The 71,667-nt window shown below is 40.0% G+C and overlaps 3 protein-coding genes across 9 annotated transcripts; 1 reads left to right on the top strand and 2 right to left on the bottom strand.

The window, feature by feature from the left end:
- The first annotated feature begins 7,338 nt into the window (after positions 1–7,338).
- On the top strand, positions 7,339–18,007 carry fgf18a (fibroblast growth factor 18a). Of its 3 annotated transcripts, none has more exons than XM_047353122.1 (5): positions 7,339–8,913; positions 12,129–12,168; positions 12,306–12,483; positions 16,202–16,308; positions 16,401–18,007. In XM_047353122.1, exons 1-5 carry the CDS (start codon positions 8,882–8,884, stop codon positions 16,671–16,673), a joined length of 630 nt encoding a protein of 209 aa, XP_047209078.1. In that variant the 5' UTR covers positions 7,339–8,881; the 3' UTR covers positions 16,674–18,007. The 3 variants fall into 3 exon arrangements, with proteins under 3 accessions (XP_047209078.1, XP_047209076.1, XP_047209075.1); XM_047353120.1 differs by having other exon boundaries at positions 7,340–8,913; positions 12,303–12,483; XM_047353119.1 differs by having other exon boundaries at positions 8,782–8,913; positions 12,244–12,483.
- A 4,453-nt stretch (positions 18,008–22,460) lies between these two features.
- Positions 22,461–42,866, bottom strand: fbxw11a (F-box and WD repeat domain containing 11a). Of its 3 annotated transcripts, XM_047353116.1 has the most exons (14): positions 42,728–42,858; positions 40,447–40,551; positions 37,326–37,394; positions 35,969–36,188; positions 35,583–35,769; positions 33,739–33,829; positions 32,820–32,957; positions 31,621–31,739; positions 27,168–27,417; positions 26,951–27,069; positions 25,876–25,986; positions 25,716–25,794; positions 25,177–25,341; positions 22,461–23,769 (listed from the first exon to the last, which is right to left on the bottom strand). In XM_047353116.1, the coding sequence occupies exons 1-13, from the start codon at positions 42,764–42,766 to the stop codon at positions 25,180–25,182; spliced, it is 1,689 nt and encodes a 562-aa protein (XP_047209072.1). In that variant the 5' UTR covers positions 42,767–42,858; the 3' UTR covers positions 22,461–23,769; positions 25,177–25,179. The 3 variants fall into 3 exon arrangements, with proteins under 3 accessions (XP_047209072.1, XP_047209073.1, XP_047209074.1); XM_047353117.1 differs by lacking the exon at positions 40,447–40,551 and having other exon boundaries at positions 42,728–42,866; XM_047353118.1 differs by lacking the exons at positions 40,447–40,551; positions 42,728–42,858 and adding an exon at positions 42,401–42,546.
- A 499-nt stretch (positions 42,867–43,365) lies between these two features.
- etf1a (eukaryotic translation termination factor 1a) lies at positions 43,366–50,200 on the bottom strand. 3 transcript variants are annotated; one of them, XM_047354638.1, is made up of 11 exons: positions 50,042–50,200; positions 49,546–49,656; positions 48,129–48,304; positions 46,858–46,997; positions 46,603–46,741; positions 46,276–46,466; positions 46,026–46,155; positions 45,762–45,935; positions 45,598–45,662; positions 45,367–45,514; positions 43,366–44,838 (listed from the first exon to the last, which is right to left on the bottom strand). In XM_047354638.1, the coding sequence occupies exons 2-11, from the start codon at positions 49,629–49,631 to the stop codon at positions 44,756–44,758; spliced, it is 1,332 nt and encodes a 443-aa protein (XP_047210594.1). In that variant the 5' UTR covers positions 49,632–49,656; positions 50,042–50,200; the 3' UTR covers positions 43,366–44,755. The 3 variants fall into 3 exon arrangements, with proteins under 3 accessions (XP_047210594.1, XP_047210596.1, XP_047210595.1); XM_047354640.1 differs by having other exon boundaries at positions 50,046–50,176; XM_047354639.1 differs by lacking the exon at positions 50,042–50,200 and adding an exon at positions 49,837–49,983.
- Positions 50,201–71,667: the final 21,467 nt, after the last annotated feature.

The following is a 71,667-nucleotide window of genomic DNA, read 5'->3' as shown; positions in this document are numbered from 1 at the left end:
TAGAATCTTCTTTTAGTCTTTTTTTTTTCTCGACCGAAAACACATCAAACTTAAGTCTAAATGACAGAGGGGGAAAGGCAGGTGGGATTACACAGGTTGAACTGAGAGAGAGTAAAAGAAGCCAAAAGAGTCTGTGTTAGCAAGAGGAATACGTGAATGAGAAAAAAGGAAGAGTGAGCAAAAAATAAAAAATAAAACAACAGGCCAAGTGGGAGAGAAAAGAAGAGGCCAAAATCCTCTGCATCGCTTTTTTTTTTTTTTTTTTGCTCCAACAGGACAAAAGGTTACAGCATGACGGGGTAGGTGTCAGGTGATGTGTGACAAGTCCAAATTAAAGATGACATAATGGTGGGGGCCCAGATGGGGTCCAAACTGGGGCTTGACTTAGAGCGAGGGTGGGGGCAGGCCATGGCAACGAAGTCGAGATGGGCCACGCAAGGCTGGGCCGGGCCGCGACTGGGCAGCAGGGGGCTACCCTGCAGGCTCCTCCATATGGAACGTGTTAGCCTAGCGATTGCTAATGAAATGCAGGCTGACGTCAGGCAGGCACCCACCCATTGTTTTGCTGATGAATTTGTTATAATATTTGTCTTTTAAATGAGGATTTTGTCAGAACAGACACAGAATAAGGAGCTGTGAATGTACAAGAGCATTAGGCCATGTGTTAGCCAAAGAAGCCCTAAGTTAAGGCGTTTGCATTCACTTTGACTGTCCAGAAAAGCTGGGGGTCTGAGCTTAAGTGCCAACACAAAAAGAGCAAGAGCCCTAATAAATAAGTTGGTGTAGGTGGAGGATACAACTATCTGTTGAATGCATGATATGGATGAAGAAACAATTCTGCAAAACTCCAACACCATTCAAAGCTGCTTCTTTGTTTAATGTATCCTAGCTGTTATTGATTTGCAGTTCCTCTTGCCCATTTATTTATTTTCCAACAGAGAAAACTACCAAAAATAGCCACAGAGCTGCACTTTCAATAATATTGAATTCAATAATTTATTTTGTTTTCCCAGAAAGAGTTTTTTAGTAATTGATCACCTGGCAGACATCTGGCAGAAATATTTTAACTCGTAAGAAAGGGATGTAGAGTAAAACAAGGTAGGTGTAAGGGGAAAGAATGAGAGAAAAACAAAACAGGTGATCAAATCTTGACTGAAGAAAGAAAAGAAAAGAGATGAATGGAGAAAGGGGAAGAGCTATGGAAAAATCCAAGCAGTGCTCCTCCCCTTTTCACTCTGACATGTCAATTCTGTGGTGCTTTATTGGCATGAGTAATGATGGGAGGTGTTGCCAGGGTAATTACATAGCACATTAAAGGGTTTCATAAACATTACAGTTCCTCCTCTGCTTGGTGGCAAGGCTAAAGGGGCAGGAAGAGGGAAAAAAATTGAATGGCAGAACCGGACACAGCGAGAGGGCGCAGAAGCAGCACCAAGTGGAGCAGAAAGGAAGATGGAAGAGGAAAGAGCACTCAGTAGGGAGGAGGAAGAGGTGAAAAGCCAGGAGCGTGGAAGAGACGTACAGAGGGGATGACAGTAGTGAAAGTCACCATGTGCATGGATTCCATTGTGCAGCGCCTGAACATGAAACAGGAAAACAAAACAAAAAACATGATGAACCAGCGTCCAACACAAACCACAGCTGCAATTCACATCACATTGCGTGGAAAGTGACAGGATAATTCTCACTTATACACATGTAGACACAAAATACAACTTGATAGACACAAAATACAACTTGGTAGACACTCCTGTTGACACAATCTTTGCATATACCCAGGCAGTAACCATTCACACTGGAGCCACAAATCCCACACTCTCAGCTGTGCACAGTCTGTCACTGAGGGTCATGACACACTCTCTCAGCCAAACACACACAACCACAAGGACCATAATTAAACAAACATCCATCCACTTGCTGAACATTGCATATTTATGTACACCCTCATTGGTCAAAAGCAATTAATTTATGCATACTCTCAGAGCTCCACAAAGGGCTCCCACCAATCAGTGTCAGGCGACATGCAGCGCCACGCCTGCTTCTAATCTACATCATGCAGGTTTTGCTGTGTTTACTTCCTAGTGTTGCTGCATCAGTCTTCAGTTTTGTGCAGCTAAATGTCAAATGTATTAGTCCGACTGTCCCTGTTGTTTATTGAATTCATGTCTGTGTCTGCTTTAACTCTGCTGGGATGTTCTTGAATAGTTGGCTCTGGTCACAAGGTCCTCTCAGAGTTCTTAAAGAAAATAATTGATGGACCAGGTGCACAAAGACGCTGCCTTCCAAGGTTGATGTCTTTATGATTTTAGCATACTGCTTCATCGATGCAAAATGTCCAAGCTTCCAATGGACAAGTCCTGCCAGATGGCCCAGAGACAAGGATGAGACTGTGTTGCTGCTGGATCACATGTACTATTGGATGTTTTCTGAGCATTGGTTTATATGAAAAAAGCAGATGTGTGGTATTGTTGAGCATTTTATTAGACCTCGTCCACAACAGTGACAATAAACTGCTTTAATCGCAAAATAAATTACAGTTTTGAAATGTGCGCTGCTAAAAGGACAGGTGTAGATTGAGGGGATCAACTGTGAAGGCACTATCTACTCCATATGACCAAAGTTTGGCACAAGCGAGATTGCTTGAATAATTACCCTGACTTGTTTCCAAAACTGTATCAAATCCTCCAACTTAAAAGTGTCAAAGTTAAGTTATTCAGGTGCTTTAGTTAGGCTATGTATAGAGACAACAGCTGCAACGGATTCCGGGATGAAGCCGAGCAAACGTTAAAATTCGCTGGATTAATCTTGCAAAGGGAGAGAGAAGGGAGCAGGCTGTGCACCACCAACATCGCTGCTAATAAAAACAATATTTTGCTTTTCTATTCATCTCAGCTGAGGCTCACTGTTGCTCTCTGCTAATTAATTCCTGGTCTCACTTAACTGCAGCTGTCGAATCTCTCATCTTGCAGACGCGAACAAGTGGCAAACAGGTTCTTATTTCAAAGCCAAGCACACTGTACACATTCCTTAACTTTGCATGGGCCCCTCTGTCATCAAAGGGCCTTTATTAAGTGTCTCATACATTTACACATTGGGGAACAGTTTAAACTTGGCCCATGATTAACGAAGTGGGGATATCTATTCCAGACACCAATGTTAGGCTGACATCTCAACATCTGATGAGAAGTTTAGGGTCCATGTCTGCAGGTATAAATCAAAGCCACAAGGCGCCCTCTCCTTTCACAGATCTTGCATATGCACAGGCCACCCCATCTATCCAAGCATATACAGCTCACAAACCTAATTAGACGCAATCCACTGCACTTGACACATCTGAAAACTGAAAAACCGAACAGTGTGTCACCAGGATGATGGATTGCATTCATACTGTTTAAGGTTTTCAGAATTTCAAACACAGAGTAAACAGTAGGGGGTGATACTTCCTGTTGGCTAGTTTGTGTTTGAAAAAAATCCAAGCCAAGCTGTTTTTACACTTGACATTTTACCCACACCTCCATACATGCGTGCACAACTGTGTTAATGAGTCAACAACTGGCCTGCAGCTCAGAACGCTCCGGGTTCTGCATTAGGTTGTACTCCAGTCACCCAGAACACAGAGTCATGCATGGTGACCTTCGGGTCAGGCCATAATGCCCTCATTTAATGAGAGTGCTGTTTGGGGATTTGTTGAGCTCTGATAGAGAAACAGCGCGCACATGCAGTGCACCCTGGGTCTTTGTCTGGGTGCTGACAGTATTGACAAGCACTGATCGATGTTAATTGCTAAACAGAATGGCCATATTGACCCAGCTCCCAGGATGAAGAAGGCTGCAGGCTGAATCAAAGAGAAAGAAATGCGAAGAAAGAAAAAGAAAGAGGCCAGCCTAGACCTACAGGAGATGCAAACTGCTGCAGACACACACAGGTCTTATTCACTTTAATGAGTCTAGTAAAGAACACAAAGGCACAACGTCCTTCAATGCCAAGTCTGATCTACACACCAGTGGGCAAATGCAAAATAATCTATGGTATCCTCTCACTTCATGGGAGTGTACAGGCAAGGGAATTTATACATCAATTGTGTGGCAAAGTTAAGCTTTGTGAAAGGAGTGTGATTTTGGAAAGAATGGGAAAGGGTACATTGGTTGAGGTTAGTGTGTACAAGTTTGTATGTGTGGGTGTTTGCCTTATTGCTGAGGATCAATAGGCAAGAGCTGCAGAGGCAAAGACATGAGCAATCAATATGCTTGCTTCAAATGGGGTGGGGGGGACATTTAAAAAAAAGATTAGTGAGACAAAAGAAAGAAAGTAAAAGGGAGAAAGAGAGATGTGTTTGAACAAGATTGCAAAAAACAATAAAAAACGCTTTGGTAGTTTTATAGAGGTTGGATGTACATCTGCATCCAAAAAAAGATAGCATCTAGAACTATCTTAATGCGTTTGGGTGTTGGTCATTTTGCCCATTCTCCTTTTTGTACCTTTGGCTGTTTTGTACTCAACTTTTTGAATCACTGGGTGTGTTTCGTACCAGCAAACACCAGTACAGGCAAAGATTTAAGTAACTGTCTATGGTCTCCTCATGGCCTACTATAAGGAAATGTTGTTATGTGGCTTTTGCAATAACATATACCAGCAGCAGATCACTTAGAAGTATTTTGGTTTGATGAGGGGTCAAAATCTGTCAGATTTCATAAGAGTAAACTGGCCCAAACAGGGATCAGAACCACACCTACCAGCCACTTCATCAAGTACTCCTGTTCAGTTGTTTGTGCATTTCAGCATCGAGATGTGGGGAAGATGACTTGCTGAAGTTCAATTAGAGCATCAAAAAATAGGAGAAAATGGGTTTTATTTGACATGAATGTGGTATAGTTATTGGTGCCAGATGGGCTGATCTAAGTATTTCAAAAATGGTCTATGGGTATTATCATACACAAACATTTCTTGGGTTCACATAGAATGACTTAAAAAATATAAAATATCCAATGAGCAGCAGTTGTGAGGGCAACATTGTCAGATAGTGCACCATATCACAAGGATCCAACACTTTCACTTTAGTTTCTTGAACACTGTGAGGTCTCAGTACTCTAATGGCCTCCACAGTCGTTAGAAATTAATCCAAAAGGGCACCTTTGGGAGGCAGTAGAACAGAAGATTTGCATTATGCATGGGCCCTCTGTAAAATCTTCATCGAACCTTATTCTGTCATGTCAATAGTCACTTAAGTCTCTGAGGATTTTTTTCCAACATTTTTGAATCCAATCCACAAAACGTGAAGGCCGGTTTGAAGGCAAAGGTGGTCCAATCTACCACTAGCAAGGTGTATGTAATAAAAAGTCTGTTTTAGAATAATTGTAATAGGATGTACTAATAACTCTTGTGGGGACAACATATTCTTTAGAAATTTTTTTTTTAAATCTGTATTTTAATGAAAAAGTATCACTTTTGTTCCAATAAACGCATGCGGTGGTTTTTAGTAGGCAAATGGTTTCGTTGTGGCTATGAAATGGAAGTAGAAAAGGATCATATGGCAACATGTAGGTATTGGTGAAGGCACAAAGTTATTTGGAGCAACTATAGAAATAGATGTCCCACTTTGTGCATTGACCTTCAGTCTTTCATCCATCCTTTGTTTCAATCTCAATGTGACTTCATACGTATGCATCAGATGTTCTTCATCACAAAACAAAGTTTGTGTCACAAAATGTATAGATTAAAAAGTAAGCTAAAATTATCTCAGAATACACACATTTATAATAGCCTGTAAAATTCTGCACCTCAAGTGTCTGCTGTGAGTATTAGTCAAACCAATGCCATAAGCCCGTGTCATGAACCCTTCCATCTTAAGAATACCAGACAGGCCCATACCGCATCACCAGACTGCGGTTCAAAACCCTCTCCACAACATTTACACTTGTGTCCCTTTGGAGCATTAGGGTGAGCAGAGAGAGAGAAAACGGCACCCGGACACAGGTGCATAGATGAAGAGAGCCAGTATTGTGAAAGAAGGCCAGCGGCTTGTCTATGGTGCATGACTGGAAAGGCTTTCAACCACAGAGCACCCCTAACCAGCCCTGCTCAACGTTGTCCAGTTGCAGCAGTTCCTCTCTCTCTCTCTCTCTTTGTGTGTGTGTGCGTGTGTGTTATGTTTGTGCAATCTGAACGGACATTACTGAAAAGCCTTCACTTGGTGTCAATATAACTGTCCCTAATACAGAGGGGCAACATCATCCCACCGCTATCATACACACACGCTCACACATGAATGCAAACACACAGGGAAATAATAGAGAGCAAACGTGTGTGTGTGTGTGTGTGTGTGTGTGTGTGTGTGTGTGTGTGTGTGTGTGTGTGTGTGTGTGTGTGTGTGTGTGAATGAAAGGTATGGCAGGAGTGCTGTGTTGGCTTGGCTGACCGTCTGCGGTTGTGCGGCGGTGAGAGGGAGTTTTGGGAGCGCAGAGCGGGCGTTGCTGCCGAAATCCCTGAGAAATGTTCGTTTTGGATCCGTGTCCTTGCTTACATACCGCCCTCCCGACTGTCTTTCATTCTCCTTTTCATTTTATCCGCTTAAGGTTTAACTTAAAAGTTATGAAACGAGGAGTCAAAATACATCATTTGAAGGGTGTGTGTATGTAAGTCAAGTGTATGTGTTTCTGGGAGAGACAGAAGAGAGAAAGGGGGGGTCACTGCCTCTGCTCTTTCCATTTTCATACCGGATTCCGGGGCCAAACTGAGGGTGTAAAGGCGAGGTTATCTTTAGAGGAGATAACCGAGAACTCCGCTCTTTTTCATTGTTCACCTGAATAAAACACCTTCACGTTTTAAAAATTTCATAATTTTTCTTTCGGCTGAATAGACACCAGAACCCTTTTGCGCAAAAACATAATTCGATTTTTTTAATTTTTAATTTTTATTTTACTTTTTTGCGTTCTCTGGGACGTGAATTACTCTCAGAGCCATGACATCATCCTCATTGTTTCCAGCGCATTTGGTTGTTTGAGAAATTACCTTGAACACACACACACACACACACACATACAGAAAGAGGGAGAGAGAAGTAAAGCAAAACCTTAAAGTTAGTTTGCATTCTGAAAGGGGGAAATTGTCTCCCCCTCATTAGCAAATGTTTTTCATGCTGAGCCAAATACTTAAAACTGATATTTTTCCATTGGATGATTGGTCAGCATCGCATAGCGACCGACTATTGACATTTAGATCCAGTAATTGTGTGCGTGCGCGCGCGTGTGTGTGTGTGAGAGAGAGAGAGAGAGAGAGAGGCAGAAGGAGGGAGGAGAGGCAGGAGGGAGGATTGATCAGCGTCTGTTAAAATCTTGTTCTGGTTTTTCTTGGAGTGAGGTCTGTGCCTGCCGACGCGCCTCTCCTGTGCAGCCCCCTTCAAGAAGAGCTATTTTTTAAAGACAGCGAGAAAGAGAGAGAGAGAGAGAGAAAGGAAAGACACTTTTCTTTTTGAAAGGGAGAAGGATCTGCATAATACAAGTGAAGTGGATAAAAGCGCACGGCTGGGTTTTTTATGCGTTCTCTCTTGCTTTTCTCCTCTGGTGTCTGAATGAAACGGAGGCAAAGACACGGGGAGCAGTGGAGTGTAGGTTTTGCTCTGTTCTGGGGGGCCTCGGCCTGTCAGCGTGACTGAGTAAACACATTTTCACTTAAACTTTTTATTCTTCTCAAACTGGTGAGTCTCACTCCACCGCTCCTTTTTACCGCACAGAGTTCCGTTTTTTCTCGGAACGCTGCAGGGACTTTGGTGTCTCTGCCCCCACCCCACCCCGCCCCCCACCCACCCCCCCACACACACGCTTTCAGAGAAACAGGCTTAAACTTTTCAGCGTTTAAAAAAAAATAAATAAGAAGATCGAATTGCATTTTCCCCCTTCAAACATTTTGGAGGTGATGTCATCGTGCTATGTTTTGGCAGGTATTGCGTTAAGAGGGCGCAGAGGGGTCTGCTGCAGCCAGGCGGTAACCAGCAGCTGAGTGGCTGAGCCAGAGGGGAGTCCGGAAAAATCAGGTGCAAAGTGTGGCATGTCATTTCCCTGCCGTGTTGCGGGTGGCTGACTCTGCCACCTAGTCGCAGCTGCTCTCATCCTCCTCAGCCAACTCCTTCCTCCATCATCTGTCTTTCCCTTTTATTAGCCCCTAAATCCAGGACTGCCCATATACTACCATTTGAGCTGGACCGCTCCGGGACCTTATCAGCATCTCTCTGGAACAACGATAGCGGGTGTCACCTGAGCTACAGACCCGCTGCGTGGAAGCGCAGACATGACCGAGATCGCATTGCATTATCCTGCGCCCGCGGAGCCCCATTATCCAGGTCGCCGTTTGCTCCAGCAGCCAGCACAGGAAAACCACGTCCAAGAACTCCAGACCCCGCTCAGCTTGGATTAAACGAACCCACTACCCCTGTTTGTGGATATTAGCGAGTGCGGATTTTTTCGCGCTTTATTTTCTGTTGCGCCTTAAACTTTTACGCACTGGATTACGCATCTGTTCTTGGGGGTCAGCTAGGTCGATCGGCGCAGACAATTTGTGACACGTGAACGCGCTTTCACCTGTTCCTCTCTCTGTCGGGAACGCGCAGCCCATTTGCTGCCCCCGCCCATCTGTCCCTCCACCGGTCAGGACAGCTGTTAAAGGTTGCCCGGCGGTCATCACTCACCCCGTCTCGTCTGTGCCATCCACACCGGAGGACCAGAGCACGCTGCCGCCGATGCCAACAGGAGTGACCGCTGACTCTTTGATTCTGGACAACATTCTTCAGGTTCACAGCGTAGAGGGAGGATCTCCGGACTGTCGGACTGGCTCAGGCCGAGCGAGGAGACCGTCTCTGGGCCAAGTTCCATAGTGGAGGGGGGAAGCAATGTGGTCCCTTCTTTCCACGTTGACCGTCTTGTAAGTCAGTTTTCATCTCGTTTCTTTGCTCAGGTACTGTTGCTCTGTTTAAAATACTTTTCAGGGTCAGGGCAACAGATAAAGATATTGAAGATAAGGATTGCAGTGTCTAAGAGTTACATCACTCCCATACAAGACATAGGAGTGCAAGGGTTTGTTTTGATTGGCTGACAGTTCAGGGCCATTAGGTCAGCGTCAGGGCCTTGTTACCCATAAAACCTGCCATAAACATCTCCATCACCATCTGCACTCACTTTGGGGATGGCCAGACAGGCTCAAAATGGATCATTTTCCTTTTGTCAAAGAAATGTGTTCTTCCCCTGTTGGGAATATTTTATAAGCTGAGTGAAATAACACAGGCTTTATCTGGTTGGATAGGAAAATGATAGTGCCAAGAGCAAATATATCTCATCCATGCAATCCCCACATCTGAGGTGTGTCTTGTCAAAAGTCAGGGGATTTATTTTTCTTCCTTTCTGTCAGCTGTTCGTCTCCCAGATGGCCGTCGTCTCTAGACACTTCTCATTCCTCACACAACCTGGACAGGGTGTGTGCTGCCACTTGTGTCTCATTGCTTTCTTCTCACCTAACTGGCTACATCTGTCTTCTTTTCTTGCCCATACCACTTCTTTTTTTTTTCCACAGATACCTTCTCAGATAAAAAAATAAGTATAAATTAATAACTGATGAATGACAGCACTCCCTGCAGCATCTGAAGAGGAGCACTCTCCCTGTTTAGGCTGCTGCTCTCCCAATCATCTTTTTATTAAATTGTACTTGCTATTACCACAACCATTTTTTATCCTACAGATGCTGTTTAATCCTCTTGATCACAAGTTTTCAGTTCAGGGCTTTTAGTCTAAACGACCTGTTAATTTCCGTGACTTTTTCAAATCTTTGCTGTGTAATAGGCCCCTAATGCTGCTTACATTCCCACAAGTCTAAGCAAGGTTTTAAAACAGGGTCTGCTTGCAGCACATTTGAAACTTTTGAACTTTGCTGAAGCCCACTGCTCCAACTTTGGCGTACCACGTAAACCACTGCTACACACTGCTGAAACCGCTGCTCTGTGCCGAGTCCCACAGGTCGACCGCTCTTCTCCATGCTGGTGCCCGGTTCACGGTGCTGAGGCCTACTTGCCTAACCGCAGCCTCCATATGGTTGATCTGCTGGGACGTAGGTTTATGATGTCAGATGGCTGCTTGTTTTGGCAATGGTCCCGGGCACATTGGGCTTTCCCTCTCTCCCCTACCTCTTTCTGTACTTATTTCTCTTGAATTTTTTGCTCAGCACTCTTATTTTCTCATTTTTCTCATCCCTCCCCCCACAGCCCGGCTGATCCCGTCTCCCTCTTTCCTCTCTCCTTCTCCTTCTCTCTGTAGCTGGCATAATATGGAGTGTCTGTGGTTTTTGTGGGAGCGGGGGAATCCAGCGCAGAGGCACTTTTCCTACAGTGTCCTCGGCCGTGGCGCAGCCGTGGTGTTTTAACAGCTGAGAGTCCTCACAATGCACAGGCGCTCTGGTTTTTTCGGCTGTGCAGGCAAAAAGTGAGGCCCAGTGATCCACTGCATTTCCCAGGATGTCTGCATCTATTAGGACGACCAGGAGTAAGCCAACAATACTGGCTATGGAGTCGAACTTGTGAGACAGGAGAAAGAAAAATTAAGGGAAACAAGATGGCACATGTCGACAAGTCAGGAGACAACTACATGTTAAACAGAATGTTAAACAGCTCCCCTTTCTATTATTTGTCTTCTTCTCATCTCCAGTTACACTTTGCAGTTTCACCTCTGTCAATAATTTGGCCAGTTTTTACTGTCTTGCTTTCAGATGAGTAACCTCAGTGTTTTTTGACGCTATCTCCTCTGCCTCACATCAGCACATATGGCTTTTCTTTCAGATGTTATCTCCACTCTACCATCAGTCCTCTTCAGCTTCATCTCTCCTCTATTTACTCTCACATTAGCTTCACCAGCCCCTCTCTCAGCCAGGGCCGCTATGTACCTCTCGATCTACCTTTTCTCTTAAATTTGCTATCTGCCACGCTCAGCATGTCTTTACTTAGGCCCAGCTGTCAGCTGTCTGCTCCTCCTGTATACACACATTCACCCTGCGCACATCTGCACAACTGTGTGCGTACCCATGACAGTGTGGAGGAGTCACCCTTGCTAACCCTAAACATAAAGAAAGATTGGAGGCAGGGGGGATGATAGGAGAAAGGTAGAGTGGAGAGAAAATACGGGGAGGGAGAGATAAGCTCAGCAAGCAACAGGGAGGACTGCGAGCCAGAGAAAAAGAGAGAGAAGAAGCATGCAGACAGATAGCAAAAGATGAGGTGGGGAAAGACAAAATTCATAGAATTGCTTTTCAGCCCACACACTTGGTTCTGAACTCCATCAAGTGTTCAGCCACTAATTCAGAGCTGCTCAAGGACTGCCAAAGAAGATTTTGCAACACAATCACTCCCTTACAAAAGCTGTAAATAACGTGCAATACATTCAAGGTCAAGGTCTACACGTCAATTAAGCAATGCAGGAAAGTGAGAAGTATTTTAATTATAACTGTAACCAGCTGTTTCTCCTGGAATGTATAAAAACTTTAACCAGTTGAACATCTAATAGGTTTCATCTAGACAAAACAAAAGTTTTTGTACCATGACACCATAAATCAAATTTCCACTTGATGGTAGCCCTTGTTCGCACATATTCCAAGCATCTCCAAATGTAACCACAATCCACCACTCTCAAAAGCCACATCACAGCTGAATGAACACCTGTAGTCCAGCGCAGCTGTCTACATACACAGAACGGCCAAATGAGCCAGCCCATTTCCTTAGATGTCCGAACCAAAAACGTGTTCTACTCGTCTCGGCATGTTTGCCATTTCGGTTTTGGTCCAGTCGGGTCATTTGCAGGCCAGATTATTGGAAGGGCAAAAGTCACAGATGGGTCAGAAAGTGGGATCGGACAGGCTAGTAGCGTTACCGTAAACACTGCTCTGGGTGTTGTCTGTCTTTCGATTCCTGGACATCTGCCGTTCCGTATGTCAAGTTGTTGTGCCAGCCTCACGCCCAGGACTGTGAGTAATCATCCGAGAAGGAAATGAAATGTCGAACAGAGAGAACCTAGGAAAAGAAAGAAATGGAAATTATGGTGTCATGTCCCACTCTTCCAAAATGTTATATTTCTTAACTCATCTGTTTCTGCTTTTTCCAGATGTATCCAGATGTTACTGGTGATGTGCAATCCATTGCAGGTGAGAGACGGCACACATCACAAGAAAACGATTGTGTAGCGTGAATGACGTTTTGTGTATTGATTTTATGCACAGTTCTTCATACATCTTCACAATTCTCTGCCAAACTGCGGACGTGCTTGTGGGTGTTCCAGCAGGTACTTGGCGTGGATGGAGTCAACTTCAGCGTGCATGTGGAGAACCAGACGCAGGTGCGAGACACCATGAGTCGGAGACACCACCGAGTCTACCAGCTCTACAGCCGTACCAGTGGCAAGCACGTCCAGGTGTTGGGACGCAGGATCAGCGCCAGGGGAGAAGATGGAGACAAATATGGTAAGACACACAAACACACATGTACAATAATAAAGCATGCTAATGCGTAACTACTAAATGTGCTCAAGCACTATTAGCACATGCGTAGTGTGCCTTGCAAAACTTTTTATTCCTCTTGAAGTTTTTCACATTTACAACCCCAAAATTTTACTTATTCCTTTGGGATTTTATGCGACAGACCAACACCAAGTAGCAAAAAAAAATGTAAGTGGAAGGAAATAGATATATTTGTAGGTTTGTTGTAGAACTTTAGTGAAGAGACAGCATTGAGACCAAGGTAGAATTCAAACAGGTCAGGGATAAAACTGTGGATAATTTTAAAGCAGAGTTAGGATATAAAACAATATTTTCACATTTAAACGTCTCACAGAGCACCGTTTAATCCATCATCCAAAAATGGATGCTAAATAAAGGGCAATCCTGGAAGAAAATCCTGTTGGAGAAGGCAGAAAAGTTGAGGTAGAGGTTAAATTTCTACAAGAACATTAACCCTAAACAGAAAGCCGGAGCTGCAGTTGAATGGTTTAGATCAAAGCATATTTATGTATTAGAATAGCCCATTTAAAGTAAAGTAAAAGTACAGGATATTGTTGTTTGCAGAATCTATCCATGCAATCTTACAGAGTTTGAGGTAGTTTGCAAAGAATAAGGATCAAAACATTCAGTCTATAGATGGGCAATGCTGGTAGAGATGCACCCCGAAAGACTTAGTGCTGTTTTTGGAGTGAAAGGTGATTTTACAAAGTATTGACTCAAGGGGCTGAATGCAAATGCATGCCACACTGTTCAGACTTATATTTGCAAACTTTTTGAAAACTGTTTCGTTTTTCTTCTGCTTCATGGTGATGCACTTTGTGTTAGTCTGCCACACAAAATCCCATAAAAATACATCGAAGTTTGTGTTAGTAATGTGTCAAAATTTGAAAAAGTTCAAGAGCTGTGAATACTTTGGTAAGTCACTGTAGGAAGAACAAAACCTAAGAGTTGACCAAATGCATGCATCAGTGGAGATGCAAATAAAAGCACACATACAGGCCTTCCATGGCTTTGGCAAAGGGGCAATGAAGCTTGTCTTGGGAGTACAAAGACCACATTGACTGGCTGCAGACTCAATGAATCAGAAGAGAGAAGACATAGAGAGAAAAGGTGTCACTAAAGAAAAAAAGTGAGTTAAAGAAAGAAGTCTGGCAGATAGAGCATCGGACCGAATGTTAGAAACTCATCTCTTTCATTGATCCTACTACCATTGATTTTTCATCCTTCCTGTTGTCTCCTCTGGATTTTAAACAGCAGGCTTCCTTTCCTATCTATCGTCTGACACTCTCTCTGTCCATCCCCCAACATCCTTCTCCCTTCCGGTTAGATGTGTAATGATGGCTAAACCTTCTTGAATAGCATGGGATCAATTATGTCTCGACATAACACTTCATATTTCTGTGTTTGCACCTCTTTTTTTATTCATGTCAGGTTATTTACATGTCCCTTTAGGCCCAGAATGCCCCTGTTTTATGGGAACATTTAATATATCATAACTTTACTAAACACTGCTCAACAATTAGACCAATAATTTCTGCATTGGGACCAGAAGCAGAGAGAATAAACCTGAAACAAGTGCATGACAGTATAAAGATGAGGAGTAAGAACAGAAGGCAGATGAGAAGACAGTTGGGGGAAGAGAGATGAAGGGGGCAAGAGGGAGGGAGGTATTGATTTCTGCTGACCCCTTTGTTGACTAAGGTCATGTAGGAACCGTTTTAGGATTTATTTTTAAACAGGCACAAACACTCTCTAAAGGTGTGTAGTTAGTGAAGCGGGAGCCTGCTGCCTGGAAGGTTGAACACACATCGTGCACCTGCACACATGCCTCTTGCACAAAAACACACGAGGGGCACAGGAGCACATGCACACGCCTTAAAACAACAGGATCACAGGCACTCAGACTGAGTGTTCTCTGGCTCCCCTTGGCTACCTTTTTTCTCTTGATTGTTATCTTTTTATTCTTCCCAAGGCCCATGTGCTGTCAGAGTCCTTACATCCATGTGAGATCAACCTTCTCTAACAGCTATCTGTCCCACCAGAGAAATTTACATGCCTGTGATTTATTAGCATAGGTAATAGTAGCTATGAACCTCTATACTGCAACTCAGTAAAAAAAGCCTTGACTGGTTTGAATTTCAAGTTATCTGATCAGTTTTCAAACTTTTCTTTCTTGTTAAACCCCCAACTTTTTAATATTATAGTAAGCTTTTGTGGTATAGACCAGTAAATATTTGTACATTGAAAGGAAAAAAATAACAGGATTTTCAAAACATATGCAAATGAAAAATCTCAAAAGTGAGTCATGCAATGTCTACAGCCTCCTTTACTCTGATACCTCTAAATATAATCCGGTGTAACTGATTGCCTTCAGGAGTTACCTAATAACCTTTGTCTAATTTAAAAACACAGACCAGATAACGAGTGCATTAATCAGAAAAGCAGTCATGAGGCCCATGGTAACTCTGGATGATCTGCAGAGATCCACACCTCAGGTGGGAGAATCTGTTGACAGGACAAATATTAGTTCTAAATGCACTAATCTGGCCTTATTAGAAAAGAAGCCAGATGAAAACCATCGTGGAAAGAAGGCAATTAGAACTCCCAGTTAATGTTTCTTAGCTAACATGTTGAAAAAGGTCCTCTGGGCAGATGAGGCCAAAATACAGTTTTTGGCATGTGGGAAAATGTTATGTGTGACAGAGAACTAACATTGCACATCACCCTTAAAACACCATCCCAACCATGAAACATGCTGGTGGCAGCATCATGCTGGGGATGCTTTTCATTAGAAGGCACAGGGAAGCAGGTCAGATTTAATGTAAAGACCTTGCTGGAAGAAAACCTTGTAGATGCTGCAACACTTTAGACTGGAGGTTCAGGTCCAGAATGACAATAACCCTATGCATACAGCCATAGGTATAACTGAAAGGTATAGAACAAATAATATTTATGGCTTAGAATGGCCCAGTCAAAGTTCAGACCTAAAACAAGTTGAGAATCTGAGACAGCACTTGAAAATTGATGTTTACGGATGTTCTCCTTGTACTCTGACTAAGCTACTTTGCAAAGAATGGTGGGTGCGAATATCAGTCTCTACATGTGCAAAGCTGGATTCCCCAAAGACTTAAAGCTGAAATTTCAGTGAAAGGTGGTTCTACTACCTATAAGAACTGAAGAAGCATGTTGGACGAGAGGCCAAATGTCTTCAACAAACACGAGAAGAAGTCCATTTGCCTTCTACATTAGTACTTCTAACAAGTATTTACCCAGGGGAGTTCAACAAAAATGTATACAATTTCATATGCACAATTTCCTGTTAGTCTATTACATGAAATTCCTATAAAGTACATTGTAGTTTGTTGTTGTAATGTGACAAAATGTAAAAATCGTCCTGCTGTATGGATGCTGCAAGCTGCAAGACACCATTAGGGTGTGAAACCATTTTACCTTAGATGGCAGTGAAGGTATGGCTTTTCCTGTTGTAATAGATCACAGGAAGCCTTCAAGAAAAGGAGATCAAAAGTTTTGATTTTCTCTCATAATATTTGTCAGATTAGTTTAAAGGAGCCTTCAAAATCTTCAGCTTTTAAAACATAAAGACATTCATGCAGTATTTTTCCATACAGTTGCAATGCCTAGTTCTAATGTCTGTCTGTTTCTTCTTCTGTCCCTTAATAAGCCCAGCTTGTAGTGGAGGCAGACACCTTTGGTAGCCAGGTGAGAATCCGAGGCAAAGAAACCAACTTCTACCTGTGCATGAACCGCCGTGGGAAGCTGGTGGGAAAGGTGAGACATTTTCTTATTGGCATGTGTTGATAAAAACAAAATCTCTTTATGCCTTTGTCTAAATACTGTGGGGTTTTTTTGCTCTCTCTCAGAAGGCCAGTAACCGAAGCGCTGACTGTGTGTTTGTGGAAATGGTCCTGGAAAACCACTACACAGCTCTAATGTCGGCGCGCTACACGGGCTGGTACGTCGGCTTCACTAAAAGGGGGCGTCCTCGCCGGGGACCCCACACGCTACCCAACCAGCAGGACGTACACTTTATGAAACGCTTCCCACCGGGGGAACAGCCTGATCTCACCACACCCTTCCGCTTTACAACTATCAGCAAGCGGGTCAAAAGGGTTCGCGCCACTGGGACGCGCTAGTAGTGGCTAACGCTAGAACCCACTGTCTTGACGAGCAAAAGCCTTACCTTGAGCCTCCAAATGGCTAACCCAGTCATCTCATCTGTTGCACTCGACTGATCGTCTATCCCTTTGTTGGGACAAATATTGACCAGAAACCCGATGAATCATTAATGGTGTTCAGCTTTAAGAATCCTAATTCAACACTCTAAGCCCCTGGTTAGTCATCATTTTTCTAATGATGTTCCTTTACTGGACCAACTGGACTGTATCTCCAGTAATGCTGGAAACTCAGAAAGAGTGACAGAGAGCCCTAAGGTCAGTCAGAGTCCAAGGCACGACAAAGGCCTTGACTTCACAACCACATAAACCACGAGGCCTTCCGTCTACTGCTCTGGACCAGGTGGATTATGTCAATCATGGGACTATAACTGGACCATACAGAGAGAGCATGGCTGGGAAAAGACTAGCTGAACAAGACAATGAGTGCTTAGCCTATTGACAATGAGAAAATCAGGACATGAAAATGAGGGACAGAGACAGAGTGACCTGCACGGATCCAGAGGACATAAAATGGACTGTTGACATGTGACGCACTTATCTGTCTCACTACTAAACTGGTGGGAACCTGTGAGACTGTTGGACGAAAGGCAGGATGGAAACTAAAAGGATGAATGAAGAAAAATATTAGAGTGAATGACACTGAATATATGCATGTTCTTGAGAGGATGACAAGGAAATGTGTATTGCATGAGTGCTCGGAGACAAAATCAGAAGAGGTTCTGGAAATGGACCATGCTGTCCTTGCATGAACTGGGACAACTCAATGCAGGGATTGAAGCTTTAAGAACTGGAATGGACTAAATAAACCAAGCTGCACCAACAAATCACCACAAACCAAACCAACTGCAACCAAAGACAACTGGAAACCTTCGTTGTGATTCCTCCTCTTTCTTTGTCTTCCCCCGAGGACACTACATCCACAGCTTTAAGGTGCAGAAGGTGATGAGTGCTTGGCTAAGCCCAGTGGGGAGGGTGCCTTCTCTAATAGCATTGCTATAGAAACGACCCAGGGGATGATGCTCCTGAGAGATGCCGTGGATACAGAGTGCTGCTACCAGGACATTCAGTGGAACAATCCAAAGTCTCATGCATACACAAAGGGGATGAAAAATTAAAGGGAACACTTTATTGAAAGTATAAATATATATATTATATATTAAAGAAAGACAGAAACGTAAATAAGCAATCTTACTATGATGTTTACTATAATTATTACGATAAAATTATTTCATTTATTTATTTCAGCTCTGTGTGCAGCAGTCTTTCTTGACTCAGTAAACCTTTCAGAAACATTTCAAGTGTCTCGCAGCCTCTTTTAAACAGTTTCATCACTTCTTCATGCAAAGAGTAAAAGATATTTAGTTCATAGATTGTTTTGTTTGCCAAGTTGCAAACATTTCTTTTCAACAAAATTACCAACAATTGTCTAGCTTTGTTCATTAAGTTATTGTTGGTGTGGTAACTTTTCTAGCTGATAGCTTTGTCTCATTAGTAGGTTTTTTTTTAAGGTTTGGCTGAGGTGACCAAATCCTTCTCTTTCATCCTTAAGTCATAACCTTCAAAATTATACATATAGAATGTAAATATAATAAAATACAGTAAATCTAAATACTTTTTACAAGTCTGGTCAGTTTAAATCCTCTCATAGTTTGCATCATGTTATATTCAGTTTGGGCTTTTTGTGATGTATTTGAACTTTTTTTTTCAGGGTGCAATGATTGTGCAACATACAGCTTTAGTGATCTTAAAAACAAGAACTGGGTGAAAAAGCCTAAAATGTATTATGTCTGTAGTAGAGTCCACATAGGCTCAAATAAATACATACACCCCTACTAATATTTAGTTAAAACGTCACTTATGATTTCTGTATTAGCGTCAACTCTGGCTGACTGCTCTTCTTACGGTTGAGGTTAGGCCCATTCAGCAAGCTTAAGGTTAGCCTGCTTTATCCATTCCAAAACCAGTTCTGATATGTTTGGTTATCATTATCCTTTTAGAAAACCCAACTGTTCCATGCTTCAACCAGCTGAACTCAAATGTTACCCTTAGTTTAAATGAAATTGGTTAGGTCATTCTCAAACAACAGAGGAACCACGAGGATGAAGCCTTTCATGAAATCGAATGTGCTGAAACACTGGTGTCACTGTCCAAAGTGAGTTCTACATCACATCTACATACATAGACTTAGGCTGTACCAGCCAAAAAGAAGTGCCTGCTTCAAAATCAAAACTATCAAACATGACTGCAATTACCAGCTGCACAAATAGACAAGCAAATTGTCTTCTGGAGAACATTTTATGACAAAGATTGAGCTGTTTGGTCACGATAACAAGAAGTTGGAAAAATCGACTTGTTGCTCCCAAAACCTAAGAACAGTGTATCCACTACAAAGCATGGTGGTGGCAGTATCATGCAAAGGGTCTGTTTCCCTGCCAGTGATACTTATAACAAAAGAGGACTACCACCTAATTCTTCTGCATCGCCTCAAATAAATAGCCAGATGGTTGAAACTTGGACATTATTTCAATTCAATTCAAAAATACTTTATTAATCCCAAAGGGAAATTAAATGTTGTTGTAGCTCATTATGAGGGTTTCCTCAAAGAGCCGTTGTAGATGCTGATTTCATGTTCCAAAAGGAAAATGATCTCAAACAAACATCAAAATCTGTCTTGAAATGGATTTTATATTAATGGCACGACCTCTACACAATTAAAAATGTATGACTATGTTTAAAAGCTGGGTCTTTGCCATTTTGTAAAGGAGGAATGATCAAATTCGGCCAGAATTATGCCAGGAAGGAATATTAATCCAAATGTTATTGAAGGTTAATAAGTACATTTCAAATAGAGAAAATCCACTACAAATGTGTTTTAGATTCCCTCAAAAATAATTATTTAAATCAACAGTTCAAATTCATCATTCAAAGCCCAAAACAAATAGAAAATTCATAACAATGAGAGTATGTAAACTGCAAGTACATACATTTCCTACAGTATACACACCAAAATATCGATCTCTTTATTCTTTCTGCTTTCATTAGATATACAGTATAGGGGAAGGTTGGTGAGTCTATGAGCAGAACTGTCCAATGTCAATGCAGTGTTTGCAGAGTTCTAATATACCCATACTTTTACACTTCATTCCTGTGAATGCAAATTACTTTGTGCCTTATAGATTTATGAAAAGTTCATGATTTATGAAAGTTCTCATTGCCAGTGACACGAGCCAACAGTAGATTAAACCAAAAAATACCAAAATCCTTGCTCCTCCAACCAACAGGGGTGCTTTTATGAAATTTGACAGCAAGCTACTCTATCACCTAAAAGCTGCTTTTAAAGTTAAATTCAGTTCAAGCAACTGAAAGTTAGTTTAATAGATGTTTTCTGTCAGTAAACGCAGCAACTGAGACATTAATGACTTTAAATGAATGAAGAGCATAAAGAGACCTCACGGTGCTGAGAAGTTTTATTGCTGTTTTTTTTTTTCTTCTCATCTCTCCTGCTCTTATCCTGCATCCCTTCCTTCCCAATCCTAGCAGGAGGTCACTAAGGAGATGTCACTGCCAAATGATCCAATCGCTTCAGCAGACACAAATAGCTGACTCAGGGGGAAAAAGGTTGCACCAGAGGATTCCTATTGCAAGGCAACAGGAATTTGCACCAAAGGGGGGTTGGTATAAGGAGGAGACAGTGAGGTGGAAGAGAAAATGGGTGTGGGATAGAGAAGAGCGAGTAAAGGAGTAAAGACGGGCGGGGGGGTTGCTGGTGTAAGTTGTTCATTTCTGGAACGTTGCTGTAGTTCCACTCAGGAATGATGGAAATATTCCGCGTAGCCAAACCCAGAAATGAAGGTGTATGGTAATCATGTCGGGGAAGGAATGCCAAATATGTGCGTGAGAACAGAGCTGTGACCTGAGAGCTGCAGGAATTATGGGCCAAAATCCCACAGACCCAGAGGAAGCACACACACCCATATCCAACACATACACACATCATATATTAACCGTGCTCCACCAAGTGCAAATGTTTCCCACATAACTTGTACTCAGAATTTTAAACATTCAGCTATACTGACCGAAACGCAGAGCTGTAGATACCATCCCCTCTTAGCAGGCCATCACTTGCCCTTACACTGGAGAAGATCCAGTAAATGAGCAGCCAAACTTGTGGTGGAAGAAGAAAAAGTCAACTACATGCAGACTGCTGTAAAATGTATCACATCTAAAATATATTTCTCAAACTGACAGCATTTACAAGATGTGGTATGTGATCCTCTGTAACAGGTTGTTTAGACTCCAAACTTGGCCACCCAACTGTCAGAACTAAACACTTGAAAACAGATTGTGTTGCAGTGGGGAAAATGAGTATATACTCCCATCTGGTGGTAATGGTCAGAAAATACTCTGAACATAATCTCATTTGGAAAAAAAATCTTACATGCCTCGAAATTTACAAAAACAAGCTTGTTTTTCATTTATCCGCAAATCTAACTGGCCTGTAGCTACATCAGGTTTTGTTTTGAGAGTGAGCTAATGTAACCAGGATTCCCATTTATCAACAAATCACTGGTGACAACTTAATTTTATCTTGTACAAGTGTGTGCTGAAACAGAGCATAAAGCAGTCTCAAACACGCAGTATTGTTTGGGTTTTTTCTAGCCAAACATCCATGTATTATCTTTCACCTATTTGACATCTGGCCGCACCAATTTTACTCATCCAAGTAGGGAAAGCAAGCATGCCTCTACCACCCAGAGACCCTATCCAGTTCATTCTGGTGGATACCACAGCATCCTAGAGCCGGAAGGGATGTACTATTCCTCCAGTAGTTTTAGGGTTTGCCTAGTAGGCTCCTTCCAGTGAGACTTACCTGGAAGACCTCTAGACAGAGGCGCCCAGGACCAACCCTGATCAGATGAACATGGGTGTCCAGCTCTAGACCTTAAGGGCCAGTGTCCAACCAGTTTTTAATGCCTCTCTCTGCTCCAACATAGATGATTGAAATGGTCTACCTACCTCCTCACCATGTCATAAAGCAGAGACTGACCAACAACCTGGAGGTAGGAATACACCTTTCTCTAGCCGAGAACCATCGCCACAGATGAGGCAAATATCAACCTGTTTTACACTCCGCGCTGCTCCTGGGCGGTCTAACATTGAAGGTCATGGTTTGAAGATAATTGTACATCATCATCCACAAAAAGCCATGTGCCACAGGTTCCCAAATAAGACCTTCTGTTCAGTTACACATTCAAACCTTGTCCATGAGCACCACCGACAGGTTCAGGGCCAAGGAGCAGTCCTAATTAAGTCAATACCTAAAGTTTAAGTCTTACCCCATGCCTACTTTCTGACGAGACAATGAAGACTGAATGGATTTTTAAGAGCAGTCACTACTTAGGGGGATATCTCCATGATTTCACCACTTCATACTGGAAGGTCAGCATAACAGCCCCCAAATTTTCAAACAGCTTATATAAATTGTGATGGACAATTGTGAATCTTTGACATCAGTAATTAATAAGTCATTCTTTAAACAGAAAATGCTATTGTCCCCCCCTAAGGGACAACACAGAATTTCATATCAAACTAAAAACATCTGTATTCTCCGTTTTCGCTCATCCAAACAGTAAAGACTGCAGGCTAAAGCTAAACCTTGCATCAAGTCACATGGAGAAGCAGGATAACACAAATCCACTCATAAAACACACACTTACACACACATGAGAACAGACAGACCACTCATTCAATGTTACAGTTGGCTCAACACTCCACCACTGTCAAGTACTTTATTCACAATAAGGTCATTTTGTTCTTTAAAAAATCATTTTAATATACAACACAATTTTTGACAAGACAACTCCGTTTACAGCTAAATTTTGAGCTCTTGAATTCCAGCTTCTCTCATTACCAAAGCAAGCACTTAGGATGATGGGAGAGAGAAAGATGGTGTGAGAAAGACAGATAAACACAGTGGGTGGGGGAGGGTAGGTAGAAAGAATGAGGAGAAAGGCAGGGAAAGAGTGGCAGGAGGAGAAAGGACTACGCTTAGTATGATTTTCTTTGTACTAAGAACCAAAATACTCAAATAAAATTAGAAAATAACAGTAATAAAAAACCGTAAGAAAGTAAGAATTAAGGAGGAAAAAAAAAGCAGAGGTGTACCGGGATGCTGTATCCATGGCAACCTCACATGCATGTGTCTGACGCTTCTGCTCTGTTCTGCCATTTTCACAAGTCCACATACACATTAAACACACACGTTCAGAGTGTGTGTGCCCCCTTATTCCAAGCAAAATGTGCACCTCGTAGGAGGGGCTGTGAAAGGGAGGCTAAGTGGTGGGATAAGGGGGAGAGTGGGGTGCAGAGAGAGAAAGAGAGAGAGAGTCAAGGAGGAGCATAATTTTGTGAGAAGGCGCAGGGAAGCCTTCTCCAACACTTTTCTCCCTCTTTCAGTCCCTCGATCTCCCCTCCTTCCCTTCTTCCTTGAGAGCTGAGTAGAGTCTCTGTCTCCCGTTATCACAGCTCCAGTCATCTTCTGTCCAACTGTACCACTGTGTCTGCGTTTGTCTGTGTAATGTATATAAATATATATCTATAAGCATTTCCATATCTGTGGAAACCTGTTTTTGGCAGGGGTTAAAATCTGAGGAGCAGAAGCTGCTTTAAGTTTGCTTCAAGGAGGACCAAAAAACAAAACAAAAAAGAAGGTTGTGGGTTTTTGCCAGGTCTACGTTAATACTGTCATTAGTGTACTTTACAAAACATAAATTAGTAGCAGAAAATGAACTTCTTGGGAGAGTTGCGTTGGTTCTGCAGTAGGGAATCCTCATCAATGTTGGTCTGTATGTATGTCGCTGAACTGGCAGGCAATGGGTACAAGCTTAAGAGTCTGTCAGAACGGGCAGGAGGGGGCTGAGTGGGAGATGGACAGAGAGATGACAAGGAGGAAGAAAAAAAAAAAAAGAAGATGCGCTCCTTTCCCCGACAGATGCACCCATCAGCCAATCAGCCCTGGATTTCCTCCTATAAAGGGTGAGTTGCATGGCGCCACCTAGGGGAAGGAGCACAAATATTGAGATGCTTGAGAAAACATTCAACTGCATCTGGAAAAATGTGAATATCATTGAAAAGTTTATTTATGTAAATTATGTGATTTATTTCACAACCTTTTTTAAATGTTAATTTGGAAGATTATGGCTTTTAGCCAATGAAAATCCAAAAGCAGTTGGTAGAAAATGTAACAAAAAATTTTAACAGAAACGCAGGCCTGCCAAAAAAGGCAGCTTTTTGGTAATTCTGTGTGTTTTGTGAAAGGACCGATGGGGCGAGGGGTGACGACCTCAGTCTGCCCGTTATGTTCGACACGTCAAACGAGGTAGACAGCCTCTACAGAGGCAAGCCAGCTTCTCAGGTCGAGGGAGTGATGATGTATTTTTTGTGCAACTAGCCAACAGCAGGATTTGCAAGCATAAACGAGACTGACGAGAAGAGTAAGGAGGGAACAGGATCATGTAATTGAGTCCGTCCTGCAACAGCACACGGAGACTCTGGATGCAGATTTTAAACGTAGTGTTGACCTCGAACCCGACTGACAAACATGTCATTTTTTATTTCGTTTTAAACTAACAGCTGTGTGGGATACCACTGTTGTGGGTTTTGAATGGCCAGAGGGAGCTATGAGATTGTTCGTCTTTACGAGGTAAAGGCTTTGTGAAAGAGGCTACTGCATCAAAGGCGATCACCCTGTGACACCGTTTATTGAAACCCAGGTTTCTTTAATAGCATCCTGCATTTTTGGATCTGCTTTTTCCCATCTACCTCTTCACAATAGTCCAGGTCAGGCCAGTGTACTGGCCAACCACACTGATACCACTATAAACAGACTAGGTATTAGTACAAGTAAGGTGCTCTGGCGTCTCTGGTTCAGGATCGGCCCAACACAAGGAATGCACCAGTTGTAGCCCATGTTCTGGATACACCTGGGTGTAGTGGTTGTTGAAGCACTGATTCCAGCTATAGTCCACACTTTGTGAATCTTTCCCAAACTCTTGAATGAGCTTTGCTTCACAATCCTTGCAATGCTGTCGCCATCCCGGCTGTGTGAGCACATTTTTTCCCTACTCTCAACTTTCCACTATTGTTCTTAAATAAAGCGCTCTGAATAGTCAGCTTCTTTAGCCATGACCTTTTGTGGCTTATCCTCCTTGTGGAAGGTGTCCATGCCTATCTGCAGGACCACTATGAAGTCAGCAGTCTTCCACATTATTCTGTATTAATAGTCCTTTTCTTAGTGGTCCTAGGTAATATTCTGATTTTTTGAACTGCATTTGGAGTTTTCAGTAAGTCATAATCATCACAACTAACAAAATAGAAGTGTTTTTGATGATAATCTAATTTATTGACACAGTCAGGCCGTTAAATTAGCGGGAATACTTAACAGTGATGCTTTTTAGGATACCTGCTATCTAGAAATGTACGTGTAGGTGCGGGAAGGAGATCGTCCCTCTGACTGGCCATTCGGTGAGACGTTCAGGAAATCCCAGATCAGAATGGTGTCGTCGTGAGAACTGCTGATTATCTGAAACTCGTCAAACTGCAGGCGGAAAACACGGCCGGAGTGCTCCTGCAAAAACGAGAATGATAGAATCAGTGTTGAGAGAGAACAGGGAGGACATTTCTGCTTTTTTCTTCACTTCTAGAATTGCATACACTTTATATACGATATTGCATTTGTACATAACCTAATTTAGCACAACATGCTCACCCAGAAATTAAATCTTTAAAATTTGGGTATAACTAGAAAACGGCTCGTTATAGACTTCTTGGCTTTGGTGGTATGTGCAAACTAGCATTTAGGAGGCGTTGTAAAATAAATCCTTTTATTTAAACTTAAGAAATGAAGAAACCTAGGTTATAGTAAAGGTGCTTATAAAGACATTTGTCCTTAGGCTCCAATTAATTAGGTTATTAGTAAAAAAACAGATAGGAGACACTCACCACTAGAGTGCGCAGACACAATGTGCTAGCAGGGGCTCGTGGGTCAAGTGCTGCCTGCAGGTCCCACACTTTTATTTTGCTGCAGAAACAAGGAATGTTAGAAATGTCAGCGAACAATCCAGGTCTCAGCTCAGAAGTGCGTGGACCGATAAAACCTCACCCATCGTAGGCTCCGCTGACGATCCTTTTGTTGTCGAAGCGAATGCAGCGCACCAACTCCTCGTGACCTTCCAGGACTCGCAAACATGCCCCGCACTCTATGTCCCATAACCTGTAGAAAGACAAGCCAAAGATTAACTTCCACTGCTTCCATTAAGTTGGCTCATATGAAAGCAGGTCACATTCATACACGAGTTTATAATAACACAGTAAGTTCCTCTTCTGATGTTTTCTCTGCTCAGGTTGAAATGCTGGGGCAATCGGCCAGGACTGATACAAACTTTACATTAAAACATTACCTACATTGTGTGAATATAAACATTAATATTTCCAATTACTTTCTCTGTTATTGTACTGAAAATGTTTCTAATGAGGAGTTCCCTTTCTTACCTGATCTAGTTGCCTTTTCATTGCTCTGTGTGTATGTGTGGTTGATCTTTACAGTTTTCCTCAAGTTTTCAGTTTCAAACTTCGTATTTTTCTAGAGTTTTTCCCAAATTCTACAAATCCGAAAAACACCACAACGCTAAACCTGGCCTCCAGTTGGGCAATGTGGTAAAGGGCTATTTCACAGGATTTTCTGGCAACTGGATCAACAAAGTACAGTTGCAATTCAAAATGTAGCACAGTTTGTGATGTTTGACACATTCAGTGTTGGTATTTTAGCTTGAAAGGGAGTAAAAAAAAAGCCCCTTTTTTAAATAATGAGTGACTGTGTTGTTTCTCTAAATAAACCCAAACTAAAGTGATCAATCCAAGGTGGGATGTGGCAAATCTAAGATAATGATGTCATTTTAATATATAATCAGTAACATTTCTTTTTTTTATCTTTTAGGTTAATCAAATTACAGATACATGCTGCCATCACAGGCATTTTGAGTTGTTATGGTAGATGTAGAAATATAAAGAAAGCCGTAAGTCTGAGCACTATTGTTATGTTGCTTTGTTAATACTGCAAATCAATGTTCAGCCAAAGTCTGAACACTAGCATAAATTGTATCCCGATTGCATCTTTGACAACTACGGCAAACAAAAAAGGTCACATTCAGGTGGCACTGTTTGAATATCGGACGCACCGGATTGTGTTGTCAGATGAGCCGCTGACTACCAGACGATCTCTATACTGTAAACAGGCAATTCCCCGCTTATGACCATTTAGAGTGCGCACAAACTCACAGGTGCTGGTGCTCCACACCTACATCAAGCAAAAGGCATTTTGGTGAAAATATAGAATTATTGAAACAGAATAAATATATTAAAGTTCATGATTGGAGACCTGTTTCATTAGCCCACCTTGATGGTGCGGTCCCCTGAGGCGGACACAATATATTTGTCATCGAAGTCCACAACGTTGACAGCAGCACGGTGTCCCACAAGGACGCGCCGCAGGCTGATGTCAGTAGGCGAGGCCATGTCCCACACTGCAATCGATCGGTCCTTAGAGCAGGTGACCATGAGACCGTTCGCAAATCGCAGGTGAAGAACTGCCTCGTTGTGGTGGATCAGTGTGTTCAGTACCTCACCCGTTGTAACTTCCCAAACTCTGCAGAGAAGAACGGAGGAACAGACGGAAGGTGGTAAATGGACAAAGTAATACAAATTGGGAGAGATTTTAATATGGCCAAAGTTTGAGCACAAGAGGTACCTGCTAATACTTTTTCCAGGGAGGGAAAAAAAATCTCTCACCCCTGGAAATCTTTTATTTATTTATTTTTACTGATCACAAGAACAAGAGCCTATTAACCTTAAGTTCTGCTACTAAAAACAAACGGAAGCGTATGATGCTCAAATTACCCCTAACCATGTCTTTTTAGCTTTGGTTGATTGGTATCTGATTTTTTTCAAAAAAAAGGTACAAAACAGAGCTGTCTGCCATGGGACGTTTCATGGTAATCATGCAGAAATTTGTACCCGCCAGGTGGTTTAAAGTCCCTTTCTATATTTTACTGCAAGAATTATTTTTCATGACTGTAATAAATAACATGCACCAGCAGGATGTTTCTTAGAGCTGTTGTGGCTTGATCAGAGGCAGGGCTGCATTTCATCAGGAAAATATTGCAACACTCTTGAACAACACAATGACGTTGCTGGTTAGGATTAACTAACATTTTTCTCACCAGTCTCTTTCTTTCCATCATGGATATTAAACACAGTCACATTGGGTTGCCAACTGATAAGATACACAGCAATAATCGGGTCATAATCTGTTCTACGTCATGAGAGAAAATTGGCCCAAACAGAGATAAGAACCATAATAAATGGAAATGGGGTGTAGTACAAAGTCTTCAGAAAATAATTACAAAGAAAATAAATAATATAAGCTGATATGGAATAGTTTAGGTAATCTGGTCCAGAACTGGTATGTTTTAAGGGTACGAAATAGAAGTTATGTGTTTTGTTGTCTTTACAGAATGCATTCATTGTTTTTCCAGTCTCATAACAAATGTTTTTCATAAACTGACAGTAAATGGATGATGCCTCAAGTTAATGCTGTACATTATCTGTGTTTGCACCAGACCATTCTCTATTTGTTGTGCAGAGCATCTCCACACACAACTTGAACTGAATTTATTTTGGTGGTAGTACAGAGGGGAGCAGCATTAACTCTTCATCACTACAGTTATGTATCATGTCAGAGAACAAAAACATAAGAAAGCCAATAACTTATTTTCAATGTGGTCCTCAAGTTACATTGAACCCAATGCAAACATACAGCAAGAGGCAACAGCTGCTGTCTTTTGCTCAGCATGTTTCCCCTTCATATCAATCGTTGTCAGAGTTTAAAGCACAAGCAGTAAGGTTGTAATCTTCTTCAGGGCAAGCTTACGCCAATACCGCCACCTTATGTTAGCAGCTATGTATTACAGCCAAATTGAAAGACAACACTTGAAACAAAGGAATGTTTCAATTTATTTGAAAATCAGTGCCCACCTCTAAAAGACACAATAAAAAAGGAACAGAATAAAAGAAAAAAGAAGCTGAGTGCAAAAAGATCAAAAGGGAAGAAAAATACAAAGATGAGAATGAGAACAATAATAGGAGGAGGCTCAAGTAGGAAAGAAAAACGAGATGAGAGCAGTAAAAAAAAAATGAGAGGAAAACAATGCAACAGGAAGAAATGACACAGAAAAACAAAAATGAGTCATAAAGAAAAACGTTTATTGGAGTCGGAGCAGAGACGCTCAGACTCCGAACAACTGCAGAAAGGAACAGAGAGTGTGGACACACAGCTGCTCCATTGCTCAACTGCAATGAAGCAGCGGCACTGAAAATCAAATGCAAAACACATTGGAAAAGCTGACAACTTAACTTCCAAACAAAGTGGCCGTCAAGCTGTTGCTAAGGAAGTGAGGTCATATTTTCCTTGGATATTATCCAGCAAGCACGGCTGAAGTGTGAAGTAATAAGAATTAATATTGAGCTTCTGTGTGCAGTAGCCAAGCATGTGTCAACATATAAACCCACACTAAGCCTTTTACCTGCAGTAAAACGTATACAAAAATCTCTAATAACAACTGTGAACCAAACTCACATGAATGAGCAAATTTTAATATTCATATTCACTTTCTTCTAAATGGTATTTATGTAATTATTGCCAATCTTTGAGTTAACAGTTAGGAGTAAATGAACAGTTTCTAAATACATCTGTTTTTGTTGTTTAAAAAAAAATCATTAAAAGCTATATATTATTGCATTTTGTTGTCAATAAACTACATTTTACTTTTGCCTCCGCAACAAGACTTCAGGGAATGATTTTCATGCAAAATTGTCGTGCAACACCTCTGCTAGCAAGGCAGGGAGGTTTGCCATTTGTGGTTTTCCAACGGCATGTCCTCTTTAAATGCAGTCATGTTGTACTTACTGCAACCACAAGCACCCATTATTAAACAGTTAGCAGTTTACATTTGGCATGCTATGCACTTTAGGATTGTTTAATCATTTTCCTGGATGATCAGTACAAAGAAATAACATGTTAGAAGTTGAAATAAGTGTAAAAATCTTTGCCTCTGATCCTCCATCTCATCCCCAATACTATCAACAGACAGCAACAATGTTCTAGTGTAAACCACATGTGTAGACGTATTAGTTCAATGGTAGAAGATACCTTTAAATAGCCAGGGACTGCATGAAGAAGAATATTAGAAATAATAATTTACACCGATCACCTATAACATTATGACCGCACGCTTGTTATTAAGTTTTGCTACAAAAACAGGCGTCACCTGTGAAACACATTTAAAGAGGTACTGAAGGTTCTGGCTTTGCATACTTTAGACAGAATGGGTTGTTCAGTGGGTAGAGTCCTATGATTTCTGCGATTCAGAAGGCTCAGGTGAATTAATCAATTCAAATAAAATTCACCACGTTTTCGCCTGGTATATAGTTGAATTAGGTCTTTCCCTAACAATCTAATGCCTCTTTTCCATGGGCTCAACTTTTGCTGGCTCCACTCCACTCACTTTGTTCTGCAACTGTTTCCATTACTGGCTTTTCCAGCCCGGTCCTGGCATTCTTGGTTCCTGCTTATCAGCTGGTTCCACTGGGGCTGAGAGGGGTTGAAATGTGACGTAAACAGACCGCTCTTCACTGATTGGCCATGAGCGTGGTCAGCCGTATGTCAGCGGTATGAGAAAGTGTTCGCCAAGGTAGAGAAGAGAATGACAAGCCACGGATTTTACAGCACACCACAGTGCCGGGAAAAGCTGAAAAAAACCTACAAGCGTCTACAAAAACATTAAGGAGTACACAGGACGTAGCGGTTCAAACCGAAAGTCGTGGCGGTGGTTTCAAACGATGGACACCATTTATGGGCACCGTTCCTTGAGTTGTGGACAGGAGGGGGTGATTTGGACTCCACGACCTCACCGTTTTCAGAGGACATGATGTGTGATGGTGAGTGTTTATTTTACTTGGCACCAGCGCCCTGTTGTCTGATGTGATGCTCAACTTCAGCCGTGTGGGAGTCCTGAGCACAGCGCAGAACAATGCTGTAGTCATCAACTATTACAGCGTTTGAAGCAAAGCTCTACGTTTATGAAGCAGGAGAAAAACGCTTTAAATAAATTAGTTTGCAAATAACTGTCAAATAACTTTTTTAAAGCTGATTTCTCAAATATTCATAATGTTGCCTCATCATGTTTCTAACAGTTTTTGAAGAAATAGGAAGCTACGTACTGCATCAGCTAGCGTTAAATAATTTGTTGCCGACTGAGCCGGTGTTTTTATAAAAACATTTATGAATAAATCTGGCACCAAAGGTTTACATAACTTTAGAACTGATTCCCAATATGTTTGGGTGGTTTTGTCATTAAACTTAATGTTTTTAAAGATTATGTCTACTTGAAAAACATAATGTCTCAGATGCAATCTAACCCCATTAGGACCATGTATTTGGGGAGATTGGAGGCAAAGTGAACACCTTACAGAGTTCTGCAAGTTATTCCTAAGCATCAGTAGGTTTTTTCTGCAGATGGGGTCCCTGCAGTCTTGCTGGAGGAGGAATGTTTCCATGTTGGGATGTAATTGAGCAGCAGAACTTCTTAGGTCAGTGACAAATGTCTAACCTTGGTGGCAAAACCAGGTTAAATAAAATCAAAATATAAATGTGTATTTACTTTGAGTTACAATTTTTAGTTTAAATCGTTTGTGTTATAGCGTGACCATGTCCTACTGCCTCATGCCTTGCCTCTAATCAGATACATTTTCCAGAATATACGTCACTGCTGCAATTATAAGGGCGTCATACCTGACAGTTGAGTCAGAAGACCCAGTGACGATGACCCTCTCATCATACTGGAGACACAATACTGAGCCTGTGTGACCGGTCAGTACCTTCAGACATTCCAGTGTTTGTTTATCCCAGATCTACAAAGCAAAAGGAAGAGAATGGAGAGGATGAGTGGGGGAAAGGGAGAATCTGGCAGGGAAAGACACTGTGAAAGAGAAATAATATGTGATTTTGCAAACGGTGCAGATTTGGGTCATGCCAAGAATGCCCTATTCTTACAGATGTCCGTGCACTGTTGATGCCCGATTTCTCTACTGCTCTGCATGCAAATCAAGAGCCATCAAGCTCTTCAATGGCTGCGTTTCAGCCTCCTCCATAAAAAATAAGAAGAGTCACTTCTCCCATTTCACTATAAGACCATAATTATTATTACCATAATTCACCTGTGCCCTGTCTTAAGTACCTGGTGCTTAATTTCTAAACACACAAACACTGACTGAACCAACTGTGCTGAGAATGCTGGACTGTTCTCAGCAAAGTGGAACCAATTAGATTTGGTTCCCTTTGCTGGTGGTACCAACCAAAGCTATTGGGGTCAATGTTAAGTACTTCAATGTGTCAGTGTGGACCAGTGAGGCAGACAGAAACATGTCAACAATGTGTTTAATGGTCTCAGTTCAAGGAAACAGGTTGAGGAGCCTACAATCACACTAAAACTATACAGGTTGAGTATATATTATAGTATCTGCCGATACATTTCCCACTGAGGGACAGTAAAGGTTTGATCTATTTCATTCTATTTCTGACCAGCAGTTCTCATATTAAAAATACATGAGGTTGTTATACACAACATCTCCCTACATGAACATTCGTGAAAGTATAAAACTTCATGTCGTTCTTTAAAAAGCATATACTGACAATAACAAAGTGTCTGACAACTTAATGTGGTTCCATTTGTGATCCGTAACATGACTTCTTATGGGGTAAAAGAATTTAAAAGGAGAACTATGTGACTTTCATACCAATATCTTCAAAAAAAAAACTCAGCTTTGCTGTGATAAAAGTCATTCTAGACATTTTTTCTGTAAAAATCTCAGGTCTATGAAAACAAGATTCAATAGTTTATACTATATGAGATGGCTACAAACTAAAGGTTAGAAAAGCAACCATTAAGTAAGAATATTAAGAGATGATCGGACAGTCATAAACTGACATACCTTGATGGAGTTGTCCCTAAGGCCACTGATGATCTTCTCGTCATCATACTGGAGGCAGTAAACACCTTTACTGTTTTCTGAACGACACTGAATCCTTTGCAAGTTGTGTCTGCCGCATCGCCAATTAGCCTCAATTGTCTGAAAAGGAAACAGAAAAATAACGTTTGACATCTATAAAATAAAAACAGGCCCTTCCACTAAAATCTCAAACTGATTGAGAAAACTGAGACCGAACTGAAAACAAGGAAGGAGAAGATGGTTTATGCATTTAACAATCCCACCAGCTTAAAAGGATGTGCATAAGCCACACAGAGCGTGCAAAGTCAAGAAATTCATATGAATAAAACAGTAATAGCCAGTACCACTTTCTGCTGACTAATGAAGGTAAAAAGTAATCATGTTCAATTCTAAGAAATCGCTGACTTCTTCAGGTGTACGCAACTTTTCATCCTCTGATTTATGCCCAGCTTGATGCAGCACATATGGGCCTTTCTTGGTCGCACGCGACATGCATACTGGCAATGATGGAGTCCTACTAGACTGGATTGATTTGTTGTAAATCATATTTGAACAGGGTACTGAAAAGGATCTGCTTAACTGAGCAGTGAGTACCGCTCAAAGTCTTACTACTGAGAGTCATAGCAGATGGTTATAAAAATGGTTTTTATCTAAATACCTAAATCAAGACCAAAAAACTCTTCTTACAGCAATCAACAAAGAATTTAACTAAATATTCTACATTTCCAACTAACATTTAGATGTGTAATTTGTTTCTCTGGACACCAATTCTTGCAAACAGACACTTTTTTAACTGGGTGGATAAATTATTTGATGTGAACATAACAATTTTAACATTTTACATTGAAACTGAACTAATAAATAATATTTTAATATAGTTATCACTGAAACTCTGCCTTACCTCTATGTCTTGAATGATCTTAGGATAAAGGGAGTGATAGTAGGAGTTGGGCGGGATTTCTGATGTGCGGTTCTTGAACAAATATTTCTCCCTGGGGTAAGAAAAAAATATATACACCGTTATAAAATAAAGGCAACTAATGTAATGAACAATATTACTTCAGTCTTGAAGTTGTCAATGGTTTTGCTATAACAGAAAAACTGTGTTTTAGTGTACAGGTCCTTCTCAAAATATTAGCATATTGTGATAAAGTTCATTATTTTCCATAATGTAATGATGAAAATTTAACATTCATATATTTTAGATTCATTGCACACTAACTGAAATATTTCAGGTCTTTTATTGTCTTAATACGGATGATTTTGGCATACAGCTCATGAAAACCCAAAATTCCTATCTCACAAAATTAGCATATTTCATCCAACCAATAAAAGAAAAGTGTTTTTAATACAAAAAACGTCAACCTTCAAATAATCATGTACAGTTATGCACTCAATACTTGGTCGGGAATCCTTTTGCAGAAATGACTGCTTCAATGCGGCGTGGCATGGAGGCAATCAGCCTGTGGCACTGCTGAGGTCTTATGGAGGCCCAGGATGCTTCGATAGCGGCCTTTAGCTCATCCAGAGTGTTGGGTCTTGAGTCTCTCAACGTTCTCTTCACAATATCCCACAGATTCTCTATGGGGTTCAGGTCAGGAGAGTTGGCAGGTCAATTGAGCACAGTGATACCATGGTCAGTAAACCATTTACCAGTGGTTTTGGCACTGTGAGCAGGTGCCAGGTCGTGCTGAAAAATGAAATCTTCATCTCCATAAAGCTTTTCAGCAGATGGAAGCATGAAGTGCTCCAAAATCTCCTGATAGCTAGCTGCATTGACCCTGCCCTTGATAAAACACAGTGGACCAACACCAGCATCTGACACGGCACCCCAGACCATCACTGACTGTGGGTACTTGATACTGGACTTCTGGCATTTTGGCATTTCCTTCTCCCCAGTCTTCCTCCAGACTCTGGCACCTTGATTTCCGAATGACATGCAGAATTTGCTTTCATTCGAAAAAAGTACTTTGGACCACTGAGCAACAGTCCAGTGCTGCTTCTCTGTAGCCCAGGTCAGGCGCTTCGGCCGCTGTTTCTGGTTCAAAAGTGGCTTGACCTGGGGAATGTGGCACCTGTAGCCCATTTCCTGCACACACCTGTGCACGGTGGCTCTGGATGTTTCTACTCCAGACTCAGTCCACTGCTTCCGCAGGTCCCCCAAGGTCTGGAATCGGCCCTTCTCCACAATCTTCCTCAGGGTCCGGTCACCTCTTCTCGTTGTGCAGCGTTTTCTGCCACACTTTTTCCTTCCCACAGACTTCCCACTGAGGTGCCTTGATACAGCACTCTGGGAACAGCCTATTCGTTCAGAAATGTCTTTCTGTGTCTTACCTTCTTGCTTGAGGGTGTCAATAGTGGCCTTCTGGACAGCAGTCAGGTCGGCAGTCTTACCCATGATTGGGGTTTTGAGTGATGAACCAGGCTGGGAGTTTTAAAGGCCTCAGGAATCTTTTGCAGGTGTTTAGAGTTAACTCGTTGATTCAGATGATTAGGTTCATAGCTCGTTTAGAGACCCTTTTAATGATATGCTAATTTTGTGAGATAGGAATTTTGGGTTTTCATGAGCTGTATGCCACAATCATCCTGTATTAAGACAATAAAAGACCTGAAATATTTCAGTGAGTCGTGCAATGAATCTAAAATATATGAATGTTAAATTTTCATCATGACATTATGGAAAATAATGAACTTTATCACAATATGCTAATATTTTGAGAAGGACCTGTATAGTTTCATCCTCACCACTGGTGTCTTTCGGACAGGCCTTTCCAAAGCGGGTCAGTTCGGACCATTCGTTCAATGAGCTTCTTCCACAGCATGCCCTCAGAGATTACCCTCTGCCACTCTTTACATACCAGCTCCGCCGCGCAAAGTGAGCGTGCATCCAGAAAAGACAGGATGTTCTCTGCAATGTGATCCAAGCCTTGGGCTAAAGAGAGGGAAACACACAGGTTCTGCTGATGTCCAAACGCATCATGTAATTTTCCAGCACAAATTTCCCATCTTCCTATTATTTCCTGTTACACATCGAGTGTTTTCAGTTCATTTGATTTAAAACTCAAGTTATAGGACATTAAACTCCACATTGCCAAAAGTCGTAGTTGTGTCGCATTAGTGTGCGTTTGTACCTGGCAATGCAGTGATGAAATCCCTCTGCAGCATGGGTTTGAGGTAGGAGTTGATGTGGCCGTGCTGGTAGTGGCACATACGGGAGATCAGTCGCTCGACAAACTCCACTTGGTCGGCCTCTGACCACTGGTCGAACAAGGTGATGCAGTGTTCCTTCTCCTTCTCGTAGTTCCCTTCTGATGGACGCTTGCGAGACCCCATTACAGGACCATTAGTAGGCTAAATAATACCAGAACAAACTGATTAGTGAAATGTTCCCTACTTGCTCTGCCTAGCCTTACAGTATCTTCATAAGAGTTCAAACACATGCAATATATGTAAAGAGAAAAATTCTCTTTCATTGCATCTGTCAAAACAAAGTCTCTCCATGTTTCAGTTTAATTTAAACATTGTAAGGCCTCTTAAAAAGAATTACTTTATTTCAAGGCCAACTCGAATTCCAGAAGATTACTAATCCAAGTTAACCTAAGGCGTGTTTCCACTTCAGGAACTTTTTCCGGGTCGTTTCTTGCAGCCCACATAAACTCCCTCTGGTTCCACTGCATGTACCAGGGTAAAAACATAATAACTGGGTGAAATTTTCAGCTAAGGTAGGGAAATAGCACTTTTGCTGTTACCCCGAACCTTCGGGTTGGAGCTTTGCCGAGAAATATCCTGAGCATTATATTTTAGCAACTTCCGTTTAAACTCCTCTGTTAACTTTAACTGCAATCGCCTTTAAATAAAGGACCTCCACTTTTAGCCATCTCTCGAGACAAAGAGAGTAAATCCTACAGTCAAAGTTAGAGCTTTGAACAGTTTATACCGGAATGGTTTTAAATGTTTATGTTTTAAAAACAACAACCTCCCCCCACAACATAATTTACATAAACAGCACTGCGGTGGAAACACAGACAAGAAACAACCACTGGGATATTGGGGGTTCAGGGTAATTGAGTTCCAGAGGAGGAATGTTCAGGGTAACGTAATGGACTTGACTTTACACCCACTCCAGTGCTTTTCACTCACAACATTACAAGAGTAAATATCTGGTTGGATTTCTTACGTTTTCAGACCAAAGAGTGAATAATTAAATCTAAGACCTCTTAAAAAGTGAAGATTTAGAATAGAAATGCCCTTTATTGTCCCGCAGTGGGGGAATTTAGGGTTCCAGCTCCAATAAATCTTTAACAGGTGGTGTTTTCCTTGAATTCAAAAGCAGTTTTCATAGAAACCCCATTTTCTTTTCTGAAGTACCAAACCACAATTTTTCAAAAAGCAAAAGGCATATTTCACATTCCATCAACCTTTACATTGGGTTTCAAATTGTTTATACAAAGACGTGATTTCATCTGGGGTCATTTCCAACAGACGCACCTTCAGCACTGTAGTCTTCTTTGGCGACAGGTCGTCCACTAAGGTCTGTGACTCCATCCCTGAAGTGGTCTGGAGAAAAACAAAGACAAAAAAAAAAAAACATACAGAAGATAGAGTTTAGTGAAGCCCGTTATTATGGTCTGTAAAATAATCTTTGGGAGCTAAGCAGGGCAGCAGTGTGGACAGAGCTCTGACAAAGAAGTATCACAAACGTAGCAAAGGTCGGGCGGGTTGCCGTCAACATTTCCATACACACTCACATATACATATATACACACACACACACTTACATTATATATATATATATATTTTTATATATATATATATATATATATATATATATATATATATATAGTATCTAAAACAAAAGGAATCTGTTTGCTTGTCTGCGACCTGGGCTAAGTAGTCTGGACAGGAAATTAAAGGCTATGTCACTGGCACTACCTCAGGAATGGCAGCAAAGAAAGAAAGCAGGTCAGAGATCCTAAACATTTCTAGCAAAGATTTTGACTCAAATGTATTTTCAAACTATTTCATTTATATCATGTATATTATTATCGCTGCTATTACCAAGTTACATCATTTTAATGGGAAATGGTTTGTTACCAAACCATGAACTGACAGAGCAGAATGAGAATTTTTAATAAAAATATATATATTCTTAAATGTTTTAAATCTATATGCCTTTTTAAGGTTACTGTAAGTTTTTTTCAGATCACATGGACTTCACTGGTTGCTAAGTAGCCACAGCAGTGTTATAAAATTGTTTTCATCTTTACATGTATCTGATAAAAGCAATGTCCAGCTGCATTCTGAGCAAGGATGGGCAATATGCACTTTAATTTTATTACAATAATTGATGGTATTTACTTCGATGATGTTAAAGTTAAAATAAAAAGTATTGAAGAATTTATCACATTCTTTTTGACTACAATAAATCTATCTTTGCGTTCAGTCAGAGCCTTCAAAAAAATCCAAACACAACTCATAACTATTATTAAAATAGATAATTCAACTCAATGGTTACACTTAGTAGTGCAACTGTACTGCTAAACAAGAAACAATTGCATTAAATCATAATTTGGCTTTTATTGATAATATAATGGAGCTTAACAGAGAAATAAAAATGGGTAAACATTAAGAATTTTGCAATATTGAAATATATATTTCTTCTAATGCCAATAAACTTTTTGCAGTTGCCCATCGAACTGTTCACAGTTTGCTGCTTACAGGTTTTAGGGGTGTCTAAGGCTTCCAACTCTTAATGCTAGGTTATCAAACAGACATGTGTCACAGTCAAATGTTCAGCAAACACCTGCTTGATCTTGTTGACTGTTTGAAACCAGCAGAACAGAATAGAGTGAAGCTACACCTAACTAACATTATACAGTTAAGAGTCTCACGCCCTTATTGTAATAAATGTTAAACCCTAATATTTTATCTTGAAATGAAACATTACTATTGCTCATGTGTTTAGACTGAGTCAGAACCGCCTCACAAATATTGTGCTTTGTTGGCAATAACAAAAAAACCACTGAGCAGACCATACAACACACCATGACAGTTAGTGCTTTAGTAGCAATACAGACGTTGTCCTGAGAATTCTGGTTTAAAGCAGCTGGAAGAGTTTAATAATGTGCCTTTTCTATAGAGATGCACCGAAAAAAAAATGTCTATTATCCGAAATTTTACAATTTTTGGCTTAATCTGCCCTTTTCAGTGATCGGCAGGGCGGAAACAAAAAAAAAAAAATCCAACAATTTTCTGATCAATAAACACACCATACATGAGCACTACTAGGTCACGGTGACACAAAGACTCTAATTCACATGACATAGTGAGGGAGGAGTAAGGTGTTCCAAAAATGAAGCCACAGGGGAGACAAAAGGTGCAAGCTATTTCAAATGAAGCTGTATTTTTGGATCATTCAGGATGGCTAGACAACGTAAAACAAAGGTTTCATCCTTTTGATCTTGTTATGCTCTTGGTAATCTTTTATAAATCTCAGAATGAAGGTGAGGATCTAGCTACTTGCCTTTACGACATGCTAAAGATCGTTCAAAGTTTCAAATCGAGTGGTAATTGTACAATCTTAGAAAACCATGTTTTACAGTGACTGATCTCTCACACAGTGTGTAACATTGCCTCTAATACAAATAATTAATGACTGCTCACAGCAAGAGGCAGAGGAAAATAAAATGATGAACGCAGCAATTTTTATCCGAAATTGGCTAAAATCGGTATCTGCAAGTCAAAGATTAACAAACCAGAAGATCGGAAATTGGTCACAGAATTCTGTTTGGTGCATCTCTAGAACTTGTTTTTACTAATCTGTTGTATAAAAGTCATAAAAGCTGAACTTATATTTTTGTAAAACCTGGAACATCTCAACACATTGTGCACAAAGTCAGAGGTGCTCCGTGTTTCTCAAGTCCATTTAGCCATTGATAGTGTTGCTTCAACATACTGGAAGTTGAGCAAAACCATCAAAAACAGAATTGTGGTTGGAATGAATACAACTAGACAAGCTCAAGATCTAAGTATCGTTACCAAAGCAGACAGGAGACATAGCTGGACAGGAGACATTGCTGGGGTTCATGATCATGCAGCGCAGAAGAGGATAAGAAAGAACAAATCAAAAACTGACCAAGTTATGCTAAGCAGGCAGACAAGCAAGCGTATAGCCTCTCACCCCACCTCGACCCTCACACCTCCAGAGAGGAGAGAAATCATTACTCCTCAATGCAAGGTTATTCTCTGGTAGCCACTGCATACCTTCTCAATTCACATTAAACTACTTAGATTTTTAAAGAATATTAAACTCAAGAAGTGTCTAGTTTTATAACAAGCAACTTTGTTTCTTGGCTAAATACAGTTACAAGTAGGTACAGTTTAAAGTGGAACCAGAGAAGAACCCAAAAGCTGAGCAAGGGTAAAGGACAACAGAAGGTGAGAAGATTGGATGGTAATGTGGACGGTGAGTGGGTTCTGTCTGTCTGCACCAGGGTGGCATGAGCAGTCGAGTGGAGTGGTCAAAGCAAAAACTAAAAAGGATGAAAAGATGGTGAGGGAGGAAGGGAGAAAGGGGAGAGCAGCAGAATTAAGAGGAGAGAGGCTGAACCTGGTTGTGAGCCCGGGTGGAGGGGATGCTCTGCAGGCACCTGAGTGCACACAAACTCTCAGCCACCGAGGAGCAGCCCAGCCAGAGAGAGCGAGGCACAGAGCACTGTGTGAAAGAGAGAGAGGAAGGGAGGAAGGGAAGAGGAGAACGAAGTGGATAGGGTGAGGGAGGAATAGAAAAGGAGGAGCAGGAAACAAGAGATGGGTTGAAAAGAAAATAGAAGAGGAAGGATGACGATGATGGTAGTTGGTTAGAGGAAAGCAAATAATTTGAGTGAATGGATAAGTCAATGGATGCACAGATGGGTTAAGTGGTGGATTTGAGGAAGAACGGGTCAAGTGAAGTATGGTTTTTGTGCAAGAATATTAAATTAATGGGTAAATAAATAGGATTTGGTTTGAAATTGAGAGAGGGCGAGTGTTTAACCACCAAAGGTGAAGAGAGAAAAGAGGGAAGAGGTGGGGGGATAGTGAGGGGAAAAACCAGTATTAGAGCTACACACACATTTGGCACAGTGAGCGTAGGAACACACACTCATTCACACACAAGATACAAACAGATAAACATAAACACACACACACTAAAGCATTAATAGACATGAATAAGGTGGAGATAGGTAGAGGAGAGGGAGGGGCAACCGGATTAATTGTCGAATATTTTCATTCTTATGTTGACAGAAACCCCGCCCATTGTTCTGCCATCCCCACTCTCATGAGTGGTTAGTGAATAAGACTGGGACACAAACAATAAATATAATCAAACCAATGACAAAGACACAAACTAGACAGGGTTGAAAAATCGCTGATAGGCCTTTAAATCTTCTGTCTGCTAAACCCAAAGGGTTTTTCAGTTCCATGTGAAAAATTCTTGATACCTAATTTAAGAAAATGAGGAAGTGGAGAATCAAAGTCTATAGACAACAGCTGTAAATAAGAATTTAAACAAACAATCTTCTTACATCTTTAAGTTGAAAAACATTTGTTTCTGGACCTGTCTGTAGTTTTATGCATTATTCTTTGTCACATGCCTGCTGAAACATCACAATGAGGTGCAGGGAGCCCAGGAACTATTTTATGACTCAGTACTTGCATCACCTAAGTTCACATATAAAACAACTATGAAAATATTTATCTGAACCCGAGAAAGCTTCAGTTTTGGTACTGGGTAACATTAAAGAAACAGCTTTCCAATTTCCACTATGCCACACATTACAAAAGAAAACCAAATAGTAGCATTATTGCCCGAAGAGTGGTAGGTTTTGATGTTATTAGGAGAGGAACCGAACTAATTAAAATATGTAATCTTTAACCCATTAAATGTATACCAGGTATTTTTATGTGTGGGTTGAATGAAAAAAAAAACGCTTTTTTGAACTATAAAAACTGTATGTTAATCTTGGCTAACATTTGGTAAGCTAACCTCAGGCTAGCTACCTAGCTCAAAGAGAAAGTTAGTAGATTAAAGGGAAAAAGGAGTTACACGTTAACTAAATGTCAATGTTTTCCAAGGAAACCAATATTAAGACGACAGCTTATATAAATATTTGCTACTGGTATAAATAATCGCGTGTCGGTTCGGAGATGTCTGTGAACAACCCCAGGTATATGTAGCCTGCTAGCTCTGAAGCTAAGTGCTAATGATCGCTGATAGTGGTATCGCTCTGTGAATGAAAAGGCAGTACACTTCCTTCTACGCACTTTAGAAATATAAACAGTAGCATTTCGTTACGATATTCGCGACCGGTTGTTGCGCTTTTTGTACGTCTTACTGTTCGACAAAAATGCGAAAATGTATGACGTCTGACCATAAACATAGTATAAAAGCGTAAGGCGTAAATTGACGTGGTTCATCGCCTCCTAGCCTGTGTTAGCCGGGTAGCTAGATACGTATCAGACAGGGCCCAGTTAAAGTGGCGCAGCGTCACCGCAGTGAAAACTACACCAAGAATTCTTACCAGTCTTCCGCCGACGACCGGTCATAAACCCTTTCATTTCGCCATTAAGTACAGTCTCTTCTCCAAACACATTTTATACGTTTTAAATGATCGCTGTAAACTCTTGTTTGATCATCGGTGTGTTAAAACATTCGTAGCGAAATGTGCCGATATGTTTAGGCCCTTCCTCTCTTATTTCTGCCCCCCCCCCCCCCCCCCTCCTTTCTCCTCCACCTCTACCGACAAGCCGCTTCAGTTCACTCCTGCTGTCGAATCGAGCCTCGGCGCCTTCACCGAATAAAAGCCTGACAGCGATTCCCTCGGTGCCAACACTGAAATTGGTCTTACCATCAGTTCCACCGTTTTGTCTTCCATCTCCGGCTCCATGTTGATGATCCCCCCCGAAACTCGCTGTGAAAATGGAAACCCAGCCCTGCGTCGGCGGCCCGCAAATTTAGAGACGTCATTCACTTCGCGCATCCACACAGCTTCGGTAGGGGAGTGTCAAAAGGTGGGTGGGGGGATGGCAACGCCCATGTAGGAAAAAAGCACGCTGATTGGAGGGAGTTTGACTAAGGAGGTGTGGCCTGATTGCTTAGGCTTTTATTGATTGGCTTACTGCGCTACTAAGGCTTTCCCCGGTGACTCCCCCAAACAAAAAGGCAAATGGATGGAGATGCTGTTGCTATCCTGAAGAGGGATACACTAAGGCAAAATCAATCATCCGCATAACGTTGCTATGAAATGATGCAGAATGTTGGTTATTGAATCACGCTGCATGTGAATACAGGTACCGGGCTTTCGGTCAGAATTGACATTATATACAGTGCTGACATTGTTTGTAATGGAGTCACAAATTGCTTGTGAAGGTTTTGTTTCATGTAAATTACTATAAAACCCATCAAATTAGGGCATGCTTCAATATGGAAACGTCAAATTAAACATAGGTATTTCAAATACAACTTTGAATGAACCTTGGGACTGAATGTGCATATTATGTAAGAGCTTTTATTCATTGTTCTTTACCTTAGTTCATCTTTAATGATGTTCTCCTGTATAGGATGAAGTCACTAATAACCATAATGTAGCAAAGCAGTAAACATTCTGCACTTTTTTGGAGACATGTTACATCAGCCAATTGGAAAATAAAAGAAAATGCACAGGAATGATAAAAGATCAAATTAAAAACCAATGACAGCTATGTCGATCCATATTAGGTCAAAATGCCCTCCTGAGTACAATAAAAGTTGGGTTTTTTTATATTTAGAACTGACCATGGCTAATTGCCTCTCTGTGCATTTACAACTAATTATTGATCCATTTAAACTTTTTATCTGTAGGATTGCATCGTTAGATTTAGATTGTAAATTAACTCAGTCTAAATGAATTACACATTTTCATAACATATGGAACTTGATAAGGACACTTAAAGTGAAGTAAATCTTTATCCAAACAGATTTTTACCAAATGGATATTTAAAAGAAATGTGTATTAAAGAGATTCGATGTTAAAATCTTTGGGCAATATTTATAAGTGCAGCCAGTTTGCAGCAATGGATCAAATTTCCAGACATTCAACGTGCTTCTTTGAAATTAGACCAACACAGAACTGTCATGTATATTTCATTTCATTCAGACCACCAGGGAAATAAAAATGGGGCTTGTGGCCTCTTCAAAAACAATTCATGCACAGCACAGGATCAAGACCAGAGTACAAGGAGGTCCAAATGGTTTTCAGCAGTTCAAATTTAATACTTTGTCCCCCTTTCTCTACAGAAACCCAGGTAAAAAAAATCCCCCACTCTCATAAAATACAACAGCAGCAGTTACCAGTAAAAAAATGAAATGCAAAAAAAAAAAAAAAAAAAAAAAGAGAGAAAGCAAAGAGGGGAGGGAGAGACACAGAGTAGTGAGATGAGGAGGGAACAAAGGAAAATATATATTTTCTATATTTGATGAGCGAGTCCAAAGTCTATCATCAGACCAAGTAAGGGGACATGAAGGAATCTGGGAACTTGCTGTTGTGTTCGTTCAAAATGGCGAGGAGGGGCAAAAAAAAACATGAATCAAAGTGAGTCAAGTCCAATCCAACTAGGGGAAGGAACCAGCACTCTAAGGCAGGGATTTATTTCAGGAAGGGCTTTCTCCCTCTGGTTGAAAGAAACTCTCACTCCTCTTCAGCCTGTGATGCATTTTGTTGTGTACAGATGTATTTTGCAAGTTTGTGTATGCAACAGTTAAATTGGAAGGTGTCTGTCATATATATGGTCAACACAGTTGCCCCTCTCACTTGCTGCAAAAGAGAGGTGGCATTTTCCTTTCCTTATTTCTTCATTCATTCCTTTCTTTTTTTCTCCCAAAATCAGTCCCAGACTACCTAGTAGTCATCCAAATCAAAGAACTCGTCGTCCTCTCCTTGGTACTCCATGCCCTGGAAATCCACCCTGTACCGCAAGATACCTGTGTGACATAAAGATGATCGAGTGACTGTCAGACAACTTTTATTAATTTTGCCAGAATCGTTGCACTATAAAGAAAGAATTTCCTAACTCAACAAATTAGTATGTAATGCATTTTTTATTAAAGACGAGATATTTCCCTATAATTTGTAGCACATCTGACTGTCTAATTTTCATAAGCTTTTGTGTTCACACATCGATTTTACAGTGAAACTTTGTCACCAGGTTTTTAAATCTCACAGCTGTCAAATAAGATTCAGCGTTGTGTACATACAGCAATCAGGATTGAAAGTAAGTTATAACGTTTACTGCAGAATCAGAACATCTCTGTATGACTGGCTTCTTTTTATAGAGACTCATTGGAAAGGGTCAGGATCAAAGCGTTGCCGTTTAAAATATAAAAAAACATCAATTTTATTTGATTACATTTGGAACATTTAAGAGCTGCAAAGACGCTTTGTGTGCTTCTTGAACACTTTCAAGGGTACTCCATTCTCTTTGGTCCTACTATAAACATCAGCATACTGACCTCCAATGCCTCCAAAGCCCTTGACAAACTGGGACCCTTCCTGACTCTTGTCTGTTACGATTTCAAGCGTTGCACCAAACTTCTTGTAGTTGTTTGCGAACCACTCCAGCAGTGGCATGCTCTCAATCAGCTCGTGTTCCTGCCCCGTCTGCAAAAGAAAAATAATCAGCTGGAAAATGCTGCATTATGTGAAACAGCTTTTAACTCAATTTAGAAATATGCAGTGCTCACCTCCTTGTCTGTAAAGTGTGATTTGTCTTTCTCTTGCTCAGGCGTCAAGTACAAAATCTTCTCATCTAATAGATAAAAGCATAAACATCAGAATTCTGTAAAAACAATAACCCCATGGATGGATTGGATTTAAAGTCACATTAAAAAGGTTCCAACTTATGTACCATTCTCCGCCCCGTTGCTCTCTGCCCCATGCACACGTAAAACGTAACGCATAGTGTCTAAGTTCTCATACACTATGAGGATCTCCACTGCTCCCATCTCTAAGGCTTTCAGTGTGTCTTCCACTCCAAAGCAGTACTTCCCCGTATCCTGACTGATCTCATCAAAGTACCGCCCTGTAAAGAGAGAACATACATCCGAAATCTAAACTGGTAAAAACTTATTTGTCTAAATGAGGACACGAAACAGTAAAGAAGAGATTTTACCTATAAGCTTCTTCTCCTGGATGAACTTGACATTTGAAAGGACTTCTGCTGAGAGCTCGATGGCTTGGTTGAAACCGTTTTCCCCTCCATAGGAGATGTCAACCAGCTTCAAAACCTTAGCCTGTAACCTCTGTGATAAAATACATAGAAGTCTAAATTATTTACCGTTTGTTTTAACCTACTAAAAGAAACCTGGCTTTTTTGTTTTTAATCTAATGAGAAAATGTAAAAGGTAAAAACACTAACTTACAGGGTCAAACATGTCAGACTGGCTAAGTTCAGTCTTAAAATCAGCAGAACCAGCTAAGACCATTCCCGCCACATTAACTTTGTCGTTGGACACAAAGAGCTGGACAGCGGTCTCAGCCACTTTCCTCACGTAGTTATGTCTCTTTTCCATTCTTAGACGAGCAAAACGCAGAGCAGACTGTCCTCCTCTGCCTGTAAGAGAAAGATAAAAAATATTTATTTTTTAAACTCTGTAGAAGCAATACTAACATTATACAATCTCAGGCTATTCATCTAATAAATCTCCCGGCGTTTAGAAAAAAATAAACGTGTTATTGTGGTGCAGTACCGTGCTTCTTGGGTAGGTCCACAGTGAACTTGTGCAGCACCTCCCGGGTGTTCCCCTGCAGCGTGCCAAACAGTGCGCCGCTACCGTCGATCACGATAAAGCCAAACTTACTGTCGTCAGAGAGCAGGGCCGTCAATGCCTGAGGAAGAGAACAGCAAGGTATGACTGTGAAAGACATCTATATAACCATATTTACACACCCTAAATTACCTCCAGAAGACATATGAAAGAAAGGATTTGAGTAAAACATCTCACCTCAGTGTGGAATTTGTTGTCACAGAGGTACAAAGAGGTGTTGATTGGTTTAAAAGGCTCAAAGTCGATATTGACTTTCTTCTCCTTGCCTTCCTCAGTCACAATTGTGCCACAATACACAACTAAACCATTTGGTGGCACTGGCGAAATAAGGCAAACATACAGGTTAGACAAATATTAGGCTTCAATACCAACACGTAGTACGTTGTTGGGAGAAGCTAAGGATTGACTAGTGTATGATACAGTATTTAGAGAGTAGATGCTACTAAATTGTAAAGTTTTCAGAGGTAAAATGACTTCAGTTAATATTTTTTTCTACAATGCGCGAAAATATTTCAGTTCTAACCTAATTTTCTGTAACGGGTGGTTTGAGGGGATGGACAGTTTTTGTATTGTTTAGCAATTTTCTGAAATCAATTTATCATGATAAGAATTAGATATCGTATAAATGTTATAATAAACCATTAAATGACGTCTGCAAATCTCTGCGAGAATGACTGGGATCGTTACTTTTGGCATTTAAACTATCTTTCCAACACTGGTTGCATGAGATCATCAATAAATGTCATTTTTAACATTTTAAAGTATAATTAATTGTAATAATAGTTTACTGTTCAGCAGCGTAGCTACACTTTTGAGTGTAGCTGTGGTAGTGATGCGGCCCATGTGTTAGTGGGAAAGGTTTATTTTTAAAGCAGTGCTTCTTTTTGTGCTGCTCTTACTCTAAGCATTGATAGATTTAAAGCAGAAAGAACAGCCAAATTTTTTATTACTTTTCATTTTCACTTGCACAATATTAGAAAATGTTGCCATGGTGATAATGGCAAATTTTACAATCATGATGATATCAGATGACACACTGATCAGATATATGCCTATTTATCTTTCTCATCTGTGCTTCCTACACTCTCACCTTTAGCATTTTATTCACGTCATTTCAATCCGGTGTGAGCTTCTGCTGCTGTGAGCCTCTGTTCAACTGGCTAAATATTACATTAGCATGTAAAAAGCAAGTACATAACACTCAAAGTATATTGTCCAACAATTATTGCACTCCCAAGTGTGTGCAATATATTAATATTGCACACATTGATATTGTGATGATGATATATTTGCTATATTTTGTGCAGCCCTAATAAAGACCACAAAATATTGTAATTAAATTAAAATGTCATATTGCTCATCTCTACCGGTCAGTAGGAATTTATTAGGTCCAGCTCACCTATTAGGTCCCTCACAAACATCAACAGTGATTTGGTTTTATCACGTACCCTTGTTGTAGAGTTTTAGTCTTTGCTGTACAGAGGTGATGGCCCCGAGTACGGAGAGTCTGTTAACTCGACTCTTGATGTTGGAAGCAGTGCCAAACTCATCAGCCAACATCTTGGCTACTCTGGAAATCTGGTCCTTTGGAGGAATGATCAGTGAGATCATGCTGGTGCCATTGCTATGTAAGAGATGAGGATCAACAGTTAGTGTTAGCAAAAAGACAGAAAATATATAATATCCAACTTTAGCTAATAACACTGGTTAAACCTATACTAGATGTTAAATGCCTATAACAGCTATTGGTGACAACGACATGGTGAATTTAACGAATTAGTTTTATTTAAACAACTTATTTCTATTACACCCTTAATAACTCAATCTATTCCTTCATTATTACAGATAAAAGGCTTAAAAAACAGTTAAGAAGAGTCAACAAGGGTGTTCATTCACCTACACACAACTAAACTACTGCCCTTGACACCAAGGACTCCTTATGTGTATCTTTTCACGACCTTTAACGAAGACAAAGCACACTAGTATAGCCTGACAGTGCACACAAACACTCAGAGGCAGGTAGCAGGGGCAGGATGAATGTAGGGCAAATAGTCAACTGTGTGTGTGACATAGTAGGCCTCAGAGCACAGGACAGCAGATTCTGCCCACCACCAGCAGATAAGTTGTCACAGAACAGGCAACAAGCCAGTTCTGTGACAACTGATCAGATTTGAATCCTGATCAGTTCAGGTACTTAAAACGCTGGTGTCAATCAATACAAGTCCTGAGCAGTTTTTACCTAGCCATCCTAAGCGGGACAAGCATTAAAGTAACGCTCTGCTGATCGCTTGCCATGATGTGACCAACATATGGGACCCTTTATGGATTTTGTTTTAATCTGTCATTTGAACCATGTCTAAATCAGCATTGCAACCCAAATCTCAAGCTGTGAAATGTATATTGGGGAGCACTTGGAAGCCGAACTGTACTGTACGCAACCTTACTTCCCCTTAAGCTGCGTTTTTTATTCAAAGCCATCCATAACGGCCTCTTTCTAGAGATGACGTCTGTTAGCGGGCTGTGCTAGCATCGCTACTCCTAACTTGCAACACTTTAAGCAAGCAGACACACACAAAAAAACTAAGCGATAACAGCCTGCCAAAACACACGAAGAGCGAAAACACCTCCACGTTGGAACACAAAGTTCCAAACCCTCTGACACATTAAAAGCGGTAGTTAGCGCTTAGCAATTAGCTAACAAAATAGCAGCTAATGTAGCTATGCTAACCACTCCCAAATTCGGCCTCACTTTCTCGATCTCCAGCTGTTGCGACAGTACATATTTACACCACTGCTCGTAGCCATAAACGGAGGCGCAACAATCGCATGGATAAAATTAAAACGGAGCGGAATTTAATCACTTACCCGCGGGCAGCTTCCAAACTTTTGATCAGCTTCTTGATTTTCCATATCTCCACGTTTCTGTCCGCCGCGCTGGGGTCGTCCGCCATCTTTCTGCTGTAATAGCTTCAGCACCTGGAAAGACGTTGAAATAAAAGGAAAACATGCAGTGAGCTGCCCGGGAAACAGACTGACTTGTATACACAATCTCGTTAAGCGGGCATGTCTGCAGTAACTGACTAGACCGGGTGCCGCTCCAAACTGCGATCGCGTTCACCATTATAGCAAATGACCACAACTGGCAGTTGAACTGACCGTGAGGGAAGGGCTGCGCTTGGTCTGCTGCTGTTAGCACAGAGCGCGGATAATGTCAGGCCTGCAGTTAACCAGGCCCTAGCGTCCACTCTGTTCTTATCTAATACGACCTACTTTCTTCGCGTTCCCCTGGAAACCATATGGAGACCATCTGGTCGCTTTTTATGTACTGAGTCTATGATGAGAAAAAGTGCCGCTGTATTACCTGCCTCGGACAACGCCGCTCCACTCCGCTCTCGTACTGCTGCGTTACGTCGAGTCGGTGGTGCGAGGAACTACGTTGCGTTCCTAACCGGTTTCTCTGCGCGTGGTGCTTTCGACGGGAGCTCACATGTGGGAGGTGGTTAGAATCATGGCGTTCACTTCCTGGAAACCGCATAGAAACCAATGAGATCTCTTGAATGATATGTCAGTTTAAACCAAACTCAAATGCGATTGGACACAATTTAAAGACGTCCTCCAAAGTGGATGGTAACCTGAGACTAAGACTCATGGGACTTGTAGTAATTGTGCTGAGATTTGAGCAGGTGTGCAAAACCTTAAATAAATAAAACGCTACAAATGCGGTGCTACCTCTGCATATTAATAATTTATTTACATATGTATGAACGTATATAAATGACTCCAACATCTTGACTGTATAATAACACAAAATAAATAATAAATAAATTTAAATTTGACTTCCAATCTGATGTTAACAAATCATCTAATTATGGTAGCATGTAAATATTAATCAACATTTAGGATGGTGGTCTAGTCAGAATCATATAAGGTCCTTTACTTAATTGCCTTTATGCTTCTTGTCAGAGTCCTTAGTGGACAGATCTTCAGCATCTCAAAGCCCAGACCAATACCGATTTTGTGATTGTTTTAAAACCTATAACTGTATATATATTACCCTTTATATTCTTTGTCCTTCGCAGATCATTAACATCACATCTTTCTGTGATGTGACAAACCTTTTCTGCTTTATACTATGGCAGTTTATGCTTGTGTCACAGTTAATTATTTCAGATCATCAAACAAATATTATTATCAGAGAAAGAGAACAAATACAAAATAGAAATACAAAATGCAGTTTTCAAATTATGATTTAATCTGTTAAGGGGAAAAGCTACCCAAATCAACTGTGCCTTTTGTGGCGAAAGTTATTACCCCCTAAACTTCATAATAGGTTGTGCTACACTTAATGACGACTGCAATTACGCACATGTCATAGCTTGCAATCAGTTTTATGTTGCTGTGGAGGAATTTTTGGCCTGCTTTGCAGGATTGTTGTGTTTGACATTTTAAAGCACGAACAGACTATTTATGGTTATGCAACAGCATCTAATTTCAATTTAAACCCATACTTTGACTATGTCAGTCCAAAATCTGCATTTTTGTTTGAGCCATTCAAAGGTGGAATTGATGGTGTACTTTAGAACATTGTTTTGCAGCTTAACTCATGTGCTCTTAAGCTTTAGGTCATAAACTGATGGATAGACATTCTCCTTTAGGATGTTTTTTTTTTTTTTTTTGTTGAGAGCAAAATTTATTATTCCACCAATGAAAACAAGTCGCCCAGCAGTAAAGCAGCCCCAGACCATCACACCATTGCCATGATTCTTTGAAATGCTGTTTAAGAGTGAAACCATCCAAAAAGTGCCACTATTGTCTTGTCACCTCACAGAATACGTTTTTGGACTTTGGGGATCATAAATATGTGTTTCTGAGAAATGTGAGATGGGCCTTTGTGTTTTCTTGTCTTCTTTCTGTTTTTCTTGTGTCAGTTGAAACTCCCCCATGCAGCTATTTTTGAACAGTCTCTTTCTCATTGCAAGCAAGGCCAACAGTGCTTTACATGTTGCGCTGGGTTCTTTTGTGGTCTCCTGAATGATTTCTCAATTCAGTCTTGATGTAATTTTGGTGGGCCACTCCTGGGAAGCTTTGCAAACTCTAGCATGTTTTCTCTATTTGTGGAACCTACTTCATAATGTTTCTCAATGTGGTTTTTAGGGAGTCTATTTAGAAGTGGCTTTGTAACCCTTTCTAGACTGACATATGTAAGAGACTTTGTTTCTCATTGATTTATACGTTTCTTCAGATTGGGGCATAATGCTGCTTTTTGAAATCTTTTAACCTATTTCTTGTTTTCAGATAGGCTGTTTTATATGGATTTCTTGATGTCTGATGGTTATCAGTGTCTGGTGGTTCCAGCTTTTTCCTATTATATATATGATACTGCATGGGACTGTCAACAAGAACCAAATTTCTAGGGTTTACCTACTCACATATTCTACCACACCACAGTAATCAGGCTACATTCATCGGCACTGTTATTGCCCATTCCATGTATATACTTTTTGTTACTAATAGGAAAACTGCCATTTGTAACATGCATCACATTATAATTGAATAAATATGTCTGAAATAATCATCAAAGCATCACATCAACTCATCCAAGGAAAATTCAAAAAACCTGTAGCACCTGGGTGAAAAATACCATTTGTTCAGTTGCATGTTAGATCAGCAATACTGATTGATTCTAATGTTGTGTTAGATGATGGAAATCTAGAATAATGAGTACTTTAAAGGTAAGCCTTGTATTTTATTATAGCGTAGCCATAACCATTGTTTGGTTAGTAGCATCACAGTAATAAAGTGCTGAGTGAAATAACTTTTCTGTCAAAGAACAGCAAAAGATGGATAATAAATAGGAAGAAAACATTTACAGTTCACATTTCTTGTTCACATTACAACCATGTATTTGACACAAACAGATGGTAAATATTTATGCTGTATTTGTTAAAATGTTAGGAGTTAACATGTTATGATACATTTTTTCAAAATCTGAAAACACACAAAACATGTCATTGATCATACACCTTCTTGCTTCCACTAATTGCAAAAATATAATCTAACAAAGTCAGCAGAAATTGAATAATAATAAAAAAACTTTCCATAATAGTTGTTTTGAATATTATAAAGGCTGGTTTGCTAAACACAAATCAGTGTTCAATCTGAGAGGAGTTATCCATGAAATTGTTCTTCATCAGGACCTACTGTGGGGCAGCCCGTAATTTTTTTCTGTGGAGTAACGGTTAAAAAAGTTGAGGATCTAACAGATTTACACCACTAGATGACAGCATTGGTTAGTGGGAAAATGAATGGCGTTCTCAGTGTCTGCTATTATCGTAGCAAAAAAAAATTTACATTCCTGAAGCTTCTGTGTCTCTGTGACACTCAATGAAACATTTAGTACCAGGGTTTTCTTGTTTGTGCCTCTAAGTTTGGCACACTCTTTGTTAGATGATATTAGGTTGCCATATGTTGTATATTAGTTCGTGTCTTTAGTGTAATGCAACTGTTTTCATCAGAACATGGAGCACGGGGCAACGGGCTCTAGGAAGATCCTTGCAGTATTTCTAAACCCTGGTGAACAGGAGGAGTAGAGGGAGGTGCAGCAGAGCTTGGGAAATTTTTTAGCACTGTCAGGAAGACTACATCATAGGGAAAATGTGATAAAGCAGTTTGTGCAACCTCTGAAAATCTCTAGCACTTTTATCAGTGCAAATTCATCACCATCTGTCGACCATCAGAGGTGAAACGATCTGTCGGCTGGAAACAGATGGTACTTGGTGTGCTGTGAATGGGGCCTGCCCTGAGCAGCATGGCTATTCCTCATGTCACCTGTTTGTCACACATAAGCATAGGCAGGAGCAGAGAAGGTTGATGGGGAGTTGGTTCTTTCCATTTTGCTTGACAACGTAATACACACACAGACACACACACACACACACACACATATATATATATATATATATATGTATATATATATATATATATATATATATACAGGTCCTTCTCAAAATATTAGCATATTGTGATAAAGTTCATTATTTTCCATAATGTCATGATGAAAATTTAACATTCATATATTTTAGATTCATTGCACACTAACTGAAATATTTCAGGTCTTTTATTGTCTTAATACGGATGATTTTGGCATACAGCTCATGAAAACCCAAAATTCCTATCTCACAAAATTAGCATATCATTAAAAGGGTCTCTAAACGAGCTATGAATCTAATCATCTGAATCAACGAGTTAACTCTAAACACCTGCAAAAGATTCCTGGGGCCTTTAAAACTCCCAGCCTGGTTCATCACTCAAAACCCCAATCATGGGTAAGACTGCCGACCTGACTGCTGTCCAGAAGGCCACTATTGACACCCTCAAGCAAGAGGGTAAGACACAGAAAGAAATTTCTTTACGAATAGGCTGTTCCCAGAGTGCTGTATCAAGGCACCTCAGTGGTAAGTCTGTGGGAAGGAAAAAGTGTGGCAGAAAACGCTGCACAACGAGAAGAGGTGACCAGACCCTGAGGAAGATTGTGGAGAACGGCCAATTCCAGACCTTGGGGGACCTGCGGAAGCAGTGGACTGAGTTTGGAGTAGAAACATCCAGAGCCACCGTGCACAGGCGTGTGCAGGAAATGGGCTACAGGTGCAGCATTCCCCAGACCTGGGCTACAGAGAAGCAGCACTGGACTGTTGCTCAGTGGTCCAAAGTACTTTTTTCAGATGAAAGCAAATTCTGCATGTCATTCGGAAATCAAGGTGCCAGAGACTGGAGGAAGACTGGGGAGAAGGAAATGCCAAAATGCCAGAAGTCCAGTGTCAAGTACCCACAGTCAGTGATGGTCTGGGGTGCCGTGTCAGCTGCTGGTGTTGGTCCACTGTGTTTTATCAAGGGCAGGGTCAATGCAGCTAGCTATCAGGAGATTTTGGAGCACTTCATGCTTCCATCTGCTGAAAAGCTTTATGGAGATGAAGATTTAATTTTTCAGCACGACCTGGCACCTGCTCACAGTGCCAAAACCACTGGTAAATGGTTTACTGACCATGGTATCACTGTGCTCAATTGGCCTGCCAACTCTCCTGACATGAACCCCATAGAGAATCTGTGGGATATTGTGAAGAGAACGTTGAGAGACTCAAGACCCAACACTCTGGATGAGCTAAAGGCCGCTATCGAAGCATCCTGGGCCTCCATAAGACCTCAGCAGTGCCACAGGCTGATTGCCTCCATGTCACGCCGCATTGAAGCAGTCATTTATGCAAAAGGATTCCCGACCAAGTATTGAGTGCATAACTGTACATGATTATTTGAAGGTTGACGTTTTTTGTAATAAAAACACTTTTCTTTTATTGGTCGGATGAAATATGCTAATTTTGTGAGATAGGAATTTTGGGTTTTCATGAGCTGTATGCCAAAATCATCCGTATTAAGACAATAAAAGACCTGAAATATTTCAGTTAGTGTGCAATGAATCTAAAATATATGAATGTTAAATTTTCATCATGACATTATGGAAAATAATGAACTTTATCACAATATGCTAATATTTTGAGAAGGACCTGTATATATACACAAACACACACACACACATGTATAGATACACAGAGCCAAAAATTTTACTCAAGAGTAGCATTGCTTCAGCATACTTTTACTCAAGTTAAAAACTTATGAAATAATTTCCAAAATTTTCACAATGCTGAGTTTTATAGAACACTTGTTCAACTCCATAACATGAAATCCAAGTTAATAATGTAACTTGGATCACAAAATCTGCAGTTTTACTCAAACTAGTTGAAGCAAAAATGAATGCATCCCGCAACAAAAACTACTGCATCTAGTACTTTTTTTGACCTCTGTGATTTGTAAGGACAGCACCAAGCCTTCTAGGCATGTAATGAACAAGTTGGTGACATACTGCAACACCTTTTTCCATTCTTCAAGAACAACCTCTTTTAGAGTCTCGATGGTAGAGAGTGATGCTCAACTTGTCTCTTCAGAATTTCCCTGAGGTGTTTGATTGGATTCAGATCAGGAGACATACTTGGCCATTCAATCACCTTCACCCTGTTCTTCTTTAGAAATGCAGCAGTAGCTTTAAATCTTTGTTTTGGATCATTGTCATGTTGGAAAAGCACATGGTGACCAAGGGCACTGAGTGACGTTAGCATCTTCCCTTTCAGTATCGAGCAGTAGATCTGTGAGTTCATGATACCATCAATGAAATGCAGCTTGCTGACACAAGCAGCTCTTATGAAGCCCAACATAAGGGCACTGCCACCACCATGTTTCACTGCAGGCACCATGCATTTTTCTTTGAAATCCTCACCTTAGCGACGCCATTCAGTTTTGAAGCCATTGCTTCCAAAAACTGTGATCTTTGTCTCATCACTCCAGACTACAGAGTCCCAGTACTCTTCATCTTTTTCAGAAGGGGCCCTTGCAAATTCTATGCATGCTTTTTTGAGTCTGAGCTTTAGGAGAGGCTTTCTTCGTGGATGATACCCATGCATGCCATTCCTCTACAGTGCGCGCCATTGACAGTCAATTAAGTTTGGCTTTCTACTTCTTTGGCTAACTGCAGAGAACTTGCATAACAATTCTTTTATGACTTTTTAATGTTATTTATATTCAATCTTTATAGAATACAAGAAAGTGGCTTTTTTAAACTGAAACAAATGCCTGAAAACCAGAAAGTGGACGACTGGTTATTCTGCCCGGACTGGCATTTGTATCAACTAAAATTAATACTTATTTAACGGTTTTAATTTTTCATGCTGGTTATCAGTTTTCAAAGAAGGTGAATGTTCTTCACTCGGAGCTTTGAGGTGAGGAGATCTTTTATTCCTTAGCTCGTAACAAGCACGCATAACAGTCTGTGTCACATCTGTTTGTATCATGACAGCCAATCTATAACAAAGAAAGGAGTGCTGTGTGAATGTCTGTGGTGTCCATATGCTTGAGAGTGAGAGTTACAGCATATGCAGAGTGACCCAGAACAGATGCACCAGGTTCATTGAGGCGCCATCTCCATTCTGCGGCCATCTGCTTAAGCTGAGTCGAGGGAAGAAAGGAATAAGTGTAGGTGGAAGAAGGAATTCGCAGAGGTATTCAAGGACACAGTCTTGCACGTCATCATTAGATGGTAATACACCACAGACACCTGAATGAATGATGCGATTTTATCAGGTGTTTCAATAAAAGATGAGGGGACACTAAAACGTCTTGAAACTCCTGTTTTTATGACCTCAGAGCTATTTCTTCCATAAAAAACATCAGCCACTCTGTATGTACTGTGCTGCTAAAACCATATAGACATAGGCAAACTCTGCAGAGGGATGAAGCATTGTTTATTCTCTGCTGACTAGCTAATCTGTGACTCAGCCTGTGTTTGTCTTTCAGGCTTTCATTCTTAGTCTTTCCAACAAAAAACAGAGGATCAGCCATCAGCATTTTAATAGCATGCTGATGACTTAAACCATTCTTCTTAGGTTGTTTTGCATGGATGCGAGGATGTTGATGTCTGCCATCAGCATTGCCTTTGTCAATTTTTACTTTTGAGACAAGAGCAGAGGATTGTAGAAGGGATGTATTTTTGTGTAAGTATTTGCAAATCTCTGAAATGACATTCCTGTCACATCCCTGTCTCCGTTACTGCTCCCTGCAGAGGGAGAAGGAGATTTAGGGATCTGCGCTGTAATATTAAGTGGATTAATCAGGAATTGAGAGCCGAAGTTGTCATAAATATAAATGAGTTCTTTTAAGGCATAGGGTGAAGCATGCATCGAGTTCGCACAGTGTAGGCTATTAAAAGTTTATTGGAGCAGTGGATTAAGACCAATAACCTCAATTTAGAGGCCAGGACATGATGCCAATCTTAATGATGCATTTGAAAGGGGTTAAACCCAAAGGTAATATGGACAGCTGGCTTGCATTCACCACTGACTGACCCGGGGCATAAAACAATTGTCTTTCACGCCTCAGGGAGCAGAGAGTTTAATGTGTTTTGTGGTCTAATTTGAACTTTAAAAGTCTTAATATCTTTTTTCTGCTCGTGTAAAGTAGACAAATTTATATTTTAGGATAAGCTGAACAGCTCAAGTAAACACTGTCGTGCCAGACTTTGTCAAGTATATGAGATTATTAAAAACACATCATACGCTAATGCAGTCCCAGAGCTTGTCCCAAGGCAATCCATGGTGGAGAAATACATGAAGACATTGACATTCTGTTAGCACGGCTTGTAGAAGCATGGATTTCACAAGACATAAGAGAACAAGGTATTAGAAGCAGTTCTGTTAATTTGTATATGTCATGAACTGAATGGGTCTTATACATCAATTCCATAACTGTTTCTGTCTGATTTGACCAAAAAACAAGACATGAAAACAATGACAACTTTTTTCAAGTTCCTCCAGCCACATCAGAACATCTGTTTCTTAGCTTTAAAAGAGGGGTTGCAAAAATGACAAAAAGTCCCTAAGTTTAAATTAACATGAGTATGATTGACAGGAAGCAAGATTTATCAGCAGAACATTTTCCAGAGCATCCCAGTGCCTGTTTCCTCTCACTGCCTCCTACTGCCATCTAGATAAATGATGGGCTGACATGGCCCTCCACATATTGTAGAAGAAAACATGATTTATAAGACAAAGTCACTTTATTTTATTGCTCCAAGGTCTAATGACCATTTATTTCCTCTTTTCACAAGGGACAAAGGTCCACGCAATCATTCTGACTGCTCTGAGGCTATGCGGTCTAACATCTTTCTAACATAAGCCGATGCCCAATACAGTTTTAGGGAATATTTTTACCCCCAAGATAACCAAGTGCAAAGCTGTACAACTTCACTTTCTGGTAAGTTCAAATCACAGATCAACTTTTGCAAATCCTTGGATAAACATTGGGGAAGGTTCAGACCACTGCCTGCAGAAACATTTAAGGCGTGTTGTTTTATAGATACTCAAGCCTAAATGTCAAATTCTAACTCACTTGCCTTAAGTGCTTTAATTTTAAGAGCAGAGTGATCATTTGTTGTCTAATATAGGCTCTCATGTCTCTTGGCAGATCCATGTACTGTAAAACAAAATAATAAATGTTATTTACTTGGCAGTGCAGTGGTTTTACCCTGGATACAAAATGTCAATGTGAAATATTCACTGAGTCATATTTAAAATATGTTACCACATATAAACAAATGATAGAGAGACCTGATACTTCCAAGTTCGTTAACGGTTCGAAAAGAAGTGAATCATTGGTGGCATTAGTGGCATGCTTGGATTATGATTTCTAGCTATAAGATACCTACCCATTGGTGTGTTAGCTACATAAGCCCATGGAAGCAGAGACCTTATAAAACATGCATACTCTCAAGCTATAAGTTTTTTTTGGTATTCATTTTTGTTTACTTTTTATATATTTAGAAAACATCAAGAAGCAAGAGGGAGCCCACACCTCGGCAGATGTTTAAACAAGAAAATTTTATTAATCAAAATTATTCATTAAACATAAAGACATAACATTATTTCTTTCGTATGAACAAATACATGTCCAAAGCATCACAATAATAGCCCAATATAAGACAGAACTGTTGCATGATATTTAAACAGAAGCTTTCAATTCAACTATGAGTGGTCTACCAAAATAAAGTAGCTTGTTTTCCATTGTAAATTCAAGCTGCTCTTCATACTTTTGCCACAAGATGCCATGAGGAGGACTGTGTTGAAAAGCTTCCAGTAATTAACCCCTTTTCAATTCAAGCATCATTGCTTCAGAAAGCTTCATTTGGCCATCACCGCTGAGAGTCCAAGGATCTGAAAGGAGGGACAACAGGAGGCAAGAAGCTTTCTTAAAAGAGTCAACAAAGAGTAACAACCAAAGATAGTTTACCACATCAGTGCAGACAAAGAACTAGGAATACTATGCTACTCTTTTAAAGCTGCCTTGATGAGCTCTGATGAGCAGCAGCTGGAGCTCATAAACCTGCCTGTAGGAGGAAGCACAAGACAGGCACAGACATACCTGCACACAGCGGCAGCAGATGTGACATACAGGTCCTTCTCAAAATATTAGCATATTGTGATAAAGTTAATTATTTTCCATAATGTCATGATGAAAATTTAACATTCATATATTTTAGATTCATTGCACACTAACTGAAATATTTCAGGTATTTTATTGTCTTAATACGGATGATTGTGGCATACAGCTCATGAAAACCCAAAATTCCTATCTCACAAAATTAGCATATTTCATCCGACCAATAAAAGAAAAGTGTTTTTAATACAAAAAACATCAACCTTCAAATAATCATGTACAGTTATGCACTCAATACTTGGTCGGGAATCCTTTTGCAGAAATGACTGCTTCAATGTGGCGTGGCATGGAGGCAATCAGCCTGTGGCACTGCTGAGGTCTTATGGAGGCCCAGGATGCTTCGATAGCGGCCTTTAGCTCATCCAGAGTGTTGGGTCTTGAGTCTCTCAACGTTCTCTTCACAATATCCCACAGATTCTCTATGGGGTTCAGGTCAGGAGAGTTGGCAGGCCAATTGAGCACAGTGATACCATGGTCAGTAAACCATTTACCAGTGGTTTTGGCACTGTGAGCAGGTGCCAGGTCGTGCTGAAAAATGAAATCTTCATCTCCATAAAGCTTTTCAGCAGATGGAAGCATGAAGTGCTCCAAAATCTCCTGATAGCTAGCTGCATTGACCCTGCCCTTGTTTTGTTTGCTTTTGTAGTAAATATCTCATATTTAGTTATCTCGTTTACAATGAAATAGTCTGACCAGCCATATAAATATAGGCCTGAGTTCAGTTTTGTTTTATTATTTTTCCAAATAACTTGGGGCTAAAACATACCCTGTTTTTCAATTATTTCCTGTGCCTCCTCTTGGTTTTTAACTCAGCCCGTCATAGAAAGCAAGGTCATTGTTAGTGCTTCTCAAGAAAATCAGGTTTTTACACAACCTTATCAGTAGATCCAGTAATCCATGCCATCACTCAGGCAGTGCAGCTTTAAATCAGTTTGAAATCATTTTATTGAAGCCACTACCATGACAACCTGTCAGACTGATATGGGACGGAAGACTGGAGGAGGGGATGAAACAGAGGAGAAAGATGGTGGGAAATTGATTTTCTTTGAGCTGCATTAATCAAATTGACAAAAGAAAGGGTATTATCTGTTCAATAGATTTAATATGGTGAATAAAATGAAGACAAAGGCGTGACTTGTGAGGCAAAGTTGCTTTGAAGGATGAGGATAAGGGGAACGATTACAAGTCAGTGTCGTGTGGGAACTTGAATACATCTTACTGTCTGATTATTTGCTCAAAATATCGATAAAATCATTATGAATATTTATCAGCTAACAAAAAATGTGCATGTTTTTGTAAGCTATCTTTAACTGCAGAACATTTTCGGTTATGAGACATAAAGATACATCATAAAATCCTCAACAGTCTCTAGTTTTTATGTAGCTTAAAGTAACAATAACAGAAGCACACATAGGGCAACAAAATAAGGACATGAACATAGATAAAAACAACATTACTAAACATTGCTGTTACAGCATTCTACAAATGAGCTGATGAGGTCCTGCTTTGGATACACAATCTTGTTCCTTTGTTCCTCTATCTAATCATTTGGTTGTCTGATCTAAAATGAGTTAAGCTGTGTCAATAAAGCTTTTTAATTAAATTGAAAAATAAAGGGAAATTACATGTTGTTGTAGCTCATATTATGCAGGTTTCTTCAAAGAGCCGTTGTAGATGCTGATTGTTGTGGGCAGGAAGGATCTCCTGTAGCGTCTGTCTTACAGCAGATCTGAAGAAGCCTCTGACTGAAGACACTCTATTGTTGTACGGCAGTCTCAAGAGGATGCTCAGGGTTCTCCATAATAATCTTCGTTTTGTGAAGAATCCTTCTTTGCACAATGATCTCCAGAGATTCCAGAAGAGTCCCCAGAACAGATCCAGCCTTCTTTATCAGTTTGTAGAGCTTTTTTAAATCTCTGGCTCTAATGCTGCTATCCCAGCAGATGATGGCAGAAGAGATCACACTCTCCACAACAGACTTATAGAAGATATGCAGCATCTGGCTGCAAACATCGAAGGTCCTAAGCTTCCTCGAGAACTACAGTCTGCTCTGTCCCTTCCTGTAGACGGCTGCACAGTTGCATCTCCACTCCAGTCTGTTGTCCAGCTGAACACCGAGGTATTTATATTTTAATCTTTGAGTTATCAAAAATATTAGTTTCATCTAAACCTTCAACTTGTATGTTTGACCCAATACCAACCAAATTATTTAAGCAAGTGTTCCCTCTGATTACCAGCTCCATTTTAGATGTGATTAATCTATCCTTAGTAAATGGATATGTACCACAGACTTTTAAGGCAACTGCAATTAAACCTTTGCTTAAGAAACCTTTGATTGATCAAAATGATTTAATAAATCACCGACCTATATTCAATCTTCCGTTGTTATCTAAAATTCTTGAGAAAATAGCTGTTAATCATGTGTGTGGGCATTTACACACTAATGATCTGTTTGAAGAGTTTCAGTCAGGTTTCAGAGCTTATCATGGCACTGAAACAGCTCTGGTGAAAGTTGCTATAATATCATGGCCTCAGAAAATAGACTTGTGTCTGTTCTGGTTCTGTTAGATCTCAGTGCTGCATTTAAAACAGTCGATCACAATATTCTCTTAGCAAGGCTGGAACATGCTGTAGGGATCAGGGAAACAGCACTAGGCTCATTTAAATTTTATTTGTCTTACAGATTCCAGTTTGTTCATGTAAATGATAAATCTTCAAACTCTAGGGTTAATTGTGGAGTACCACAGCGTTCCGTGCTTGGACCAATCCTCTTTACTATTATAATTTGACCTATTTACTTCCAATAGGTCAAATTATCTGGCAGCATGGGATACATTTTCACTGTTATGTTAGACTTAAAAACATAAAAATTGAAAGACTTTGAATTTTCTGCATCTAAATTCAGACAAGACAGAAGTTGTCACCTTTGGACCAAAGTCTTTGAAAAATTAACTGCTTAGTCAATCAATTAATGTGGATGGCACTAAACTGACCTCCGGTACCCCACTTGAAATCTGTATGATTTGATTGAATTGACTTTGTAAAGTACCTTGAGACGACATGAGTTGTGAATTGTCGCTGTATAAATAAAACTGAATTGAATTGATCAGCTGATGAAGAACCTCTCTTGCTCTTATTTCTTCTTTTAGTATTTGGAAGTAGTTACAACCTTTTTAAGATCCAATAGTGCAAAAAGCAAATACTTGCATTTTTTTAACAGGTCTTAAGATTTTGATCAAGGATATACATGTCAGTATGGTTCAGTATCGAGTCCAAGGACACTACAACATATTGACAGGGAAGGCAAATGAACATCCTATGTGACTTGATGACTGTTTTCTCTCTCAAACGGTAGACGTTTAAAAATGTAATTGTAACCTTTTGTTTATAGACCAACTCATATAGACTAGTATACAAGCCTAATATTCTTTGTCACCACATTTAGGCTTGATAATAGCAAGCATTTTCAGAAGCTTCATTTTAATAAGCACATGGAACATCTAAGCCTAATCTAAGGTATTAGGTTTTCTATCAAGACTTTCTTAGCTAAATTGAGATCACTGAGAACACTTCAACTCCAGATCTGTTATTTTTCAAAATAATCACTAATAATTTTTAAATAATTAATTGTTCACCATTTTTAGTGATTTGAATTCTGTTTCATATAATTGGGTTTTACATTCATGGCAAAAAGAAAGAACACCTTCAGTAAGTTCTAGCATTTATTTACATTATTAAAGAATTTACACTGAGCCTCAACTGTAAACACAGACCACTGACTCCACCATGTCACCATTTATTGGACAAAGGTGTAAGAATTATGATTATTGATTAATTAATATTTATCAAGAATTATAATTTAAAATCATGAATTGAATTTTTTTTTATTTCTTAACCAAAAATCATTACTTACGAATAGAAATCAGAGATGTCCTCTGGTGTTGTGATTATGGGCTCAAAGCTCTTTAATAATTACAATTAGCTATTCATCATTAATAATTGATCAATTATTAACCAAAACCACAAAATGTCACTGTTTATTCAACCGCTGCACCGAAGGTGGGGAACTTCGACCTTGTTTTGACAGATAAATCACTCTTGCACAAAATAAACACAAACGCTTCTCTTAATTATATATATGAAGATTTATTGAAGCCAAATAATTCTGATATACCATTATTCTGGTCCAAAAACCTTCACCTAACTAACAAGCACTATTCTACATAAAGGGAATAAAACTGACTACCTAACAATAATAATAAAAGAAAAATATATGCGCATTGAGTGTCTATGAAGATCAAACCAGCAGTTTTATGGACAAAATGTGTAATTTGGTTAAATGGAAAGAAGTCCTCCTGTTGTGCTGATGTCTCGATTGCCCCAAATCTCGAACAAGGAGTCATGAAACTCTGAGGCGGGAACTCAGTGGAAAAACTCCAGTAATAAAACTGGAACAAAGGAGTGGTTGGGCGAGGCCCAGACTGCAGTTGCTTTGAATGAAAAACTTTTAAAAGTCCAACTTCTAACTCCTGGCTGATTTGGGATCAGCCGGACAAAACATGAACACGCATGATTCTTGCACAGCAAATCAAAACACAGCTCAACATAAAACACTGCAATCAGTATTGCATGCAACAAGTTGATACCTTAGATTAACTACTGGTGATTCTATCTCACCTTAACTGTGCCTCATCCTGCCCAGACTTCTAAATGTACCTATCCAATTTAATATAAAAAGAACGCAATTACGCTGACGTTGATTTCTTCTCTCCACCGGTTGAGGATGGATCAGGTCTGAAAAAAAAACGAGGGATGGGGATCACGCGTCTGTGATCAACTCAAGAAAAAAAAAGGTAAACTTCCCATCCGTCCAGGAGGGGAAAATATGAAGAACCGTTAGTCGACTGAATCAACAAGGAGGAAACTCATCACCTTGGAAATAAAACCTCTGTGGGTTTTCACCTGCGCCGGGTGTCGACTTGGTCTTCGATCGGTATATGAATCTTCTGACCTTCTTGTGTCAGACAGATTTCCACCTTTCAAGCTCTTTCGGGAATGGCCTTGTGGAGCAAAGGTTCGCCTGCAAGCTTTTATCTCTCCAGATATGCGCCTCCGTTGCGTCGTCCCGTGAGACACGCTGGAAATGGCAACAAAAGTTTATTTTCCGCGGGTTTTATAATCCCGGGTGACGTCAGAGCTCCAACATCTGTTGAGCTGCGTGTTGACCTGCGCAGCCAAGTCTGTCCGACCAAAATGGATGACTCCAACAAAGGTGAAGCCAAAAAAATATGAACATCTAAAAAAGTTTTAAGAAAATCCAAAAGCAAACCTTGTTTGATTTATATTAGCCTACATTTTTAAAAATGCAATAATACTATTTTACATTGTCAAAAGCTTATTGAAAATATGTTTTTAAGTCTAAAAAAAGTGTTCACGACCCCACAAAGTGTGTTACATAGGAAGAAAATATATGGATTAAAAAAACCTTTTGTATTGAGTTTATTTACATAATCAGCTGAACTAATTTTTTTGCTCACATTGCTCAACCTGGATGGGAGCTATTAAAATGAAACCAAATATAGCACTGACAGGAACTGACTCACTGGGTTTTGTAGCTGCTAAATGGGAGAAAAGCAAAGACTCCACATCCATCTTATTTAAAAAGCATTCAAGTATCCGAGCACTCATATAATGATATGCACCAGAAATGTAATTGCCAAAGCAAAAGCATGTCATGGCTATTAAAGACTCAAGAGCAAGTCATGACTACGAACTCAGCATTTGAGTTTGAGGTTTATTTTTGCAGAGAGGGAGAGGTTCTGGAACTTCAGTGGGACCGGTCTAGACATTGAGGATGAGAGGTAAATGGTTATAGTTCTGATTGCTAGAGTTAGAGAAATCCTGCAGAATGAATGTACAATCTTTTTTCAGTTAAAGAAAGAGAGTCTCCAGGGAGAGGTGAGCACACACACTGAGATTGAGGCTGACAGGCAGTGGTGTTTGTTGGAGTGATGGACATTAGATGGGCAGGTGAGCGTGGCAAGAAGAGCAAAGGAGGTGACGGTTTCCAGGAAGCGTTTTGTTTCCACGAAGCAGCGGAGAGACTGACAGATGGACTCACACAGACGATTTGCCCTTGAATCCATAGAGCTCGGGACTGATCACCAGGGCAAAGGATCTTGAACTCGGAACCGGGTCTGGAGCAAGAGAGAAAATACTTGGGTAAGTATGAGCGTTAGAGATACTATAACCTGGAGACAAGTGGGCCTTGTTACTGCACAAGCAGAGTTAGCAATCTGGCGTCTCTCCATTGGTTCTCTGCTCCTTTTAAGCACCTCCTAATTAGGCCTTCATGAGTGTTGTAAAAATGTATATAAGTTATCATTGTTTAGTTTAAATCATGTCATGTTTATGTCTGAAGTTCTACTATAGTTGAGATGATTCATGTAATTGCTTTTTTAGTGTGAAAAAGTGTTTGTGGAAGGTTAAGGAATGTGGTCTGGAGTGGATCACTCCCTGGACATGACAAGCTTATACCATTTATGGGAATGACTACTCTTTTAGGTTGAAATCTCTATAAGAATTGGCTGAACCAATTTCCGCTTTTTGGTTGTAGGAATGTGAGTTGTAAATAAAAGTCTGGTGCAAGGATTTCTCCCTTGGTGAGAAGGAAGTCGCTGTTCTGGCAGAGGACTGTCTCACCCTTGCAAGTCAAACTTACTCGGTTCACTTGTGTCTTATTTTACACTTGTCTGTGTTTATCAACTTTCTAACTCTATCAATGAGCAACAGCTGCACAGCAACACCTGCCAATCATAAGCTGCAAAAAAGCACACAAACACACTAACCTCCACACAGCACTGTGGACCTGACGCTTTAAAGCATTTGACTACTCTGGCACACATCTGCTCACATTGCTGGTTTTTCTGCATTTATTTTGAGGAAAATCAACCCATGTTTATGTACATTAAAACTGTTGCAAAATGTGTCCACTCCTCAGTGAGTTTTGCCAGATACAGTAACATAGTATAGTATTGTCCTCAAAATTCAGTCTTCTGACTCGAATAATGACACAGACGAGGATTAGCAACCAAGCAGTAACAGACGGCAGGGATGCCATGTAACATGTCTCTTCCTGAAAAATCCACTGCTGCAAAAAAATATCTCTTTGATCAACAAACATTTGTAATAGAAAAATAAAGTGTGTGAAATGTGTGAAAAGTCCTTTTATTGGTGTTTCAAAGTCAGAACACAGAATTTCATTGTATTATAATTACACAGTTTTCCAAAATATAGTGGTGCATATCTAAAGGTTAATGAATATGCTTCAAAGTAATTGATTCTGTATACAAAACCTGTCTTCATCTTATTTATTAGCCCATAGATGAGATTCAGCACCATGAACAGCACCACTTAAATCATCTGGTGATGGCAGGTTCCAATGACACCCAAGAAAAAAAAAAGTCCTCTTTTGTAACCATATTTCATGTAAAAAGCCAATACAGCACAGGTTGTAACTGCAAGTTGTATACACTTTGAAGTTTTATTGACTATGGTCATCTGAAGATTTTATTTTTACATAATTACTCCAAACTCAGTTTGAAGGAAACCTGAGAGCAGTTAATATGCAATATGGTGGTGAACCTTCTCCGGAGTGGCTGGCCAATCAAAATTTCCCCAAGAGTGCAGCAATGACTCATCTAAGAGGTCACAAAAGACCCCACAACAACATCCAAAGAACTGCTGGCCTCACTTACCTCATTTAAGCTCAATGTTCATGTCACCACCATGAGAAAGATACAAATGCAACATTAAGCCTGAAAAAATCTTGGAAGAGAATGTCTGGCCCTCTGTTCATGACCTCAAGCTGAAACAAACTTGGGTTCTGCAACAGGACAATGAACCAAAACATAACAGCAAGTCAACCTCTGAATTGCTGAAGAAAAACAAAATAAATACTTGGAGTGGCATGACCTTAAAAAGGTTGTTCATGTTAGAAAACCCCCCAATGTGGCTAAATTACAAAATTGTAAAGATGAGTGGGCCAAAATTCCTCCACAGTGCTGTAAAACACTTATCTTAAGTTATCGAAAACGCTTGATTGCAGTTGTTGCTGCTAATAGTGGCCCCATCAGTTACTGGCTTTAGGGGACACTTTTTCACACAGAGCCATGTAGGTTTGGTTTGTTTTTCTCCCTTAATGATACAAACCTTTATTTTAAAACTGCATTTTGTGTTTACTTGTATTGTCTTTTACTAATATTTTAATTTGTTTGATGATCTGAAACATGTCAGTATGATAAAAACACAGAAAACAAGAAATCAGGAGTGGGGAAAAGACTTCTTCACAAGTTTCTCAGGGTCCTCTCAGAGGGCTCCTACATTAGCCTAGAAATTCCTGCCAAGGACTCCTAGCTTAAGACTGATTCAGCTCGCTGCTGAGAGCGACTCTGAGCTACGAGACGAGAGATTCCTATCTTAGTGAGGAGGTGTGGTTGACCACGTTGCTAGGAGTGATGCTGTCTTCTAACAGCTGTGATTGGTTGTTAAAAGAAACAACAACAAAAAAACATTTGCTCCTAGTAATTAACGGAGAGAAATTGACCAATGATAGAATTTAGACTGGATTCAGAAATGTGTAAATCATAATGATAAAACGTAGCAAGATTAAATTCATTGTCACACAGCATCAACATGTTTGAACGTAGCTTATTTACATGCTAATTATTTTGATTTGTTTATTATTATGTTTACATGCCAAACTGGTCATTTTCATACTGGATCTATGTCATATTAATTTAATACTTAAATCATTTTACTGTGATCTCCTTCTTGTATAATACGGTTTAGTTTGGTAAAATGACCAAAACAAAATGGAGAAAAAAAGGTGGAGAAATCCGAACCGAACAGAAGAGCAGAGTATGTTGGTAGAGGAGAAGAGCGGAGTGCTGAAAGGTAGATTTGGTCCTGGGATTACGGCACAAACAAGTCGGCATTCCTGAGCAGATCAATGCGCCGTTTCCTCTGCTTTCACCACCAGCCTGCAATGTGAGCAGCTCTGGTACCTCCTGCAATCAGAAGCTAGAGAGGAGAGAGCAGCGCACCAGAGAACTTGTACAATACAAAAAAGAAAAACTTAATATAATTTATATCGTCCTTCTATGAATATAGTGATTAGATTATTGTACTGTATCTTGTCTAGTTTGTATATATTTTTTCGAGTTTTTCCGAATTTTTCCAACTTTATTTTACAGTCTGTAAATATTGAAATAATTCTACACGATATTGTTTGTAATTTTGTTCACTTTTTATTCATGGTTATTTATTATTGTTTCTATTATTTATTTATCCTTCCTAATACTACCTTACTAGAGGTAGACCTTAAATTAATCCAGCTCATGAAACTATGTATTTAATTTCACCCTAGGGGGATGATAAAGTTTATTTTATCTCTATATTAATAATTGTATGACTGTTCTCATTTATGTAACTGTTTAGGGGGTGGACCCCAGTGCGGTCGACACAGCAGTGTTTTATTAATTTATTTATTCATTGTTTGGAGAATATATCTCCTTTCTCTCTGTCTTTCCACCATCTTCTCTGCTTAAGACCCTCTTAGACTCACTAAAAGTCCTCTTTTTGAATCACTTTTATTTTACTGAGGGAAAATTCTAAGAAAAAAATCGCAGAATTCGAGAAATTCTGAGATTTTTCTTAGAATGACGTCACTAGGAGCTACTTTTAGTCTTGGGATTCTTTGTGAATACAGGCCCAGAGCTTTATCTGCTTCTTTGGCGCAGCCACAATCATTACCTTACACATATTTAAGGTGAATCATGTAACTCGGCCCTTACTATTTTATGACGAGACAATCTTCATCTCCATACTTTGGCTCTCCACTCCAATTTGTGATTGTGACCACCAAATGATAACATATTTCATCTCATCTCTTTGTCTCCGACTGCCACAGTCTGCAGCAGCTCAGAAACTTCATTTTGCTCCCAGGCGCTGCAATCGCTATGTTGTGTATGTCCTCCAGAGCAGTGGAGAGGAAGTTAGCTGACTTTCTATTGCAAACACCCAATAACTTTAATGGCAGCTTGTTAACCTCAAAAACATTTAGAAACTCAATTGAAGGTGTGTTGCTTGGCTAACAATGCCAGCAAATTTTCATAAAGTAATTTGGTCTGCAAGTAAACTTTGGGAGGTTTTGGAAAGGGAGAGTAAAATGATTTACAAAACAAACTTAAATTTCCTTCCTTTTTTCACCTCTTCTTTAGAGTTTATGTGACTACCTTTATTTGTTTCTTACTTTTTTCCACAAAAGACTATACACTTCAATTTAATTCAATTATTATAAATAAAAAAACAATCAGTTTTGTTTCATTCTGTTATGCCTCACAGTTTCCTTATCATTCATCTTGTGGTTTATATTTCACTCAGCCTTTTTTCTTCCTGCTCCAGGTAGCAATTCAGTCATGTTATTTTTTATCATTTACTCCTCCAGCTTCTACTGTGAAAGCCCACTGACTGTTTTATTTTTGGGTGGTTTCGCATGTGAAGAAGAGTATAAATAAATGTTTGTGCACCAACACGTTTGTTCAAAAATATTTTTCATGGAGACCACCTAGTTATAAAATTAATACTGTAGTCATAAAATAACATTTTTGTCCACTGAGAGACAAACAGCAATTATATTAAAAGCACAGGAGTAACCTTTTCTCATCCAAAAGGAGCTGAAAAACACAGAATCACAATGGCTTGACTGCACTAATTTGCTTCTGATGCCACAAGGAAATATAGAGCCTCTAACCTGCACTCACTGAACATTTTAAAAAACGTACCTGTAAATTTTTTTATTGTTTGTGAGTGAACCAACTTACATTTCAACGATGTCAACACAAAACGCATTCAAAGACTGCAATGCAGCACATGGACAGCTCATCACCTACAGGAGTGCCAGAGCTTCCTCTCAGAGGGATCCAAATGCAGGACACAAAGACATGCAAAGGAAGTAGATCTTTGAATTTCATGGTTTAGGTGAAATAACATAGGATACAAATATATTTTAGTGTTGCCAGCCTCATGTCGGCATGATGAGATTGCAGCCTTGACATTAGGTCAGTGTCGCCAGTCCTGTGTTGTGATTATGAATCTGAGAATATTATTTAATATTAATATTTTATCAAATAATATTTCGGTCTGTTAAGGGTTGTCCTGTGAATACCAGCCCAGTAAGGCGATGGTATTAGGACAAAATAGAAAAGTGTGAGACGAGCTCTGACATTATTGAACAGCATAAACTCTGCACATATATGGAATGAATTCACACAATTTCTTAAAATACAAGAATTTATTAACAAAAATAAGTCAACTCAAAGTCAAACATATTTAAATCAACAAACTCTTTAATATGCTAAAACAATCCAACTAAACTACCAAGCATAATTAAAGAATAGGGAAGACTAATGGGCTATGTACAATATAAACAAGTTGATTAAAGATGATTGAAAACCATGACCAAAAGAGTGACGCAACATTACCATGCAATGTTATTTATGTTGAGAACCAAGGATTATCTTGAAGAATCTGGAAGTGAAGTTAAGTTAGCCTTGGAACTAACTTAGACAACCCTTCACAATGCAAGATCAGATAAATATTATTTTAATAAAATAATGTTTTAAGAATGATCTGCTGAATAAAACCAACCTTCTGGATGACTAATTCTCAACGGGGTCTCATTAGCTGCCTTTATTTATTAAAATAATATTTAAAGAAATAATATTAAGGCAATATTTTGGAAAAGAGCCTAATCTTTCTGGAGAAATTGGTCTTAATGGTGTTTACTTAGTTATCAGATTTTGTAAAATAATGTTTAGGGACTATTATTTACAA

The sequence above is a fragment of the Girardinichthys multiradiatus genome, chromosome 23 (genome assembly GCF_021462225.1).
Source record: "Girardinichthys multiradiatus isolate DD_20200921_A chromosome 23, DD_fGirMul_XY1, whole genome shotgun sequence".
In the NCBI taxonomy this organism is placed as follows: Eukaryota; Metazoa; Chordata; class Actinopteri; order Cyprinodontiformes; family Goodeidae; genus Girardinichthys; species Girardinichthys multiradiatus.
The sequence above is the reverse complement of the archived record's forward strand: the minus strand, read 5'-3'. Positions and strand labels throughout refer to the sequence as shown.

Bases quoted from the DNA above. Each gene is read 5' to 3' on its own strand.
- fgf18a (XM_047353119.1), top strand. From the start codon at position 12,129: ATGTATCCAGATGTTACTGGTGATGTGCAATCCATTGCAG. The intron at 12,169-12,243 runs GTGAGAGACGGC...TTTTATGCACAG, and splicing joins TGATGTGCAATCCATTGCAG to TTCTTCATACATCTTCACAA. The intron at 12,484-16,201 runs GTAAGACACACA...TCCCTTAATAAG, and splicing joins AGAAGATGGAGACAAATATG to CCCAGCTTGTAGTGGAGGCA.
- fbxw11a (XM_047353116.1), bottom strand. From the start codon at position 42,766: ATGGAGCCGGAGATGGAAGACAAAACGGTGGAACTGATG. The intron at 40,552-42,727 runs GTAAGACCAATT...TCTTTCACACAG, and splicing joins ACAAAACGGTGGAACTGATG to TGCTCTGTGCCTCGCTCTCT. The intron at 33,830-35,582 runs GTGAGGATGAAA...TTCTTACCCCAG, and splicing joins CTGTCCGAAAGACACCAGTG to GGAGAAATATTTGTTCAAGA.
- etf1a (XM_047354638.1), bottom strand. From the start codon at position 49,631: ATGGCGGACGACCCCAGCGCGGCGGACAGAAACGTGGAGATATGGAAA. The intron at 46,998-48,128 runs GTACGTGATAAA...TTATTTCGCCAG, and splicing joins ACTAAAACTCTACAACAAGG to TGCCACCAAATGGTTTAGTT. The intron at 46,156-46,275 runs GTAAGTTAGTGT...ATTTTATCACAG, and splicing joins AGTCTGACATGTTTGACCCT to AGGTTACAGGCTAAGGTTTT.